Raw genomic sequence first — 71,191 nt, forward strand, 5'->3', positions numbered from 1 at the left:
ACTTCTTCTAAACATCATGGCTAATGTCTTATATTTCTATAGATAAAATTGTAGTGAAAGGAACAAGATTAAGTCAGGCTCGTTTCCTCTCCGCCCTGCCCCGGCCAGTTGACAATACAGTCCAATTCATTGCATTTTCTGATTCAATTATACTTTATTTTCTGAAAATGGCCCATCAGCAGTAGTGCAGATTTTAGACTCTGGGGTTACTGGTCTTAGAAAGCAGGCCTCTATATTAGCAAACATTTTAGGTTGTTAGTATTTTGTTTAAAAATGAATTTTTTTTATTTTTTTTAAACCCTTCGGTTTCTCTATTTGCAAAGCTGAGATACAAGTACAGTGATACCTCGGGTTAAGTACTTAATTCGTTCCGGAGGTCCGTTCTTAACCTGAAACTGTTCTTAACCTGAAGTACCACTTTAGTTAATGGAGCCTCCTGCTGCCGCTGCGCCGCCGGAGCCCAATTTCTGTTCTTATCCTGAAGCAAAGTTCTTACCCTGAAGCACTATTTCTGGGTTAGCGGAGTGTGTAACCTGAAGCGTATGTAACCTGAAGTGTATGTAACCCGAGGTACCACTGTATCTCCCCATCCATCTTCCTGGCGGGGTTGGTGTGTTAGGAATCATCCCCACTGAACTCATGGTCACTTTTGTTCCAAAGTAAACATCAGGGGGTTAATCAGGGAAAACTGAGGATCTCATTGCGTGCTGGAACAGAGAGAATGGCATTTCCTGATTCTTCAGGGGGTTTTTTGGGGGGTGACATTCCCAGCTGTACCCAGAGATGCCATGAATTGAAACTGAGGCTCCAAGGCAGATGCTCTGCTACTGAGCTATAGTTCTGAAGGGTGGGGAACACAATTAATAAATGAATCATCATATTGATTTTAAAAAAAATACTTAATGCACCGAAAAGCTGTTTCTCCCCAGTGTTTGCATGAAAGCAGTGGCAGATATTCACGAGTCATTGTACTAGTATTCCATACTTGAGAATATTCCAGGTTAACCTGACTTAGATGGAAGACAAGGAGTTAAAACCAGCCTGGGCAAAATGCCCAGGATTCTTGAGAGAGATGTCTCTCACTTGACATCCTGTTGTTGTGCTTAGTTGTCAAGCTGCGTCAGCTGACTCTCCCTCCTCCCTCCCTTTCCCAGAGGAGGAAGAAGAGGGACGGGTTCAGCTTCCTCATCGAGGGGAGTATGTGCGCGTGCATGTGCGTGGTGAAAGAGAACTGTACAGTGAGGTCAGATGTTCCCCGGGCTCAGCACGTGACCTCGGAGCAAAAGTATAAAGAAAGATGCGGGGAGACCAGATGCCTAACTCAGTAGCTTCTCAAACTCTGGAGAGAAAGGGAGCAAGGTGCCGAGAGGGAAGAGGAAGAGAAGAAAGAGAGCGGCCGCAGAATAACAAGGCGAGGAGAATGGCACAGCGCTCTGAAAGGTGAGTGGCAATCCTGGGCTGGAGAAAACCCTTCGAAGGAATTTACACAGACTCTCTCAGGTGTTACGATTAGCAGGGAGGGAGGGAGGCTCTTGGTAGGTCCAGCATCCTCGGAAGTGCGGTGTGTGTGTTGCCCAGGAGAGGGCATTCTCTGTGGCAGCACCCAGCACTGTTGGACACCCTTCTCACCCAGATGTGTGCCGTCTGGCACCTTCATTGGTATGGCTTCCATCACATGCTGAAGATGCTCCTCTTTACCTTGGCCTCTGGTTGCATATACACCGTACATCTTACGCACATTATTTTTCCTGAGGAATCATGGGAATCTGTACAGAACTACAGTTCCCAAGTAACAAACTATAGATCCCAGGATTCTCTGTGGAGCAGTGTGTTTGAAATGTATGTCATTTTGTGGGACCTACCTCTATTGTCAGGTGTTTTGATTTTGCTGTGGAATGGCTTTATTTTATTTTTCAAACTGGGACCTTGTGGTGAAGTGCAAAAGAAATCTCATGAGTAGAGTGCTTTTGCATTTGTACTTTTTAGTGTTATATGGCATCACGGTTTCTCTTGACGCCTGCATGCATGTAACACCTGACAACTGAGGCTAACGTTTAATGTGTACGAAGAATTAGACTACTTATGAAAGCTTATTATATCAGTATACATTTCTTATTTGTTAAAGACTTTGTTGTTCAGAGGCATGCCACTTTTGGGGGGTGGTATCTGAATTGCATATTTCTAGATGCATAGACACCAAACATTCAAAGCACATTCAGAATATCTCCTCTCCCAAGAATCCTGGGAACCGTAACTTGTTAAAGATGCTGGGAAGTGTAGTTCTGTGGTGGGTAAACTACAGTTCCCATGATTCTTGGAGGGGGGACATGTACTTTAATTATATGGCGCCCCTTGCTGAAGAACAAAGGGGTCCATTTTCTTGTCAGGAACTGAGGATGTGAATTTATCCTGCTTTGCCACAGACTGCCAGTTTACTTCTGTGCAAAAGTGCTGGTATGTAAGATGCTTAAGTTAACACTGAATTTTTTTCCCTCCCCCGCCAGAATGTCTCAGGACCTGTCAGAAGCCCTGAAAGAAAGCACCAAAGAGGTGCATGAGCAGGCAGAGACCACAGATTTCATGATGCGGTTCCAGAAGGGACAGATGTCACTTCATGAATTCAAGGTACTGTGCCTGAGTTTTTATTCAAGAGCGGGGGGCAGGGAAGACTTTAAACACCTCGAAGAGTCTTGTTTTACAATCAAGTGGGATATACGTTTTATGAAATCAGTCAATCCGTGTCTTGTTGAACTACAACTCCCATCATCCCTAGCTAGCAAGGCTAGAGCTCAGGGATGATGGGAGTTGAGGTCCAACAACATCTGGGGACCCAAGGTTGAGAAACACTGGTATAGAGAAATCAATGGAAGGAAGAGGAGGAGAAGGAGAAAGAGGAACAGAAACCATCAACAAATGATCCCTTCAGACCTCTGCCATGGCAAGAGCAATCTGACCTTCCCCTAGCAGTCCACTGGGGCAGGGGAAGGAAGTGGGGGGAAAGAGGGGGGAGGAAGGAGAGGAGGGGCAGAAAGAGAGCAGAAGAGGGGGGCACACTGAGAGAGAAAAGGGGTGACGAAAAGAGAGAAGATGGGCTGTCCATCCATCCCACTTTTTCCTCTAGCCGCCACTCACTACAGCTTTCCCCACTGCGACAGTGTGAGCCCTGACAGATCACTCCCAAGGGATTGTAGCTCTTGACAGAAAGATTTCCTAGCCCTTCTCTGACCTCACAGAAACTGCACTTTTTTCATTTCCCTGGCATGTATTGCTGAACTGCTGTATTTTCATTCTGTTTCACGCCGCAGGCAAGGGCATAATTTTCTGGGTTCATTTCGGAACTTGAGCAAAATCTGCCTTCCAAGTGTGCCCGTCTGAGCTACTGGAACTAGCTTATTAAACAAATGCTAATGAGCTGAACCTTCTAGTATAACCAGTTAGAGGTAATTATTAGGTGTAAGTCCCAAATGAGGTGGCACATAGCACAAACACAGATTGAGCAAAGCCAAGGGGGCGGGGGAGAGAGGTAGCAGCAGCCATGGTGAAATTCTGGAGAGGTGACTTGTACATTACCCAGCAAAAACACAGTTATAATTGCCATGAGATTTCCGTTCTTTGTCGATTGGCTGGTTTCTTTTACAACAGACCAATGTAATGGGCAGGGAGAGCATAAAGATGGCAGGTCATAAAGAGTTGGTTCAACAAGCCATTACTCTCTGAAATTTTATACACACACACACACACACACACATACATACTGAAGCAGAAGATACTGATCTCAACCATGAAAACCAAACCAATTTTGGTGCTTAGGAACATAGGGATGTGCCCTATACTGGGCCAGACCAAGCTCAGAACTGTCTACATTGACAGACAGCCGTTCTCTATGGTTTCAGACAGGAAGTCTCTCTCAGCTCTATTTGCAGATGGCAGGGATTGAATCTGGGACTTCCTGTCCACAAGGCAATTCCTCTATCCCGAAGCTATGGCCCTCCCTCAAGTTCCGAAAGATTATCAGTCACATAAATCCATGTCAAGGGAAGGCGATCACACAAATATAGAATAAGAGAGAGAGAGAGAGAGACCATTTGACATGTGTTTGGTGTCACATTTTTGCTCTTGGTCACTTTGTGGAAGCTCACAATTGGCCTCTTAGAAGGCGACCGCTTCTCAGATGTGTGGAAATCCAGGTCTTAAAGGGCTTTATATAGGTCAAAATGCATACCCAGTTGCCATCCGGGAAGTGCAATAATAGTCTGCACTGCTGGTTGACTAAAGGAAGTTTTGAGTGAAGGAATTTAGGGTGTGTTCATAAGGCAGTTGTGAACAGGCTCAGATGCACCATCTCTATTTGACCTTAGAATTGTAGAGTTGAAAGGGACCGTGAGGGTTATCTAGTCCAACCCCCTGCAATGCAGGAATCTTTTGCCCAACGTGGGGCTCCAACCTAAAAACCTGGAGATTAAGAGTCTCATGCTCTACTGACTGAGCTATCCCAGCTCATACTGGTGGCTGCATCCCACTGTGCTCCTCTTTTGCCCAACCGTGCCATAACCATCACATAGAGTACAGGGATCCAGAATGGGATGTACAGTACAGACAGCTAAACTAGTGCTAGAATCTCTCTCACCCACAGTGCATGTCCTTTGCATTCTCCTTGCCTGCACAGATGCTGAACTGAGGTCAAAAGAAGCTGTAGAAGGGATGTGTTATTAGCCACAGTTACTATTGAGATGAATGGGAATCATGCAGCTATGAAACATAACTTCCATGTGAGAGCCCTTTTGAGTGTGGGTCTCAAAATACTTTCCTCTAATGGTTGGGCAATTTGTTGCTGCACTGCCTTGCTTACTGTGTTTAGCTAGGCCAGGGTCACTTCCAGGCAACCTGTTCATCAAGCATTCATCTTGAATTGTTTGCACAAAGTTTGTGGGGTGGTTATATATTGGCTTCAGTGAACATCTGTTTGTGGAGTCGTTAGATGACCTTGCATCATACAAACACTACTCCAGAATTTCCTGTTCATTTCTTCCCACCATTTACCTTATGGCAAAATTATCTGATTTGCAGGATGGAGGAGAGGGGGGGCTTTGCTCCATATTGACTGTCATGGTGCAATCTGAATTTACTGGAATGTGTTTGAACCCACAACATATCAACAGTCTGGAAGCACCTCAAATATTTCATGGAACTTGGTTAATGTTTAAAATGTATTTAGTTGTGTGCACGTTTTGTATTTGCAACAGGGACAAAAAGTACTTTACCAGAGAGTTTGTAAAGCAGCAACGTAGAAATAAGACCAATTGCTTCTATAAAGGAAGGTGCTGGTGGATTTGACAGATTTGCTGTGTTGTATCCAGTGGTGGCTTTTTGCTGATGGAAAATTCACCTGCACAAGGTGGGGCACTCATAAGAAGAGCCCAAATAGATCTGACCAATGTCTCAATTAGTCTGGCTTCCTGTTCTCACAGTGATCAACTGGATGCCTATGAGACGCCTACAGTAAGGTTACCAGACGTTCCTGTTTCCCGGGGACAGTCCCCGGATTTACACATCAGTCTCCATACAAAATCCATTGAAGTTGAAAATGTCCCTGGATTCATTGAAAAAAATCTGGTAACCTTAGCCTACAGGCAGGATCCAAGTGCAGCAACAACTTAGTTTTTATCATTCCCCCCTACCCACTGCAGCCCAAAGTTAAGAGAGATCAATGGAAACTGGGTGCCCCACCTTGTGCAAATGGAAATGTTTTCTGCTAGGGCAAAGCCAGCATTGGATGGTATGTCCAGCCCTGCACTCCATGTTTAAGCACATGGAACTACTGCCATCCCATCTAATTCAAGTCTGATGTGCTAGGGGTTGAACACAATAGGTTCTCTACATAGAAGTGTATACTCAATTCTGACCAAACTAAGCCTCCTGGAGCACAATATACATCAGAGCACAATATACATCAGGAGACTTAGTTTTGTCAGAATCTAGTATACACTTCCAGAGTTAATGCCAAATACATGACTTCTGGTAAATGAGTCACCATAGCCGCTAGAGGGCCGTGAAAATTTGTGTCCTGGGCTTTTTAGACTCTTCTACACATGTACTATCTGAAACCAAAGGGGCACATTGGTTGCCAGATGCAAAATATATTGGCATTATTTTCAGCTCTCCTACCCCACTGTATGGCCAAAGGAAGACTTTGCAGCTAAGCTTCTCCCCTCCCTTCCATCCTTTGTTTCAGCTGTACCTGGCTTCTCTGTACTACGTCTATGTTGCCCTGGAGAAAGAGTCTGAGCGGAATAAGGACAACCCAGTCTATGCCCCTGTTTATTTCCCAAATGAGCTCAATCGCAGGGCAGCTTTGGAGGAAGACTTGGAGTATTTCTATGGCCCCATGTGGAGGAAGGAGATCCAGTGTCACGAGGCAACTCAGAAATACGTGGACAGGCTACACCACGTGGGCCAGTACGAACCTGAGCTTTTGGTGGCCCATGCTTACACGCGATACTTGGGAGATTTGTCCGGGGGTCAGATTCTGAAGAAGATCGCTCAGAAAATGTTCCATCTGCCCAGCACTGGAGAAGGGCTGTCGTTCTTCAACTTCCCTGGAGTCACCAACATCAGCAAGTTCAAGCAGCTGTATCGAGCGCGGATGAACAGTCTCCCCATGGACTCAGCTACTGAGGAGAGAATACTTGAGGAGGCCAAGAGATCTTTCCTGCTGAATATAGAAGTGAGTAATCAGCTTTGCCACGAGGCCCATAACTCTCTTGAAAGTCACAATAACATTTCTGTTGTCACTCTTAGGAGATGGTGAACATTTCTAAGAGCTGACTGAGCTTCTTCTGATTAGAGATTTATTTTTGTAAGGTGAATCAGGGTCATTGAAATAAGGCATTTTTTAAGAAGGATCAATTACAAAGCAATAAACTCAAAAAAGTTGAACAAAAAGAGAAAAAATAGGAGATGATTATGATATTGGTAATGGGGTATGGTAGAAGCCAGTCTGAGAACAAAAAATACAGGCAGCTGTGTTGGTCTATTAGAAAAATTCCAAACAGAAACAGTGTCATAAATACCTAATACTTGTTCCAGTCTTAAAATGTTAATTCGGAACATTCTTTGCAGGCTACATCAACTTCCCTGGGAGTTAGCCCTGTTAAAATCAGTGTCACTTACATCTAAATAGACATTTATAGGATTGAACTATAAGGCTGAAATCCTAACTCCACTTACTTGGAAGTAAGCCCCACTAAATTAAGGATAATTGAGTAGACATGCTTGCTGTAAGTTACTTTTACATCCATAGCATCACAGGTTATACGAAGGTTTGTTGGGACAAAAAGTGGTGGGCACAGTACTTTTGAAAATTCTAAAAGGCAGCAGCTATTTAAGTCTGTCCTAATTTGTCTTTGAGTTTGTTGACAGGCTATGATGTATCTTGAGTCCTGCTCTTCCAACCTCCAAATTAATTTTAAACAACAACAGGATCAACATTTGTCAGTGAGCATTTAAAAACTAAGTACATACACAGTTGATGGATGGCCTGGTTTATTATTTATTTCCCTCTCCAGAAGGAACTAAGAAGTTCCAGTCCCATTAAGATCAAAACTTTCTTCAGTCTGGAGGGTTTAAAGTATAGCTATCTCACTTTTTGTTTGGCTGCACACACACCACCATTTAAAGAACATCCTTCACACAACTACAAGAAAGAAGATTCCACCTTCACAGAATCCTTCACAGAACTACAAGAAAGAAGATTCCACCTAAACATTAGGAAGAACTTCCTGACAGTAAGAGCTGTTCGACAGTGGAATTTGCTGCCAAGGAGTGTGGTGGAGTCTCCTTCTTTGGAGGTCTTTAAGCAGAGGCTTGACAACCATATGTCAGGAGTGCTCTGATGGTGTTTCCTGCTTGGCAGGGGGTTGGACTCGATGGCCCTTGTGGTCTCTTCCAACTCTATGATTGTATGATTCTATTCTATGATTCTAAGATCCTAGGAACTGCAGTTTACCCTTCACAATGCTACAATTGTTAACTACACCCTTAACAAACTACAGTTCCCAGGATCCTAGAGGGGAAATGTGTGGTGTGTACACAGCCTACCTTCCTGATGCAACTGGTGCTGTGCCTACATCTTTCTTCATTTGCAACTTACTCACATAGGGATACGAACACACATGCATACAAGGACCAGCATTTATACCCTTTGTACAGTATATGCACTGGAAGATTTGATCGGTGTTTCTCAGCAGGTTTATAATGAAAGGTAGATGATGTTCACATGCTCCAATATAAAGATGAAAGCAAGTGAGGAAGACTGGAGGACCTTCAGACTTTATTAAGATTGGTTGTGGTGGTGGTGGTTTGCAAAATCCTAAAAAGGGATAGAGTGCTTTTCAGTAACAAAACGGTGATCTATCTCAGGTGTTCAAGGAGTTGCAGAGACTGACAAGCCAAGGGCAAACCACAGAAAAGCTCCGCCTTGAGGAACCAAAACTAGACGTCCACACAAGAGGAATCAACAGAACTCACAGTAAGATAACTTCTTAATTTGAGCCATTCCTCATCTTCTAGCCACATCGATTGCAGTAATCATCCTAGGAATCTGCCTTATCAGAACACTGATCCATTTAGCTTAGTTCTTCCCATTATACTGCCTGGCAGCAGCCCTCCAGGGTATCAGGTAAGCTAAGCACTTTCCCAAGACAGATATTTGTGCTGGCATGGGCCTCGCCATCAGGGGTAGCCATTTGTGATGCCCATGACAGGCAGTAGTAACCTGGCTTCTGACCCTGCCTACTACGCTCCCAAGGCAAGCTCCCTTCCTTTTAGCTCCGTTTCCCCTTGGATCTTCTAAATACAATGGTACCTCGGGTTACAGATGCTTCAGGTTACAGATGCTTCAGGTTACAGACTCCGCTAACCCAGAAATAGTACCTCGGGTTAAGAACTTTGCTTCAGGATGAGAACAGAAATCGTGTTCTGGCGGCAGCGGGAGGCCCCATTAGCTAAAGTGGTACCTCAGGTTAAGAACAGTTTCAGGTTAAGAACGGACCTCCAGAACGAATTAAGTTCTTAACCTGAGGTACCACTGTAATGGAAAGAGGAGTGATTCCTATCATAGCCACTTTCCATTAGAAAATGTGTGTGGACCCTGCAATTATCATTAATAAATTCTTATGAGGTGCTTCAGTGTTCTGTATATATCGAAAGATAAGAAAGGCTCACAGCCTCAGAATTTAATATACATGATATAAAAGGAAAAAGGAATGGGGTAGGAAGAGGAAAACAAGCTCTGAAGCAACTGTGGCTTCATAGGCTACCAGATGGGGTCAGATGGATGTCCCCTTTGCCATGATGAACTTCCTAAGAGGCAGGGGGTGCAGACTAAGGGCCCCAGGACACCTGGTTAGCTGAAGAGGCCAAAGTGTTATTTTAAAAGTCTCTCCTTCTCTCACAATCCCTCCTTCCGCCCAGCTCCCTAGGATTTCTGTGCTGCAGAATGCACAGCACAGTTCTTTAAATGAAATAAGATTTCACCTAGTTGAATGAGATTTATGCCTGTAGATGTACATGTAGGGCTGCAAGCCTTATAGTTCTGAAATGCAAAGTCGCTATGCTGGCTCTCCCTTTTATGGAAAATTTTGCTTTCTGTAACCATCCGCTTGCAAGGTGAGTGTCCACCCAGCTGGCTCAACTGCACCAGCGCTCTGTAATATTATCTTCCTGTATCATTAATCTCTGGTGGCTGCTCTGCTCAGTGTACCTGCCTCGCACCCAGTGATGTCATCAGCGTGGCTGAAGCATTGCTGAATGTTCTAGAAACGAAGCTCCCAACCTGACCAATTTCCATTCTCTTAATATAGGTCCAAAGGAAAGTGACCGTGTGCAGATGAGGCATCAGCAGATGCTACCAAGCACGCCGCTCCTGCGTTGGGCTCTCGCCATCTTCTTCTTGGCAACAACAGTCGGTGTGGGCTTGTATGCCATGTGAGCAGAAGGAACCTCAGCCATGTCTTTCACCAGCACCTGCCTCATCCTGAACTAACAAACCTTTCCCTTGTGGAAGAAAGCCTCCTTAGATGGCCTAGTTTGGGCGATCTAAGCTCAGCTGTTCTCACATCACTAACTTGACAAATAACACAAAAAGACTCTTAAAAGACTTTAGAAAGTCAAATCAAATGCTGGTGCGGCAAACATTTCTAAAGATATTGAAATGCGAGAGGGAGCCATAAAGACTGATAACTTGCCAGCTGGGACAACTGAAGAATAAATGTTGCTCCTGGTACTTTGCCTAGTGTTATGTCATAGTACTGTCTACTGCAGACTTCAGCAACCTGATGCCCCTTCCCTGATATTTTGGACTACAAGTCCCATCAGCCCTAGCTGCCACATGCTGGCTGGGGATGATGGGAGTTGTAGTCCAAAATATCTGATGGGCACGAAGCTGGTCCAATGTTGTGTTGCTTGCTTCTCCTTATCCTGAGACAAAAATGCATTGCTCAAACTATGATTTTATGTAATAATGTTTCTGTTTTATGTAATGATGTTTGTTTTTGAAATGCATTTGTACCTCGGTCCTGTATTTTTGGGGGGGGAGGAATATATTCTCTTGCATCTGTAACTTGCCTTTTATAAATTATGTGCTCAATCATTAAACCTCCCTATGAGTAGAATGAACTGTATCCTTCTGATTTTAATGTTTTATCAAATCGTGAGTAGAGCATTTTTCTTTTCCTGTGTGCTATATTAACTGATGCTGAAAGGATATTAGGCTGATCAGTGCTCAGCCTAAAATTTAACTTACCTTTGTGTCTAAAGGCAAAACTGTTAAATCTTTATTTATTTTATTTATTTTATTTCTATACTGCCCTTCACCCAAGGATCACAGGGCTGTTTACAATATAAAAACACAAAAATATTTAACATAGAAACAAACAAAATAATAGCCCACAATTTCTTATTTGGAAAAAAAATGCAGGCACGGTGTGCTCAGCACTGGTCAAGTTTGCACATGACACTAAGCCATGGTTTATTAAAGCATGGCTTAGCATTAAGTGCCCAGTGGCTTCACTGGTTTGTTTACTGCCAGCAAACCATGATCTGAATCCATGGTTTGCTGTTAATTTATGAACCTTGGCTGGTTTTAATGATAGTTTGGTATTACATGCAAACCCATCACCCTTAATTAATCATAGTTTGTTTAGCCACCCACACCATAGACACTCATCAAACTACAAAGTTACAAGGCAAGAGCAGCTAGAAACATAACTAAATTTTGGAGAAACAAGCTTGCTTGATAGTCTGTGGGACAATTTGTGGTTAACATGTAGTTTATGTCCATCAGTATTATTTGCAAATTAGTTCTTTGTAAAATCCCTGGAAAGCTAGGATTGACATCCAGTGTTTAGGAACAGGGTGATGTGTTGCTTCACAAGCACCTGTATTCAAGAAATTTGTTTAGTAACCATAAATGTAATGTTAATGGCTATTGTGTATACTAGTTCATGTCTGTAAAGGAGGATTAGTAATTTGCAATACAGTCAAAACCTCTGCTCCCAAAAGCCTCCGTTTTGGAATGTTTCAGCTCCTGAACACCAAAAACCCAGAAGTAAATGCTCCGCTTTTTGAATGTTTTTCGGAAGCCGAACGTGCGACGCGGCTTCTGCTTGAGTGCAGTTGTCGAACATTTCAGAAGCTGAACTGGCTTCCGGAACAGATTACATTCGACAACCGATGTTTGACTGTATTGGCAACAGTTACTTTACCATAGTTTGGCCAAGGAAAATGTTTTGTTCTAAAATAAAGGACATAGCTGTCAACTTTCAGATTTGAAAATAAGGAATCAGCAGCCTCGAAAATAAGGGATCAGCAGCGTAGCTGTCAACTTTCGGATTTGAAAATAAGGGATCAGCAGCCTCACCTGTCCCAGAGAAAGTCTACGGGATATCTAACAATCCAGGATAGCAGCGGGAAATGGCGCTGAAATAAGGGAATTTCCCGCAAAAAAAGGGAAGGTTGACAGCTATGATAAAGGAAAGCTGAAGTTAATAAATTTCTAGGTTACTAAAGAAGAATGACAAAACACATAGCCAAGTGATGGTGTCTGATGTACAAACACTGCAGAGCTCAAACAACAGAAATTAGTTTACAAGTATTTGTACAACCAACAAATAAATAATCCAGAAATCTTTCATACTGAACTATAGCTACAATCCTAACATTATTAAATGATCATTCACATGACCATACCAACTGACTCTAATCTAAGTTTCATCACACAAATTAGTATACTCTGCCATGTATATGACGGACACCAGTTAATAGTGCTTAACATCCATCACACACATGGGAGAAAACCAGCTTGAATTCTTAACCCACTCTGCTACGGTTGCTGAAAGGTGTTGATCTGTCCCAAGTGGTCTTGACTCAAGTACACATCTTGAATTAACTCCTAAAGATATTGGGATTTCAACTTTAGATGCCAATTTTATTTCACCTGCCCAAAATCTAATTGAAGATTGCATGCTTATTATATGAAATTGAGCAGCAGAAAAGACTAGGGAGTCATACCCTTTAGATTCTGTATTTACATGGATTTATCTAATTAAAGGCATGCGGGTGGCGCTGTGGGTTAAACCACAGAGCCTAGGACTTGCTGATCAGAAGGTCGGGGGTTCGAATCCCCACGACGGGGTGAGCTCCTGTTGCTCGGTCCCAGCTCCTGCCAACCTAGCAGTTCGAAAGCACATCAAAATGCAAGTAGATAAATAGGTACCGCTCTGGCAGGAAGGTAAACGGCATTTCCGTGTGCTGCTCTGGTTTGCCAGAAGCGGCTTAGTCATGCTGGCCACATGACCCGGAAGCAGTACACCAGCTCCCTCAGCCAATAAAGCGAGATGAGCGCTGCAACCCCAGAGTCGGCCACGACTGGACCTAATGGTCAAGGGTACCTTTACCTTTATCTAATTAAAAAATAGTGGTTTCAGGATGGAGAACAGTAACTTTTGTTATTTTCCTATAAGAGATCATATGAGGAGACAACAATGGCTCAATCTGATTCTTTCCATTAACTCTTTTATACTAAGTAACAGTACAGACTTGAGGAGGGCTATGTAACCACACCACAGTTAACATGCTGGAGAAGAGAATAGCATTTCGCCAGCGGCATGGCATCTTGAATGCTGGTAAAAAGCAATTTCACTGCAAAAGGGAGAACAGGCCATCAGGAAGCCCTGTAACTTCAGCAGTCATTGCAAATTCACCATGCACAGATAATTTCTTTACAAATGTTTTTGCACCTCTTAAGTCTAGTCCTTGCAGTACGTTTCCAGAGAACTCAAATCTGTAAGCACACTTCTTTAAAGCCAGCTCCACCTTCAGTCGAGGCATGAGCATTACATGTACGGAAGAGGATTGTACAATATCAAATACCATTTGCACACTAGCATTTGGATGTTAAAAACACATCACATATTTTGAGGCAGTTTTGACACAGTCCTGCCTGGTACACCAGTATTATTTACTAGGTAGCCTTTATTAGGCATTGTTATTTATTAAGCAGGAACTAGTATGGTTTCAAATTGGATGGGGGTGGAGGGTTGCATGTTGAATTTCCTGCATTGCAGGGGGTTGGACTAGATGACCCCCGGGGTACCTATAAATTATGATTAGCAGATGTCAAGGCAATAAACAACTATTTTACTTTTAAAAGACAACCGAAGGCGGCCCTGTTTAGGGAAGTTTTTAATGTCTGGTGTTGTATTGTTTTTAATATTCAGCTGGAAGCAGCCCAGAGTGGCTGGGTATAAATAATAAATTATTATTATAAATTATTATTTCAACTATGATTACATGAGTTCCATGTCTGAGGGTTTGAACACTCATGACCTCTGACGTAACTTCATGGGCACAGAGGCAGTGGCGCCCCCCCCCCCCCCCGCTCACTCAGCTTTAGTGGTCTGCAAAGGGGCAGGCTGCTCAAAGTATGGGGCGCATGAGGAAGGTGGCAGATTCAGTAGGTGCACCTCCGCACAATGCAATTTCCTTTATGGAGGGGTTAAGCGCCACCTATTTATAGACTCCTGATTTCCCATGCAGTTTTTTACAATCAAAAGAAGCCGCTGTGTCATTGTTGTGGGTGAGCGTGGGGTGCCTGGGGACCTTCTATGCATACGAAGGGGTCGTGGTTGTGGGTACAACAACAGGACAGCAGCCCACGCCTCTCCACGCCGCCGTACTGGCAGCCGCCATCTTAAGCCTTTCCGCCTCCTGCATCTTTTCCGCTCCGTTGAAGGCTTTTGGCGCCAAAACCTTCTCCAACGGCGGCTTAGTCATTTCATTAAAGAAAAAAGCAGGCGAAGGGGCGTGGTCTCATTTCTCCTTCCTCCAATCGGCTTCGACGCCTACCTTCGTCGCTTCCTCGCGATCGGAGAAGGCGGGGTTAAGCTGGTTGGGCCTGAAACCAATCACGAAGCTCGTAGGCCCTTTGGCCCAATGGGAGCGAGCGGTGCGTGACAATAGGCGGGTTACTTTTTCTTTTTGCCGCGAAAACGTCTGGCGTTGTCTTCGAGCCGAGGGGGCGGAAGTTTGTTTTTCCCGGGACTCGAGTTTGTGGCTAGAGAAGCAGGTGGGTGCCTTCGGGGTTTGCCAGCCCGGCAGGGCGGGGAGGGGGAAGCGGCTCTCGATTGCTTGTTTGGGTGGGGGGCAGGTAAGTAGCTTTTGCCACTGGGATGTCGGATGCAAGGCCGGGGAAGTGGCCCCTCGCTCCCTAACTGTAATGTCTCCATATCCGGGACCTCTTGCCCAATGGCATGACCTTTTGAAAGAACACGCAAAAAAGTAAAAGTGCAACTGACTGTTGCACCTTGGCTTTGTACATGCTCAGATGCACTTTTTATCTTTCTGGGCACTCTGCTGTGGTTTGGATTAAGTCAGGGGTCAGCAAGCTTTTTTACCGGGGGCCGGTCCACTGTCTCTCAGATCTTGTGGAGGGCCGGACTATATATTGGAAAAAATAATAATGAACGAATTCCTATGCCTCACAAATAACCCAGAGATGCATTTTAAATAAAAGTACACATTCTGCTCATGTAAAAGCACCAGGCAGGCCCCACAAATAACCCAGAGATGCATTTTAAGTAAAAGGACACATTCTACTCATGTAAAAACACGCTGATTCCCGGACCGTCCGTAGGCCGGATTTAGAAGGCGATTGGGCCAGATCTGGCCCCTGGGCCTTAATTTGCCTACCCATGGATTAGGTCTTAGATGCCAACCCGTGCCTGGTCTCTCTTCCCTTTTGTTCTTTTACAGATCCTTCCTTTTCCGTACAGGCAATCGTCATGTCTGGTTTTGATGACCCTGGCATCTTCTACAGTGACAGCTTTGGTGGTGACCCAGTAGCTGATGAGGGGCAAGTCCGAAAGTCCCAGCTGCAGAAACGTTTCAAAGAGTTTTTAAGACAATATCGGGTTGGAACAGACCGGACTGGCTTCACCTTCAAATACAGGTGCCTTCTTCCTTTTTTTGTACCCATTTAAGTTGAAGGCTAAAATGCTGCACAGTATCTACTTATCTCGGAGTAACTCCCCCTTTGAACTTAGTAGGACTTAACTCCTGAGTAGATAAGTGTAGCATTGTGCTTTTAATGTATTGTGCTTTGAATATATTTCTGGTTTGGATTAGTATGGCTCTGTTTACTGTATTTATAGGCTGTACTGTGGCAAAGTTCTCAGGGTCTTACGGCACCTTAATGTCTAGCAAAAATTAGGGTGGCATGAGCCATCTGACAAATTATTGCAAGACTCTTGGATTGTTTTCACTGCAAGAGGCTAACATGGCTACTACCCCTTTGCAAAGTTCTCAAGGCAGCTACCAATCAGGGGAAAAAATATTAAATAACAAAAACAAAGGAGCATGAGCACAGTAGGATATTAGTGTGTACTAGGGTGTGAGCTTGTCACTTTTAAGTCCTGCCAAACTATACTTGTTTTCTCTCTCTCCCCACCCCCCCATCTCAAGAGATGAGCTTAAGCGGCATTACAACCTGGGGGAGTACTGGATTGAGGTGGAGATGGAGGACTTGGCAAGCTTTGATGAGGACCTGGCAGACTACCTGTTCAAGCAGCCTGCTGAGCACCTGCAGCTGGTATGTATGGGGCAAGGGCGAGAAGGGCTGGGAGACAGAAATAGTGGGTTGCAGTCAGATGAACATGGACAGCATTCATTTAGTTATTACATATTATATCCCACTTTTCCTTCAAGGAGACCAAGGTGGCATGCTTTATTCTCCCCTGCCCTTCTCCATATTATCCTCACAACAACCCTGTGAGGTTGGTTAGACTGAGAGTTGGGTACTGGCCTAAAGTCACCCAGTGAGTCTCATGGCCAGGTAGGGATTTGAACCCCGGTCTCTCAGGTCCTAGTCTAACCACTACACTATACTGGCTCTCCCCAGGGGGGACCTGAAACAAAATATTGCTGGGCAGTTATGTCCTACTCTGTTCCATTCCCCCCCTTTCTTTTTGCTCATCCAACCATCACTTAGCATGCTCAATTCTTCTTTGGTAGTCTTGGGCTTTTTGCCCCTGCCCAATGTTCTTCTGCTTAGCATGCTGATACCTCCATCATATTTCTTAGCAGCTTCATTTCTGTTGACACTTACCACCTGAGCTTGCTAACAAAGGGAGTGATAGCCATTGGCTTCTGATGTTCTGAGCAGCACTGTTCTTTTTCTCAGCTAGAGGAAGCGGCAAAGGAGGTGGCTGATGAAATAACTCGCCCTCGTCCAACGGGAGAGGAGACTCTTCAAGACATTCAAGTCATGCTGAGGTCGGATGCCAATCCAGCCAATATCCGCAGTCTCAAGGTGAGCTGGGTGGATTCACTATGATAGACTGTAGAGGAGAAGCTACAGTCGAGCATTTAGATGTGGAGAAACCCTTTGGAAAAAACACATGGTCTTGCTCGATGCCTCATAGCGAGTCAGTAGAAGTGGGTGACAAGCATTAGTTTTGCAAAGCCAAAACCAATGTGGATGCCATCTGCATCCATAAGCCTTGTAAACAAGGAAATGGTGGTAACCACCTATCATTTGCTTGACCCAGGAAGTTTGATGGCTCCCTCTCTCTGTGTGGGCAGGGAGACAACAATCCTTAAGTTTACATAGGAAGCTGCCCCTGGAAATTTTCATGCCTATGTCCAAATCTTCCACAATTCTCAGCTTTGAAAATAAAATCTTTTAAAAACCATATTCTGTGGTCGAGTATGTTAGGCACATTGTGTACATTCATTAAGTGTTTTGATTTGCATTCTTTTGCTTTATTTCCCCATTTACCTACCTGCATTTAGAAACGGGAACATTTCGAGTTTTTAAAAACTGATTTTGTTAGGTACAGGGGAAGAGAAATTGGGATTTGTGGATTTATTGCATTTGGCTCTGAACACTTCAGGGTGCAATTTGCAGCTGTTTCCTTTGGAGCTCGTTCACAGCTGTGTTTCCCTCCTGCTTGCTTTGCAGTCGGAGCAGATGTCTCATCTGGTGAAGATCCCAGGAATCATCATTGCTGCAACTGCTGTAAGAGCCAAAGCCACCAGGATCACCATCCAGTGTCGCACATGCCGAAACATCATCCCCAACATTGCCTTGCGCCCTGGCCTGGAAGGATACGCTCTTCCTCGGAAATGCAGCACGTAAGGCTGAAAGTCCCTTTCCCAGTGCATCTCTTCTCTTGTTTGTCTGCCCCATCTCACGTGCAAAATCCTCCTGCAGTGCAACCCAGTACACGCCCAGCTAAATTGCATTATTTAGAGCTTGCCCTCAGGACACTGAAATTTACTGGACCTTACTGCCAAGAAACCAGGTACGAGTTTCTGCAGTCTTACAGAGCAATCTAAACTTTGCACTACCAAGGCTCTGCAGAGGCACAACCAGGCCACCCACAGCAGATGAAAGGTTGTGGGGGGGGGGGAGGACCAGGCAGATCAGCTGTGAGAGCAGCTCAGGATATAGTGCATTTCAGTCTGGTGCAGCCCCAGAGTGCCCCACTTTGGGGGTTTGCTGGTTGGGATACTGTTAGGCATTGGGCTGAGCCAGGAGATGCAAGCAAAGGGTTGCCTTCACTCAATACATGCATGCCCCAGGGGAGGGTTGGATTGCAGCCCCTGTCATTTGTTTTATGGCAGAGTATTATGTGTGTTTGCTCAGACGTTAATCACACTAAGTTAAATGGATTTTGGTTCAGATAAGTAGCCATGTTGGTCTGACGCAGTCGAAATAAATAAAATAATGTCCAGTAGCACCTTAGAGACCACCTAAGTTTGTTCTGGGTGTAAGCTTTCATGTGTACACGAAAGCTTATACCCAGAACAAACTTAATTGGTGCTACTGGACATTTTATTATTATTATAAATGGACCTTGTTCTCAAGAAGGCAGCCGTAAGACTGCAGCCTTAGTTTTGCTTAAGGTTTCCTGCCCTCTTCCTAAGATTTTTGATACCTCCTTCATGGGAAATGCAATTGTCCCGTGTTCTCAGAAAGGACCTAAGAATTAAACAGAACCAGCATGGTGATCAGCAGCTTTTAATCAAGAGCACTTGGCTCACTTGGGGGCTGTGGGCGACTTTGGGGCAGAAGTCCAGGGCCTCCAGATACAGAAGGACTGGCTTACCTTACATTTTGAAGCTGATGGAAAGATGCACAGCACCCACCCACATCAGTTGGTAATATCAGGCTGCTGAGCTCAGAGCCTAAAACTAACCTAATTGTACCACCGCAGAAGAGCAAGTAGTGCGTTGGGTCAATCAAATCCTTTTTACTCAGGTGTGGGGAACCTTTGGCCCTCCAGAGGCTGCTGAAATGCAATTCCAATAAACCTTCAACATGCACGATTGATGGCCAGAGGTGATGGGGTTCTGGTTCAGCAAAATCTGCAAAGGTTCCCCATGCCTGCTTTAGCTGACTTACAGACTTTGGTTTACTTTTACTTTTCTCCCAGCACTGCACAGGTAAGACAACCCTATATCTTTAGTATGTCCTCTGAAGGCTATCCCTTGACAGTTTTGTGAGTGGGGGTCAGGTGAATATATGGTCCCCACATGAAGCTGAGGTCTGTGGGTTCAGCAACCTTCCTTGGGCACAGTAGGTAATCTTGGGGCAGGTTTGGTGTCTCTTGGTTCTATTAATCTGCAAAACAGGGATTTTCATGACTTGCCAGACTAGGTGTCTTGGAAGATGACTTAGACAAAGATGATAAAAGCACACCACCGAGCACCTTCTAATGGAATCAGCAAAGGAAGAATGGATACAAAAACCTATGGAATATGCAGAAATGGCAAAACTCTCTGGAAGAATAAGAAATCAAGATAATTATTGAATATTTACAGATGAATTTCGAACAGATAAAAACATTGGCAGGATCAGCAGTTTAAATTTAAAGTAGATAATCAAATGAGCAAATTAAATGAATTTGGATACGCATAAGATATTTAAAAAATTAAGGAACGGCAGAAAGAGGGGAAAGGAAGTCAAACTTTGAAATGTTAAAATGATTGTAGAATTAATAAAATGTATAAATTTGAAAAGTATAAATAAAAACTCTAATGTACAATCTGCTCCCATCTTCCCTGCACCCATTTCCCCCCTCTCTCTTCCCTCCTCCCCTTTTCAGGGAACAGACAGGCCTAACAAAGTGCCCTTTGGACCCATACTTCATTGTTCCAGACAAGTGCAAATGTGTGGATTTCCAGACCCTGAAGCTCCAGGAGTCTCCAGATGCTGTCCCCCATGGGGAGATGCCCAGGCACATGCAGCTCTACTGCGACAGGTGACGACTTCCATCAGCTGATTTAGACAGGGAACTTTGTTGTTAGGAAGAGGGGTTTATTTCTTGGTGGTAGAACAAATGCTTTGAAATCAAGAGTTCTCAGGTTCAACCCCCTAGGCACCTCCAGGTAAAAAGTTCAGATAACAGGTGATGGGGAAAGAGCCCTATCTGAAAGCCTGGAGAGCTGATGGCAATCGGTGTAGACCAGGGATATCTAAGCTCTGGCCATCCAGATGTTGGACTACAACTCCCATCAACCCCGACTGGTTCCCATGCTGGCTGGGACTGATGAGAGGTTGTATCGAAAGCTGAGCCAGTCATTTTTATGATAACACTGCATTGTTTTATGGTATATGATGCTTTTTTTTTTGTTTGTAAATGTTGCTGTGTATTACCCCGGTATTTATATGATGGATGGTCTATAAATACTTCTAGAAATTTTAAATAAACAGTATCTAGTGGGGTCGCAGGTTCCTAATCCCTGGTGTAGGCGGTAATCTAGGTCAGGCATAGACAAACTCTGACCCGCCAGATGTTTGGGACTACAGTTCCCATCATCTCTAGCTAACAGGACCAGTGGTCAGAAATGATGGGAATTGTAGTCCCAAACATCTGGAGGGCCGGAGTTTTGCCTGTGGCTGATCTAGGTGGACCAAATGATCTGATGCTGATGTAAGATGCTGAACCTGTCATAAGAATGGCTACATCGAACATTTGAGTCGGTTGCAGTGTCCTCTGGCTCTACAAAATTGGATAAAAGAAGGTACCGGTGCTTTGCCACCTTCTGTGTACTTTTTGGGTAGGGGTTGTTAGAGAATGGTGGTTCCTGAAGACATGAGAATGTAGGTGGGCCACAGGAATGGCCCTGTTGATACTTATTTAAAACAGCAATCCTACGCACACTTATCTGGGAGTAAGTTTCAGTGAACTCGCTGGGTCTTACTTATGAGTAGGCATGAAATAAGACTGCACTATAAAGCTATTTAGCAAATTTGGAAGGAACCCAAAGACTTATTTTCTAGTCCAATTCCCAGCTGGTACACTGGGTCAACCACCCACCAGCTGAATGATGCAGGAACACAGCGATTGCCATCTTGCTTAGGTGCATGTGTTGAAAACAGTTAGAGCATTCTTGGCTTGTTGTTAACCACTGTGAGCATTCGAAAGATAAAGATGTACAATGGAAAAGCAACATAAAAATACCTGATAGTAAATAAAATGACAAAATTTTGTCTCCTGGGCCAACTCTGCAATATTTGAGGCATGCATACTCGGTAATCTTTTTGTCATTCAAGAAGAAACAAAAAGCAATCTTACAGTTCCACTTTTCTTTCCCTCCTTGCTTATGCTAATTGTTTTTCCAGGTATTTATGTGACAAGGTTGTCCCTGGGAACAGAGTGACCATCATGGGCATCTACTCCATCAAGAAGTCTGGCCTCACGAAGAACAAGGGCCGGGACAATGTTGGCGTGGGCATACGAAGCTCTTACATCCGTGTGGTGGGAATCCAAGTGGACACTGAAGGCTCGGGTAAAGCTGCTTTTGGAAAACTCTGCTCCTTTGTTTCTGGTTCTTAATATTGTCCTGCTTCTTTTGTATTCTTGTGAACTTGAACCACCTGCTCAGGAATGCTTTGATTTGAAGAGCAGCCCTTTGGTGTTGTGGCTGAGAGGCAAGTTAACCTCACGTTAGCCCCAGGCAATTCCTGTCTCACTACTCAAACTCTTGCCCACTCTGCTAATTTCTTAATGTGTCACATAGAGGTGCTATCAATTTGATTTGTCTGTGGGTATTGAATTATTTATTGTTAGCAGACATGTATATGCCTAATCGAACACATCCATCTGTGGAACTGGCACTTTTAAACGTGCCACATCATGTTCATTCTGCCCTTGTAAGGAATCTGCCTTTTATTGTGGCAACTCCTGCACTTCTGGAACTCCCTGCTGATTGACATTAAGTATGTATCTTTGCAGTTCTTTTTCTGGGTCCTGCTAATTTTTTTTTATTTTTATTTTCGGCAAGCCTAATCAAACGTGAAGTTACCATGTATTTTAATCTACTTTTTGCTTGCACTGTATACATTTAACTGTGGGTTTTATTTATATTTTGATTTTTTTAAAAAAACACAACTGCATTTTAGTCTTTGACTTCCATTGACGTTTTTAATGTGTATTTTAGATACTTTGTGAACCACTTAGAGGTTTTATTTACAACCAAGTCGTATACAAATGTTGTTAAATAAATAAACCTTCTCCACCCATATTCTTCTGGGGATGTGTCCTCTCCTTTGTAAAATAGGGATGAAGTTCTTCTAAGTGTACCGAAAGAAATGGTAATGTTCGGGATGGGGAAAATATAAAAAATGGGGGCTACTGTGACATTGCAGTGAATGCTTAAAATAATTAAAATTGAGTGTCCTGAGTGTTTCTGTATTCTCTCCTCTAGGACGTAGTGTCAGTAGTTCTGTGACTCCTCAGGAAGAAGAGGACTTTCGACGACTCACTTCCATGCCCAATATTTATGAGACGATTGCCAAGAGTATTGCTCCCTCCATCTATGGAAGCAGTGATATCAAGAAGGCTATTGCCTGCATGCTCTTTGGAGGCTCTCGGAAGAGGTATTGGCAATTGGCATGAAGGAAGAACAAAACAAGGGAATACAATTAGAAGAAAGTGTCCTTTCATGTCCCCTTCCTTCCATGTTGAAGGAGAGCAGCCCATTTAACAGTTTCATTTGTGTCCAGTATGTGTCATGACTGCAGTAATACCTCAGGTTAAGAACTTAATTTGTTCTGGAGGTCTGTTATTAACCTGAAATTGTTGTTAACCTGAAGCACCACTTTAGCTAATGGGGCCTCCTGCTGCTGCACGATTTCTGTTCTCATCCTGAAGCAAAGTTCTTAACCCGAGGTAATATTTCTGGGTTAGCGGAGTCTGTAACCTGAAGCGTATGTAACTCGAGGTACCACTGTATTCCTGTCGAGTAGAGTCGAGACATATCAGAAGTATATTAAGATGAAATAAAGGCCATGTTGATCACGTGCCTTCTTCACTGAGGATGTCTCTAGTTGACCTGGGCAGTTCCAGACTCGCTTCTAAAAACTTCCACTCACTAACTTGGGACATAATGCATTAACAAGCCAATCAAATGACAACACGAGCATCTGTGGCTAATTTAATGCCAATAACTTGGTAAGATGGAATGGAAGAAGGTGCCACTCCTTCCCAATGGCCTTGAAGCTCTTGGCGGCAGCTTTTCGACCGGCTGGTTTGAAATACATCAACTCTGTTCCTAATAGCAAACTCGGGTGGTGAGTGCTGACAGGTGGAGCCAAAATGGAGCTACTAAGAAATGAGCTCACCTTCTCTCCTCCTCTCTCTGGCTTTACTCTACAGGCTTCCAGATGGGTTGACCCGCAGAGGGGATATTAATCTGCTCATGTTGGGAGACCCAGGCACAGCCAAGTCCCAGCTGCTGAAGTTTGTAGAAAGATGTTCACCCATTGGGGTAAGTGTCCTGCATATTGCCTCTTTGGGGTTAAAAATAGAAAAATCTGTACTGCTTTATTGCACCAAAAAGAAATAGCCATACAATGCATCAGAACTACCCAACTGAATTCACAAGAATATAACCCATGGATATATCAAAAATGCATTCAAACTGATCTTTGATGGGCATGGGTTACTGCCCATCAAAGCCCATCTGCTCAACGACCTCATTTGGATTGTTGCAATATACTCTATGCAGGCTGCCCTTGAAAACAGAAGCTATAGTGAGTGCAGAATCTGGCTGCCAGGTTTATTAACTGGGGAAGTTATATGGGATCATGGACCACCTATCTTAATAGTTGTACACCAGCTGCCTGTATGCTACTGGGCTTGATTATAAAGCCTTGTACAGCCTAGAGCCCAAATATCTGCAGAAGAAGCTTCCTGACTCCATAATAGACAATTCAGAAATTTCATTGGGGGTGGGGGCTTTCCTTGCAGTTCCTGCCAGGATTCGGAGTGGTGTGTACATAGAAGGCCCATCTCCATGATAGGGCCTTGACTCAGGATGATCTCCCCCTTTGAGATGTATCTGTTTCCCACATTATTGGGTTACACCAGGTTTTCCATAAACTGACTGGGCTGCAGAGTGTATACAGCTGACATGACATGCATCTCTCTCTCTCTCTGTTCCTCTTTCAGGTGTACACCTCTGGGAAAGGCAGCAGTGCAGCTGGCCTGACAGCTTCTGTGATCAGAGACCCATCTTCACGGAGTTTCTTCATGGAAGGAGGAGCCATGGTGCTGGCTGATGGGGGAGTGGTTTGCATTGATGAGTTTGACAAGGTACGAATCGGATGCGCCAGCAAAATTCTACGTTACCGTATGTTCAATGGTTGAAGCAGGTCTCCTAGTACACCAACTTTCTCCAACGTAGAGCCTTCCAGATGCTGCGGATCACATCTCCCATCATCTCTGGCTGTTGAACATGTTGGCTGGAGCTGATGGGAATTTTAGTCCAAAGCAACCAGCATGCCACAAAAAGATGAGGTCAGGACAGTGTATTAATATATATTAAGTAATGCATAAGATAAGCAGATGCTAAGAAGCCAACTGGCCCTAAAAAAAACAACACCCATTGGGCAAATGGTTACAATCCTGAGGTAAAAGTTTTTCAAAATATTGATCATATGCTGTCTAGATTCATTTGTTACATGAAAGGTTTACATTCTGAAGTTTAAAAGTCGGTAGTTTGCCTCCAGCCACTAGTTAATGGATAAATAAAAATATTGTAGTGCATCCCTCAGGGAGGGGGAGATGGGGTAGCATCTTTCATCAGTTGCCCATGCCTGAAAGAGCAGGAAATAGTGGAGATCAAGCATGGCCAAACTCGGCCCACCAGCTGTTTTGGGACTACAACTCCCATCATCCCTAGCTAACAGGACCAGTGGTCAGGAATGATGGGAATTGTAGTCTGGAGGGCCAAGTTTGACCATGCCTGGTGTAGACTGTTTGATGCTCTCTTCCATTCCTATGAGAAACCTGACTATAATTGTTTTGCATTCTGTTTCTCCTCTCTCCTCCCACCCTTCCCACCCCCCTTTTTTCGTTTCTATAGATGCGTGAGGATGACAGAGTGGCTATCCATGAAGCGATGGAGCAGCAAACCATCTCCATTGCCAAGGTGAGCTCCGTTGCCGAGGCAGCACCAATCTTTTAGGCATGGTGTCCCACCTGGTTCCTTTAAGTATCTTCAACCTGTGAGTCTTATGCTTAAACTTGGATCTCTTATTGGGCTTTTAAATGGTAAGGACCCAATGAAGCGGGGTTAATTTCTTCCCACTGGCATGCAAAAGGAAAAACAGCTGATGAGTTTCCAAAGTGGCTTCGAGCATTAACCTTCACCCTATGGGCCTGGTCTGCATTCAGCACTTGCACGTGGGTTGACGTGCCCATTGATTTTGCATTATTTACTGTCATGCTTTGGATTCCTGCTGACGTGACTTTTTTCCTTTTCGCCTCGGTTTCGCTCACACAGGCCGGTATCACGACCACCCTCAACTCGCGCTGCTCCGTGTTGGCAGCTGCCAACTCCGTCTTCGGTCGCTGGGATGAAACTAAAGGCGAGGAGAACATAGACTTCATGCCCACCATCCTTTCCCGATTTGACATGATCTTCATTGTCAAGGATGAGCACAATGAGGAAAGAGATATGGTAGGTGGGCTGAGTAGCTCTGTGTACAGGGAAGGCACTGTAGGGCTGCCTACTGGGGATAGCAGAAGAGGGACTGTATCTTCAGACATGACCCTGCTTTTCATGCATTTGGCATGGCAGAGCACTTCTGGAGGATGGAATAGGCCCTTGACCCCAACAGGGTATGTTTTTTGATCGGCTTGCCCTCCTAGGTAGCATAACATCCTTGATAGGATTTAGCATTTCCCCAGGCTGGGAAGCTGAAATCCAAAGGCCAATCTGAACAAATCTTGTGCTCCAAGTCTCATATCTGCCCCAGAATGCTTTGCTGCTCAATGAGGCCACACAACCTCTCAGCCTCTGGCATGGGAATATTGTGCAGTCTGCCTGCACAAGATGATTTTATTTGCAAGGCTGCAGAGCACACTGTAAACTGAGACTGCTTCCTAAAGGATAGATTATAACTGAGGACTAAGGCAGGGCAGAGCCATTGTTAGAGCCTAGCCTGCACTTGTTTAAATGAATTCTTTGCTGGCCATATGTTTCCTGCATGTTGAAAAGACTCCTGTTTGGTGTGCTTCGTGCTTCCAACCCCTCGTGCTCTGTGCTGTATCCACAGATACTGGCCAAGCACGTGATGTCTCTGCATGTGAGTGCTCTGACCCAGACCCAAGCTGTGGAGGGGGAGATTGAGCTGAACAAACTGAAGAAGCTGATCGCCTACTGCCGAGCGTGAGTCAATTGAGAAATTGTAGCACCGTCACCTGGGAAGGATGGCAAGCGCTTCTAAACAAGCTGTATATTGGGCTGAGACCTGGCTAGTGCCCCTTTCTTGCTCTCCATGCCCCCTTTAACCAAAAGCAGCCTGAATAGTTGTGAAAGTCACAATGCTAAAAAGCCTTGTCCACCTTGGCTTTTAAAAGCTCAGAGTAAATTCTTTTGTTGCTCTAAAGCAAACGGAGGGGTGCCATTGAACAAATATTGATACCACCACTGTCCCCCATTTTATACACACACACACACACACACACACACACACACACACATTTTATTGGTTTTTTTAATATATAATTTTCAACAATCATTTAACATACAACAATATTTTAGACCTCCCTCAACCACCTCTGATGATTTTCCGTTCTTTCTCGCTTATTCTGCATTTCTTTATTTCTCTTTTACTCTTAATTATCGTTAACTAATAATTCTCTTCATAGTCTTTCTTGCAATATTTCAAATAGCCCTCCTTGCAGAACTTCTTGCAGTCCTACTAGCGTAATCTGTTCATTACAATTGCTTTTCAAATAGTTCATATATTTACCACTGTCTCCCATTCCTAACCCTCCCAACATTTTCACTGTCATTCCTCACCACACTGCATTCTGCTGTCAAGGGCCATATCCCACAAACCACAAGGCCAATGTGAAGGCATATTGCTCCAGTATAACCTTCATAACTTGCAATTCAAACTTCAGTTCCTGGAATTTGGACTTCCGCTTAGCTGTTTTGGGTAGTGTTTCTGAGTTTAATGACAGTGCTGAGTCGTTGGGGATGCTGTAGGGAAAGCTGGATTAGATCTCCAAAAATCTGCTCTCGAAAGTATAAAGCTGTTTCTAGCTCGGGGTTTGAATGGGACAGAGACTCTTCCAGATGGGTGAGACTGGGGAAGATCTGTGGCGGAGCCAGTTGGTAGAGAAGCCTCTGGTAGAATTGTGCGAGTTCAGTGCCTCCCCTGATTTATTAAGCCCTGCACTGTCCTCTGCAGGAAGTGTGGCCCTCGTCTTTCTGCAGAGGCCGCAGAGAAGCTGAAGAACCGCTACATCCTCATGCGCAGCGGAGCCCGCCAGCACGAGAGAGAAAGTGACCGTCGATCCAGCATTCCCATTACGGTCAGGTGAGGTGGCAGCAGGTGTCTGTGAGGGATGGGGAGGAATGTAAAGGACGGTGCCTAGGAGGATGGCCTAGGAAGCCTCTTGTTCTTGGCAGGCTCCCTTGCGTGAGGCCAAGACAGATGCACAGTAGAGACAAGATGGTCAGATCTTTCTCAGGGAAGTTGTGTTGGATGACGGATGTGTGTCCTTCTGCTGGCTGCTTGGATCGAGTGGGGGCACAGATGCTGGATGAAGGTTCTCTTCAGGAATCTTGCCTGACTGGTTGGGCTTGGCCTGGGCCATGAAATGGGACTGTGTGCTGATGAGAAGGGAGACTTGGCTATGTGAGGCTTTGTTCTCTGCCTGGCCTAGTTTTTGCTGAGATGGTAATATTGCACCTCTCCAGACCTCAAGTGTAGAAAGTGTTTCATGACTGAATGTTCTCGGCACAGGAATGGGAAACCTGTAGCCTTCCCATACGTTCCTGCGTTAACTGCTCCCATAATCTCTTGACCAGCTGCAGTGGAGATCCTCTACAATTAAAAAAATAAAAATAAAAATCCCTGCACATAGAAATCTGTATCTCAATGGAAAGCATAGGTTTGGGTCCCTTCTTCCTAGTCATATACCTGCTTTATTTTCCTACTATGTATAGATGTGCATTCTGTGTTGAAGCGCAACATGTCTAGGCTTAAGGGCAATTTCTACCTGCTATTAACAATTGCAATTTCTAGCAAGTGTTTCTTCTATTCTCAGCATTTGATTTGAGGTTTTGCCTCCGTAAGTTTCCAGTTCCCTTGCTGCGATAACCTTCATTTCTTTCCCCTTCGAGATATATACAGTCGTACCTCGGAAGTCGAATGGAATCCATTCCGGAAGTCTGTTTGACTTCAAAAATGTTTGGAAGCTGCAGAAGTCACGTTGGACGTTCAGGTTCCAAAGAACGTTCGCAAACCGGAACCACTCACTTCAGGGTTTGCGGCATTCGGGAGCCAAAGCGTTCAATTTGCCAGGTGTTCGGGATTCAAGGTACGACTGTATATGATGTTTCATTTCTGCCATGCAGGCAGCTGGAGGCCATTGTGCGGATTGCAGAGTCCCTCAGCAAGATGAAGCTCCAGCCTTTTGCCACGGACGCAGATGTCGAGGAAGCCCTGCGTCTCTTCCAGGTGTCTACGCTCGATGCTGCCATGTCGGGCAGCCTCTCAGGTGAGAACAAAACGGCAGCACACTTGCACAGCACCCGTGTCCTCTGGAAGTGTTTGGGTATACATAGTCTTGTTGTGCTCTTTCCAGTGGAAAAGGCACTCGATAACCTGTGCCATTGATTTACAAGGTGGCTCTAGGCCAGGCCACTTTCCCTTCTGGACGGCATTCCAGAGGCCACAGGCAAGGGACATTCCCAGCCTTATTTGGAGAGGATTGAACCTGGTATGTTTTGCATGTAGATGCCACTATACCCCTAACCCCCCCACCCCATTGTACTGTGTTAAATAGGTGGTGCAGTGGTGCCCACAGATTTTTGCATTTAAGTTTCTGTAAAGAGAACTGTAAAGAGAACTGCAGGGACGTGGGTGGCGCTGTGGTCTAAACCACAGAGCTTAGGGCTTGCTGATCAGAAGGTCAGCGGTTCGAATCCCCGTGACGGGGTGAGCTCCCGTTGCTCGGTCCATCTCCTACCCATCTAGCAGTTCGAAAGCACATCACGTGCAAGTAGATAAATAGGTACCGCTCCGGTGGGAAGGTAAACGGCGTTTCCGTGCACTGCTCTGGTTTGCCAGAAGCGGCTTAGTCATGCTGGCCACATGACCTGGAATCTGTCTGCAGACAAATGCTGGCTCCCTTGGCCTATAGAGCAAGATGAGCATGCAACCCCAGAGTTGTCCACGACTGGACCTAACGGTCAGGAGTACCTTTACCTTTAAAGAGAACTGCATTTAAATCTCTTCTCTAGGCGTGGAGGGTTTCACTACCCAGGAGGACCAGGAGATGCTGTCGCGCATTGAAAAGCAGCTCAAGCGTCGCTTTGCCATTGGCTCCCAAGTCTCCGAACACAGCATCATCCAGGATTTCGTGAAGCAAGTGAGTTCAGTGGGTCAGGCAATTCATGGCAAGCTTGGGAGAGGCTGGCAGAATTTGCGACCTACGAAGCCACACACGATCTGCCAAACACTGATAATCCGTCTCTGTTTGTGGTCCTTCAAAGGCAGTAACAAAATTTTTAAGAGGCTTACACAAGCCAAGGGTTGCAGTATCATGAGATGCTATCCACCCCTGGTGTGCACTTCAGAAATTTGGCTTTGTTGAGGTTACAAGTTGTGCCGGCCTGAGCTAGAGCCCTTCTGGACTACTATTTCCATTGAAGAGAAACTTTTGTATTATTTTAATGGTTTTACAGTGCTATACAACTGCCCTGGTATTTTATGAGAGGATATTTATAATCTATAAATAGAAATACCGTATTTTTCGTCCCATAGGACGCTCCATCCCATAGGACGCACCTAGTTTTTTTTGGGGGGGGGGAAATAAAGGGGGAAAAAATTTCCTTTATTTCCCCCCCCAAACCAGGTCGGGGAAACCGAACCAGGTCGAGGAACAGCGGGATGACGGTGCTGCGCCTCCTTGCTGTCCCCCGAGCTTGTGGGCCTGGCCGATGTCTGTCCAGCGGGCGGGGCGCTCTGCTTCAGGGCACCTCTCGCGCCGGGCGGCAGGCTGCTATCCGCAGCGTAGGGTGCCCTGCGGGAACTCCTGCAGGGCTCCCCACGCTGCAGATGTCTGTCTGGCGTGCGGGGCGCTCTGCTTCAGGTGCGCACCGACCCCTCTCGCTCTCCAAGCTTCAGCGAAAGCCTGCATTCACCCCATAGGACGCACCCAGATTTCCCCTTCATTTTTGGAGGGGAAAAAGTGCGTCCTATAGGGCGAAAAATACAGTAAGTACACACACCTGATCTCCTTATTCACATTTGTTGAATAGCAACAGACTGGGGGATATTTATTTTAAAAACAAACACTTCTAGCTGCTTTCACAATTTCTTCATGATGCTGAAAGATCTGAAGTACCTGTTTTCTGAAACAATAACACTTCACACTCAAGGATTTTCTACCTGACCTACCCACCTGCTTGAGGTTTACTATAACCAAGCCTAGAATTGACTCTTTTTTTCGTTAACACAAGACATTTAACACACTTAACATAGTTGAGGGCTCTTCACTCGCTCCTGTTACGCTCGTGCCCTGCTTGTGAGATTCCCAGAGGAATCTGATTGGCCGCTAAGAGAACAAGACGTTGAATCAAATCAGCCTGATCCAAAAGCTTTTCTTAAGTTCTCACCTTTCTTCCAACACTGCAAGTCATCTCTGGAGCAGGTTAAGAGGGGTCTGTTCACTTCATCTCCATGGGAATAAGCCAACATTTCTGCTTTTGGAAGCCAAAGTTCCCCCACACCCTAAACAGATTGCATGACGTCTACTTGCAGGCTCACAATGCCATGTATCATTGCCCAGTATGGAAAGGTTCTGGAAAAGCTGCTATAGCACCGATGGGGGCCATAGGGCAGCTTTTTCATGAGCTGTTCACCCATAGCAAGCCCTGGGGTGAGGTTGAACAGCTGGCCACACTCACCATTTTGATTTGGCTCTGAGCATGCCATCTTCAGCAAGCTGTTGGGGCAAGCTGCTTTGAAGGACAGACAAGGAATGCAATTCTGCTGCAGAAGTAAAGCAGGGGTAGCCCTGTAAGCTGCCTGCATAGGAGACCAACTAGGAAGCGCATGAAGGGGCTCTGTGCTCTTTTGAAGGAAGGAAGAGAAGGAATAAGGCGTGACTGTCCCCACACGAGGATGTGGCTTCTGTGTGCAAGAGGGCTGTAGAGCTATCGCTGGAGCCCTGATTCTCGTCATTGAGGATGCAACCCTGCACATCTACCACTGTCCCATCCAGCTCTGATCCTTCTCTGATCTCTCAAGTTACTTGAGCTGGATGGACCACACTGGGAATGACCATAGACCCATAATACATAAATAGCACAGAGTGGAAATGAAAAGAAGAAGCATTTGACCTTCTCTACCTCACCCACCCCACTTTTCCCTTCAAACTGTGTTCTTGTTGCATCTCAGAAGCAAAGCTTCTCTGCTAGAGCAGACACTCATCTAGACACCCTGAATGATAAATTTACCCAGGAGCTGGCTTCTTAACTCACCCAACATCCCCACCTCCAACCCAGTTCAGCAATTGTTTTTCAGCTTGGGTCCAGTCTACCTGCGAGATCTCCTCATTCCATATATGTCCACCTGTACACTTTGACCTATGGAACTGGTGCTGTCACAGGTTCCACTCTCGCCACATTTGTAAGTACAGTGGGACCTTCGTTCTCAGACTTAATTCGTTCCGGGAGTCCGTTCGACTCCCAGAACGGTTCGAAAACCAAGGCACGGCTTCCGATTGGCTATAGGAGCTTCCTGCACTCAAGAGGAAGCCGCATCGGATGTTCAGCTTCTGAAAAATGTTCACAAACTGGAACACTTTCGGGTTTGCAGCATTTGGGAGCTGATTTGTTTGGGAGCCAACCATTCAAGTACCAAGGTACCACTGTAATTGATATTTTAGTGTGGCAGCCCTTACACTTTGGAAGTCCCTGCCTGTTGACACCAGAAAGGTGGCTTCACTGTGTGCTTTTTGGCGCCCACTATAGGCAAGCATATGCAGACATGTAGAATATTGACAAGTGGTTTTTTTAAAAAAAAATTTAAAAATCGTACAATTGATTTTAAATAGTTCTTTTTAAAATTTATTTATAATTTCATTGTTTCCTCCTTTTCGTAAAACACTTTCAAGGTGGTGAGTTTTTTTAAAAAAAACAACTGAGCGGCATATGCATTTTGTAAATAAGATAAACAGTGGGCCTCACAGACTCTCTTCCTGCTCTCTCGCCTCCTTCCCAGAAATACCCTGAGCATGCCATCTACAAAGTGCTGCAACTCATGATGCGCCGTGGCGAGATCCAGCATCGCATGCAGCGCAAGGTCCTCTACCGCATCAAGTAGAACGCCACTTCCTTCCGTGAGCTTCAGGAGCGCATTGGCTCTCCCCACACTTGGCACAAAAGTTCTGTGAGTCCCCTCAGGCTGTTTGCTTCCTGTCCCTACCATAAAGGTCCTTCAGAGACTGGCCCATCTATGTCTTGCGGATGGAAACTCTTTGTGGCACAGAGGCTGATAAGAAGAGCTGCTGCTGCTATTGTTATTTTGTTCCAGCTTTCCCATTAAAGTGTCGCCTTGATGTTTTGCTAGAACATCAAAATCTTTTTAGCTGCATTAAAACTTAATAAATGAAATATAGTGGTGTTTGTTGTGGGCGTGTGAGTGTTTGGTGGGCTGCCCAGCATGCATGCAAGAGGGTCACCTTTCCAGCTTGTTTCTGCTAGATCCTGTTCACACAAGGCCTGGAAGCTTAGTCCAGGAAATTAATACCACAATCTCAAGTGATCCACATTGCATGGTGATCTCAAGTGGGCCTGCATTGAGGTCGCTGAGATGGCTCCGGGAGCGAAGCGTTTGCAGAAAATAAAAATCCTTCCCTTGAGTGTTCTTTCCAAGGCATGTTTATGCCACCTGATTCTTGTGCACAGCGGTGACACATCGGTAATTAATTAATTGCCAGTTAGTAACCGAAGTCATTTGTGTGTGTGTCATTCAGTGGTAGAGGCAAGGAAGCAAGCATGCTGAGGGTTGCAGAGAGGAGATGCTAGGATAAATCTCCCCCGCCCCCCTTTTTTTTTTGCAGAAACAGATATAGCAGGTCCAGGGAACCATTGGCCCTCCAGATGTTGTTGAACCACAACTCCCATCAGCACTGGCAAGAATGGCAGTGGTAGACAGAGTTGGTGAGAGTTATCATTTTGCAACATTTGGAGAGCCAACACCTGACAGAGGTAAACTTTGGGATCTGTTCCCACAGGATATGGGGGTGGCCACCAGCTTTGAAAGGGAGTTAGACTGTTTCATGCAGGGTAAGTCATGATGGCCATTTGCTACCTTTGCCTAGTGGAGGCAAAATTCCTCTACAGACACCAGGAGGAAAGAGCTATTGCCCTCATGTTCAGTTTCTGGGCTTCTCACATTCCTACACTGCAGGGGATTGGTCTAATGAACCCTTGGGGTCTCTTCCAGCTCTAAGATTCCATGATCTACATCTCATTGGCTGCTGTGGAAAACAGGATGCCGGACTAAATAGGCCTTGATGATATTTTTGCAGGGCACTTGAGAGTTACTTTTGTTGTTTTTTGTTTTTTTTTATAATATTTTTATTAAGTTTATGAAGTACAGAAAAAAGAAATAAAGACATAGATAGAAAAATACAGTAGAGAAATTACAAATTTCCATAATCCTTTTTTTCAGCACATCTTTTGGACTTCCCCACATCCTCCAAACCCTGCATTCTCTGTAGTACAAAATATCAGCAATTTGTTAACCTATTTCCAGACTTATTGTATCTTTCATTTTATCATGTTGCCTAATTTCAAAACTATTGTAACCCAAATCTTATATGTTTTAACTTAAAAGCATTATCAAACCCCTCCAGATCTAGGACATCAGTGTTTTCCAATAAAATCCAATCTTTCAACCAGCAGAAGGCTGCAGATTCATAATATAACCTCAAGTCTGGCAGGGCAAATCCCCCTCTTTCTTTCGCGTCAGTTAGTATTTTAAACTTTATTCGGGGCTTTTTGCCCTGCCAAACAAACTTGGAAATATCCCTCTGCCACTTTCCAAAACATTCCACTTTGTCCACGATCTGTAGGGCCTGAAACAGAAATAACATTTTCGGCAATACATTCATCTTTATAGCTGCTATCCGGCCCAACAAGGAAAGTTTCAATCTTGACCATATTTCCAAATCTCTTTTGATTTCTGACCAACATTTCTCATAATTATCTTTAAACAAATTCAAATTTTTGGAGGTCAAGTACACCCCTAGATATTTTACTTTTTTAACCACATTTAATTCTGTTTCTTTCAGGAACTCATCTGTTTCTGTAGTTGTCAATTTTTTTGCTAGAACCTTAGTTTTTTGCTTGTTCAGCTTAAATCCCGCCACCCGACCAAAATCAGAAATTAATTCTAACACTCTTTTAGTGCTAGAGACTGGCTCCTGTAATGTTAATACCAAGTCATCTGCAAAAGCTTTCAATTTATATTGTTTCACTCCGACCTCAATTCCTTATACAGACCGGTCCTTTCTAATCATGTTCAATAGCACCTCCAGGACTGAAATAAACAATAGGGGAGATAGGGGGCATACCTGTCGTGTCCCTTTTTCTATTTTGAACTCCTCTGTCACCACATTGTTAACAATCAATTTAGCTTTTTGCTCTGAGTAAATTGCTTCTATTCCATTTTCAAACCCCCGCCCGACTCCCATCCCTTCCAAATTTTTCTTCATAAACATCCAAGAAATGTTGTCAAAGGCTTTCTCCGCATCAATAAAGATTAGAACCGCTCTAGTATTAAGATTTGTTTGTAGAAGTTCCAAAATGTCAATAATGTTTCTTGTGTTATCAAACAAATGCCTACCGGGGAGAAAGCCAGCCTGGTCCTTATGGATCACTTCATTAAGTACTTTTTTAAACCTACTTGCTAAAATATCCGCAAAAATTTTGTAATCCACGTTTAGGAGTGAGATGGGGCGGTAGTTCTTAAGCTGGGTCTTTTCAGTTTCTTGTTTAGGTATCAATGTGATGAAAGCTTCTTTCCACGTCTCCGGTGCCTTCCTCCCCTCCGTAATCTGATTGCAGACCTCCAACAGAGGTTGTATCAAATAGTCCTTCAAAACCTTATAATATTTGGAGGTAAGTCCATCAGGGCCTGGAGATTTGCCTAGTTGAAGGTTCTGAATGGCACTTTCAATTTCTTGCTGGGTGATATTACTATTCAGGGTAGTTCTCATTTCCTGAGTTATTTTTTGTAATCCATTAGTTTTAAGGAATTGATCCATCTGAGAGTTACTTTTGTTGTTTTTTAGTCGTGTCCGACTCTTTGTGACCCCATGGACCAGAGCACGCCAGACACTCCTGTCTTCCACTGCCTCCCACAGTTTGGTCAAACTCATGCTGGTAGCTTCAAGAACACTGTCCAACCATCTCGTCCTCTGTCGTCCCCTTCTTGTGCCCTCAATCTTTCCCAACATCAGGGTCTTTTCCAGGGAGTCTTCTCTTCTCATGAGGTGGCCAAAGTATTGGAGCCTCAGCTTCAGGATCTGTCCTTCCAGTGAGCACTCAGGGCTAATTTCCTTCAGAATGGATAGGTGTGATCTTCTTGCAGTCCATGGGACTCTCAAGAGTCTCCTCCAGCACCATAATTCAAAAGCACCACAATTCTTCAGCGATCAGCCTTCTTTATGGTCCAGCTCCCACTTCCATACATCACTACTGGGAAAACCATAGCTTTAACTATAAGGAACTTTGTTGGCAAGGTGATGTCTCTGCTTTTTTAAGATGCTGTCTAGGTTTGTCATTGCTTTTCTCCCAAGAAGCAGGCGTCTTTTAATTTCGTGACTGCTGTCACCATCTGCAGTGATCAGTAAAATCTCTCACTGCCTCCATTTCTTCCCCTTATATTTGCCAGGAGGTGTTGGGACCAGTGGTCATGATCTTAGTTTTTTTGATGTTGAGCTTCAGACCATATTTCTAGATGACGATTAATGCCAGAGCAGAGGCAGCAGAGAGTTCAGCCTTATTCTTGCAAGTAGGGAAAGGGTTTAACCAAAAAGGAGCCAGGACACTTGGGCCAGGTAGCAAATGCTCGTGGGTGAGTGGGGTGCACACCTGCACAGCTTTCCTGCAAGTGCTTATACTCTCTTAGGGAAATGTCTGTTTCTGCACATTGTGCTGTCCCCAAAGTGCAAAGGTTCTCTTGTACTTGCTCTGAGGGAATATGTCCTTATTACATTTTTATTTTGTGCTGTTCGCCCCCGCCCCCCAGTGTTGCACAAAGGAGCACCTCAATAAGAAATTCACTAAGGTCATCTTAAGAAAATCCTCTGCTACCATTAAAGCCAAATAACAGGACCAACGTAACACAGATAGTTAGAAGAGCTGTGCTAAGTTATCCCCCAAAGCCCTGGCAATAATGTGACCTCTTTACCTGCCCAGTATATTAACACAAGTAGGTATTATATATGCACAGGGAATGGCTTTACACAAACCATTCCCTAGTTGGTTAAATTGGGTTGTATACAGAGCAGAGCCTTTAAAATTAATGGGCATAGCTAACTTAGATTCATTTCAGTGGGTCTGCTCTGAATTTAATTCAGTTGCCTACAACACATAGTAAATCTTAAGGGCAATGCCTGCTTTTAACTTTTGGGTAGTGTATTGTGGTTTGAACTGGACATGGGTGGCGCTGTGGTCTAAACCACTGAGCCTATTGGGCTTGCCGATCAGAAGGTCTGTGGTTTGAATCCCGTTGCTCTGTCCCAGCTTTTGCCAACCTAGCAGTTTGAAAGCACGGCAGTGCAAGTAGGTAAGTAGATACCGCTGTGGCGGGAAGGTAAACCGTATTTCCATGCGCTCTGGTTTCTGTCACAGTGTTCAGTTGCACCAAAAGCGGTTTAGTCATGCTGGCCACATGCCCTGGAAAGCTGTCTGTGGACAAACACCGGCTCCCTCGGCCTGAAAGAGAGATGAGCGCCACAACCCCATAGTCGCCTTTGACTGGATTTAACCATCCAGGGGTCCTTTACCTTTACCTTTTTACCTGTGGTTTGAGGCATTTTAGTAATGGTTATTAATGTTCCGGTGGTAACTACATTGCTGTTGTGATGTGGGGAAGTTTGACCTGTGACTTAGCGATTTGGAGACAATGGCAGGAGGTCCATATTACGAACCTGTCATTTTCTCAAACTGTCTCCATGCCTTCTAAAAAATGACAATAACATGGAATTTCGGCGATTGAAAAGTTCACTTGAGTGTTACATAGATAATGGTCAGTAGAGGGCACTAGCGCTTTGAGAACAAAGTGCAGGGACTCAATGAGCCCTTGGTTGAGATGTGTTAAAAGTTGGCTTACCAAAATTAAAAGGAAGAGACAAAGTGGCTTGTGCTTAGAGAGTGACTAAGCCATCAGCTTCTGCTGCCCTCAGCTGGAAGGGCACTACATGAGATCCGCATGCAGATTCATGTCTATTCTTGAACATGTGGACTCATACTCGTAATAGGCAGATCCATTTAAATGTGACAAGTGGGGGTTCTCCATGACAAGCAATAGCTAGCTGCTTTTTCTGGATGAATTTGCTGCAGCACGATCCAGCTTTTGCCAAAAAACAGTTTCTTTTGGCCTGTGTTGCATTGTCAACGAAAGGCGTTGCTAAATCATGTAACAGTTGCAGTTTCTGGCAAGTTAATAGGTTTGCCCCACTGAGGTAATGGGTTTTGGGTTTCCCCCTCTCATCCATTTGTTACATTTTAAGTTAGCGTAGTTTTGCATCCTGGTTTAGAAAGCATTGATCTCTTCCCCCCAAAGCTGCTATGGGTCCATAGAGATTGCTGGAACCTTAGTTTCCATGGCCAGCTAGTCAGGGGCGAGTGATGCCATTTTGGCTCTTGGGCTGGAGTCTGACAAGGCCCTAGACCAGGTGAGAGGAACCTTTGACCCTCTAGATGCTGCTGAGCTACAACTGTGACGTTACCATATATGAGAGAGTGCTGGAGGGGAAATAGTTAAATAGGTTGCACAGACAAGACCCATGGGGTTGGAGTCAGTGGGTCTATAAAGGAGTTCTGGGAGTTAGTTCGTTGGGAAAGGCAGTTGGTAATAGAGAGACAGTTAAGGCAGTTGGCCCTTGAGTGTGGGGAGGTAGCAGAGATAGAGAGAGGAACATAAGACTAAGAAAGTAAAGAGGAACACTGTTTGGAATGCTGTAATAGTTTTGTTGTAAGTCTGAAATAAAATACACTCTTCTTTATGAATTGAAAAGCTGACTGAGACTGAAGTGATTTTATCAGGGAGGACATGGTTGGTAGCAGCGGATTAGTGGTGTACAGGTCAATAGTCCGTGAGACGACCGGGGGCTCCGTACTGTAGCCTTTTTAATCCATGGGTAGGAATAATTGTTGCACCCGAGCAGAGACAAAAGGAGCCAAACAACACCAAGGGGTTAATCCAAAGAAAGAGCGTTTTATTCTGCCATCCGGGGGGGGGGCAGAGGCACCTGTGTGATTCAGTTCACAAAAGCAGGCTGCACCGAAAACATTTTACAAGCAGGTTTTATCCTTTTTTCAAACCCCTTTTTTCCTCTCCCCCTTCACAGATACTTACATAGAAATGTTGCTTTTCGTTCTCTGGCTCTGTTCCTGGAAGTATGTTGCAAATCAATGTACCAGGACAAGGTTATCTTGGATCTGGGAAGCGAAAAGCTTTACTGTTCTCAGCTATGGGCTTGTTACAGCTTTTTTGTTACAGAGAGGACTGCTTAGCTCGTGCTTTTTGTCTTAGAGGAAAAGCCCTGGCTGGGGGGGGGGGATTCACAAACAGTTTTTTTTTATGGCTTTCTGGGGTAACCCTAACTGTACCCCTTCAGTACGAACGCCACAACAACGTCCATCGATCCCTGGCTCTTGGCCATGCTTGTGGGGGCTGATGAAAGTTGTGGTTCAGTGGCATCTGGAGTGCCAAAGGTTCCCCACGCCAAGTGGCAAAGCTTCATGTTCCAGCACTGGGGGGGGGGGCGGAGGGCAGAGAGCAGGTGGGGGCGGGGCTGGTGTGTGTCCTGAGGGCGTGGCACGCTGCCTGTGGGGCCGTGGGGCCCAGCGCGGGGGGGGGAGCCGCGATGGCACCCCATGGGGATCGCGCTGCCGGGGGCAGTGTGCTCCCCCCGCACTCCTCTTACTCCGCCACTGCTCACACCTGCAAGTGGCAGTGAGTTCCAGAGCCCAATACAGGGGTGTAAGGACCTCTGAGCTTTCAGTTTAGTACCACTGTCAATACTTCAAGACCCTCTGTGTAAAATATAAATGAGTCTCAGAGTGTATCTCTCTCCCACGTCTGCATACTCCTCTCAAATTAAGGGCTAATCTTTGTGATTATTTCCCAGAAGCTAATGGCAGTGCAGCCTGCTGCTAAGTCCTTGCTTTGTGGCCGTTTCCACACTGCTCTCTGGAAGAAACTGTCAAGCTGTCCTGCACAAGCTTCGTACCCTGTTCTCCATTAGCTAGTCTGGTGGATCTGTTTGCTAATTAGCAGCAGAACTGACAACATCGCCCGCAGCAGAGAATTGGCAGGCTCTGTGACCTTAGTATGTCCTAGGGACTATTCATCCTCTCAAAAGCCATTGTGCGTTTCCACACCCAAATGAAACCCCTGTGGCAAAAATCTAAAAAAAAACCTGGGCATCAGGGAGGCTGGCGACACTCATTAAGAGCATTTGGTCTCCTATTGTCCTAATGCAATGGTTCTCAAACTTTTTCCTCTGGGTCACACTTTCAGAACAAACATTTGCCACACCAGTTTTTTTTATTGATAAGAAACACACTGGCAAACAAAAAGAAGCAACTCCTAGCAGTCCTTGATTTATAACATGGAACGTGACTACTTTATAATATGATCATGAGACATCCAGGAAGTATAAAACAATGCAGAACATGAATCATTCCCTAAATATAAAATGGATTGTCCTTGAATATTCCTACCACGCTTGTCATCCTATCCTGCCACACCCTTGGAGAACCACTGTCCTAATAGTTTTGTCCTGCTGCTAACTTTCAAACAGTTCTTCTATGCACCTTGTGGTGGAATGGTGGATTTGAGGGAAGAAGGGGAATCTTTTATAAAAGGCTCAGTTGCCGCACTTGCATCAGTATGCATACAGGCATGCACTGTACATGTTTAAAAACAACAACAACCACAAAACGATGCCATGTGCTGGGGCAGGAGGGTTTGAGAAGTAACCAGGTTTAAAAGGAAAAGGCACCCCTGACCATTAGGTCCAGTCGTGGACGACTCTGGGGTTGCAGCGCTCATCTCACTTTTTTTTACCAAGGGAGCTGGTGTACAGTTTCCGGGTCATGTGGCCAGCATGACTAAGCTGCTTCTGGCGCAACGGAACACTGAAACCAGAGCAGCACATGGAAGCAGCGTTTACGTTCCCGCCAGAGCGGTACCTATTTATCTACTTGCACTTTGACGTGCTTTCGAACTGCTAAGTTGGCAGGAGCAGGGACCAAGCAACGGGAGCTCACGCCATTGCGGGGATTCGAACCGCGACCTTCTGATCGGCAAGCCCTAGGCTCTGTGGTTTAACCCACAGTGCCACCCGCATCCCTAACCAGGTTTAGCTTTTGCTGAAAGGAAACATGGCACAGCCAGCCGAATATTATTGTGAGCAAAACCCACTGTGTTCAATGGCATCTACTCACAGGAAGTGAGTAGTAGGATTGCTGCCTAAGGGAAAGAACACAAGGCTGAAAGAATGCAAGGGTTTCTAATGTTTTCTAGAACTTTTGTTTCATGAAATAATGAGAGAGAAGGGGGGGGGGCAGGCAGGGGACAATGGCCAGGGAGATGTAACAGCCCAAGGCTCCTGGCTGCCACAATTTCAGAAATGCTTATCCCTTTTTAATGGGCCAGAAGCTTTTTGTGGCAGGAAAAACCCATGCAGTGATGGGGACAGATATGAGGAGGTGGTACAGAAAGTGCAGCCTCCTTTGGTAAATATCAGTACCGGATTACACTGGAATAAACACTGACGAGCACGTGCACCTAATGAGAGTCAGCAGCTTGCAAACTGAAGATTTGATTTGATAATAGGGCTGATTAATGTGGGGTGGTCTTGCCTATCACGTCGCAGGGGGTGGCCTTCTTTCTCTGCAGGAACAGGCGGCAGCTCCACCAATAGCCTTGGGAGTCAGTGCACATGCCATTTCGCCCAAGTACACATGCTTGAGCCTTGCTGACATTTCCCAACAGCAGGCTGTGGTCGTTCTTTTTGGTCCCGTGGAGGGGAAAGAGAGCCCATTAATTGGACTGACATTCACAGAGCGTGTGTGCGAGCGATACAATTAAAGAGCACTTAACTGCATCCCCTCTCCCAATTCTGTGCAGGGACCAAGGGGTCAAGTGCAGTCAAAGCTCAGGTCCGGCTTCTGCCATTTGCCTTCCAACAATTCTAATGACTTCCGACATGCTTACGGGGGAGCATAAAATGCCAGAAGGTAGCAAATGGAGCAGAGACACAGGGCTGAGAATGGGGTGGTGCTAAAGAAGGGAGTGTTTAGGCAACATAGAAGCAGCCGAGTTTTGTTCTCTTAGTCTCTCCAGCATCCAAATCTTTTAAGATCCAAATGCTCAGCGGCTGCACTCCTTTGGCATGCAAGTCGCGTGTCTAATTTTATCAGAGCTGCTGGGAGCAGTGATTTTTGTATGCTGATGACATGCACAACTCTATTTCTCCATAACATCTGAATCAGGAGAGGCCTTAATGCAGTGGTGGACCAGAGGAGTGCCAGTAAACTGAGTTTGAACCCTCGGAAGATGGAGGCTCTGTGGTTCCTGTGCCCAGAAGATATGCAAGTGAGGAGAGTACTGTTGCGCTCAGGCCCTGCTGGCCACAGTGAGAACAGTGGTGGATCAGATGGGGCTTTGACCTCACTAAGCAGCAGGCAATATGCATTATGATGCTGTGTTAACCACTGGTGGGAAGTTAATCTACACAGGGTTGGTGTGTGACTGTCCTGCATTGCAAGAGGCTAGATGGCCCTTTCTTGGTATCGCTGTTCTTGTTGCGCCTTTAGTCGGTTGCACCAATATTGTGAATAAGGAAGCGATCGGTCAGAATTGCAAGCATCACACTCCATCTGGGTGGGCTGCATGAGTCACGGATATGAATTTGAACAGTCCATTCCAACCAGCGGCATGTGCTTGAGAGTGACAGCACCCCATGCAGCCCCGGGAGTTCAACTGCACAAGAGAGCACTCTGTGCCAGTTCAGAGGTTGCCATGGAGACCCAGAAGCGCTTTCACTCTTGCGTTCTCTCCTTTTCCCTTCCCTTATTGTCAAACTTCAGGTGTAGAAAAGTCTCCCGTCTGGCCTGCTCGTCACCCCTTGGTTGTTTTGCACCCTTCCCTTGCTTTTCAAAGCCCCCCCCCCCGCCCCCCAGTTTGGTCTTTTAACTACAGGGTGCAATCAGGACAGTGAGTGCTTTGTGCAGGATAAGAAATAATGATAAAAATTAGAAACAATTGCTTTTTAAAAAGTCCCCATGAAAATCTATCAGCATTTTAGTGTGAATTTCTCCTTATACACACACATCCGTTTTCCCTATTATACACCTCTTTGCAAAGCAATTTCCCCAAATTTAATGTGGTTTTTTAAAATGTTATTTTCATTGACATGTATGCTTTCTATTGAACACTTTAGCCCAGTATAAGACTTTTTGTACACGTTACTTGACTGGAGGACTAAATTGCAAAATTCAGAGAGTGTGAATGTTGAAGGACAGCTGTGTTTTGGTTTTCATGTTGCTTTGGAAAGTGCAGGTTTGATAGAGTCACCTTTGAATACAAACAGAATCAAATTTCTCTCCCCCTCCCTATGAGATGCATTGACGTAGCACACAGGCTGCAAGAAACCATCTTCAAGTCACTGTGAATCTTGCGGGGGAAGGAACCTGTGCCTTGCACTTGTTCAGTCCAGCTGCTTCTGGCGAGCTGGTACAGTGACTGAGATACTGAGCTTTGAATTAGAAAGTCCCTGGTTTCAAACTGTTGTAGTCCAACAAGATCTGGGCCCTCAAGATTGAGGGACAGTGTTGTAGCCCAATGGCGTATCAGAAGCATGGTCCAACGACAAAATGATGCCCTGCTTTAGATCAACCAATTTTCACACATGTAGCAAAACACTGCTTTTCAGCCCAGCCCACAGTGAAGCCCAAAGCATGCCTGCCTGCCAAAAAATGCATATTCTTCTCCGGAGCATCTTTTTAGGAGTTTGCCTTGATAACAGAGATACTATGGTCATAGGAAGAAGCTTGTCTAAGACTTCAGACACTCTGTGCAAACATCTCACCTTTTGTTGCTGGAGGCTGTACAGGCCCCCATCTAGGGGGGGGGGTGTCGAGTTTGTGCTGTTCCTTTGTTCCTTTGTGCCCTGGCTCTGGCCGGACGTGGCAGCATTAAGCACAGGGAACGCTCCGTGGGGGGAAAGCTGGAGAGTGCAACGTGCCACCTGCTTGCTGACGTAGGTTGCACAGAAAGTAGCATCACCTTTCTTCTTTGCGAAAGGGCTCCGGGGAGTCACCGAGGGGCAAAATTGGGGGCGGAAGCCTAAAGCACTCGATCACTTTGCTCTCTTGCTACTTTAACCGTGAGTTAAATACGATGAGTCGTAATGTACCCTGTGCCGAGTGTTTCTTCTCCTTTTCCCCACTGCTTTTTATGGCAGGCTTGGCGACGTCAGTACTGTCCAAAGAGGGGAAGGAGAAAGGAGAATGAATGTTCTGCTCAGAAATAAATAGCTGGAGGGAAGGAAGCAGCAACACTCGTTTGTTTCCACATTAGATAGAGCCTTACCTTAGCATCGCTGAGACATTGCTTCCCCCCGCCCCCATAAGCTAGAGGCAGAATTTAAGAGGTGGTTCTGCCTGGCTTTGAGTATATAGTATTATATGATCAGCCACTGCCTTTCCCTCCAGGCTTATTTGTTCTTTAATGGTTACCCACACATATGTCCTGTTTAGCAAAGCTCCCCTGCAATGTTAATTAAAACGCTCCCCCTTGCTAGTTCAGCCCACTGCATTGCTTCCCGTTGAGCCCAGCTGGGGATCATTGAGGGATTGCCCTGTAATGAGTCCGCTTCTGTTTGCTATGGAGGGGGCAATTACCTGGTGTTTTGCTTTAAGCATTGCTGGGTTTTCCCCCAACTCGCTCCTGCCATAGCTGCATTTCCATTTTAAAAAGAAAACTGTGGGAGAGCTCTTTGTGGATCACCTGCTGCCTTACCTAGTTGCTCTCCAAATCAGAGTGAGTTCCTTTGCTATATTGCAATTATTTGAAAGTGCATATCTCACCCTCTGCGCTGATTTTCAGCAGGATTGTGACATGGGAGGGGTGAGGCGGGAGAATTAAACCCACACTCCCCATGTGCCACAGTCCTGATCCTGCTCAACTCCTCCCTCACCACCCCACACCTATCATTGTTAAGGCGGCAGGGGGGAGAGGGATAGGGACAGATTCTGTAATAATAATAATAATAATAATAATAATAATAATAATAATAATAATAATAATTTATTATTATTTGTACCCTGCCCATCTGGCTGGGTTTCTCCAGCCACTCTGGGCAGCTTCCAACAGAGATTAAAAATACATTAAAATATCATTCATTAAAAACTTCACTAAACAGGGCTGCCTTCAGATGCCTTCTAAATGTCAGATAGTTGTTTATCTCTTTGACATCTGATGGGAGGGCGTTCCACAGGGTGGGTGCCACTACCAAGAAGGCCCTCTGCCTGGTTCCCTGTAACTTCACTTCTCGCAGTGAGGGAACCGTCAGAAGGCCCTTGGCGCTGGACCTCAGTGTCAGGGCTGAACAATGGGGGAGGAGATGCTCCTTCAGGTATACTGGGCGTCTGAAATGCATTCCGTTTCATGCAATTTAAGGCTGCATCTGTTTTGGCCCTAGCAAGAAACTTCAGCGAGAGAGGCTATGTGCTCTTTGTCCTTCCAGCTGTTAACCATCCCAAACTGACTGCTCTCAGAGGCAAGATTCTGAGGCAGATTAACACTTTGCCTTACCAAATAAGGTTGTCCTTATAGGCACTTTATGAGGTCCCTACAAACTCAGTCTTTTGTTCAGTACTGTATCCTCCAATCACTCCCTGCTCCATCTCACATTCACCTGCATTTTCTTCTTTTGTGTGTGCTGTGAAAGAGAGGTGCGTGGTTGTTCGGTGTGTAGAGAATGCAGGGCTGGGGAGAGGGACTGTAAGTTTCATCAGAATTTCCTTATGTTCTAAGTGCAGTGATGTGTTAGCAACGACACGTGACAATTACAGGCGGGCTGATTGACAGCTTTTGGCATTGCAAAATACAATGATTATATGGTACAGTAGGTTATGCAAGCTTGTGTAAGACTTAGAAACGAATGCTATTGTCTCTCAGCTAATATATGCGGTTGAGCTGTATCTAAAGAGATTTTGGTATTATATGTGTGAAAGAATGAATCTTGGAAGCTGATCGGAATAATCCAGCAATTTGTTCACTGTACCCTACAGTTTGCCAATAATAGGGGACTCACATTTGGGTTGTGAGATCAGCAGCAGTTAGGAGAGATGGCATTTAGTACATTAACACAGTATGTCTCTAAAAGGGAATTAAAGCCAAACTTTTAAAGTGTTTAAGCTCAACTGGCACGTTTTTTTGAGCATTGGAAATGGAATGGGGCAAGCTTAGATTTAATTCTGCGAAACAGGAGAACTGTTGGCGAGTGGACCATGTAACTCAAGTTTGGATTACTACCTGTTCTGGATGAGGCCACACTCCCTTAAAAAGGTCAATTTTGTCCTTGAGGGAGGCGCTCCTTGAACCTGTAGTTTTTCTAGGATTGATGGGCTGCTCCCCCCAATTTAGCTGGGTTGCCAACTATGGTCACAGCCACCTCATGCATTTAAAGCACATGGATTCTCTCCAAGAATTCTGGGAAGTGTAGTTTAAGGGCACTGGAAAGTGTAGTTTTGTGAGCCGGACCAGTCCAAGGGGTTTTGCTGTCTGAACATGGGCAAGTAGTTACTTCCTTCCAGTCCTGTTCCACATACAAAATCTCAGCAGACTACTAAATCATATTCTAACATCCTCCATTGGGCCTCAAGGCCTCCTTTAATGGGTGTGGGACAGGCTGTATAGTGCGCACACCCACACAGAGCTTTCTCTATTCACTGCCCCTCAATATTTGTCACCTGAGGCAGCTAAACGTATTGTGTGGGTGCGAATGGAATTTCCCACAGTCAACTGGGCTCACTCAAGACATATTGCTGCCTAAGGCAGAGGATGACATGATGACCCTACCATTCCTTGCATAGTAGCTGATTGGTCTGGCAGTGAAAATACTGGCAATGAAATAATGTCCACCACCACACCCAAGGGAAGCAGGCCAGATATGATGCATACACAGTCATGTCCTCCAACTGAAGGCAGCAGCAAGGGACTGCTACCTCTGCTGCCCCCACCAGCACATGCGGCCTGAGGTAATCACCCCACTTTGCCTAACAATAGGGCTGGCCCTAACCAAAAACCATGCTGCAATGACACCCAGACCAGATTATTTACTAGTTAATTTAGTTAATTGTATTGAGCATCCCAAGGTTTGGGCTCAGAGAGGGGGAAAGAACACTTAGTTTTATGAGGGTGGATTGGGTAAGGTTAAACATAAGATGGGCAAAATGTTTTGAAGTGCAAGTTATTTTATTGTATGGCGACATCTCAAATAAAAAAAAATGTGGGGAGGAAGCCCCACAAGTGTATTATTTTCTACTGAGTACAGTATCCGTATCAGAGTGCAAGGCATATTGCATAAAGCCTGTTTTAAATGAGAAAAATTCGCAAGGCTTTTATTGTCCCTATGCTCATAAAAATAAGGTTGAATATATGATGACAAAAACACCGTAACACCAGAGGAAATAGTGCAAATGAAGAGAAACTCATTATTTTTGTTTTCCCCAGCCAGTCTTATGACTCCTAAGTCCATTTGCTGACATTTGACGAGAGACATTTTTTTGCCTTTCATCTATGCCTCTGTTTTAAATCATTGCAACCAGCGATGGTAACTTACACACAACTAAAATATGCTCATTAGCTCTAGCCCTCTGGATCCTAATATATTTCCTATGCAAGTCATAGTACAGAAATTGTGTTGACGTCTTTCTTCCGGAAACCACCATGGCAGGATTGAACTCAAGGTTTTCACCATAAGAGGAGCTATTGCTCAAAGGCAGAGTATCTGTTTTGCATAGAGAATCCCCAGTATGGAGAATCTCAGGGTTCAATCCCCAGCATCTCTGAGTAGCTCTAAGAATGTATTCTTCAGCCACCATATGCCTGGGTATACAGGAATGTTTTCGCATTCCACTCAGAAGTTAATAGTGATGGAGACAGGTGCACCTCACCAAGGAGGGCATTCCACAGCCAGGGAACCACCAGTGAAAAGGCCCTGTCACAGGTCAGTACCAACTGGGCAGGCCCCAGGAGATGGCTATTGTGTTCATGTACTTTTGGGCTTCTCAGAGGAATCTGGTTGCCCACTGTGATAAGAGGATGCAGGAATAGATGGGCCTTTGGCCTGGCCCAGCCAGGTTCTACTTATGTCCTTATGGTGTGGGAAGAGATATGGTGGAGGAGAGAGAATTCACGCTTGCAGGTGAAAAGCAGTTTGAGGGGGCCATTTTCAGATGATCACTGGTGTGAGAGGAAAGGTTTAAGATGCCCCTCTCCCCATCCATGTGATGGTGTTCTCGTTCAAACTGCTGCCTCAGATGCAGATGACTTGGTATTAACATTACAGGAGCCAGTCTCTAGTACTAAAAGAGTGTTAGAATTAATTTCTGACTTTGGTCGGGTGGCGGGATTTAAGCTGAATAAGCAAAAAACTAAGGTTCTAGCAAAAAATTTGACAACTACAGAAACAGATGAGTTCCTGAAAGAAACAGAATTAAATGTGGTTAAAAAAGTAAAATACCTAGGGGTGTATCTGACCTCCAAAAATCTGAATTTGTTTAAAGATAATTATGAGAAATGTTGGTCAGAAATCAAAAGAGACTTGGAAATATGGTCAAGATTGAAACTTTCCTTGTTGGGCCGAATAGCAGCTATAAAGATGAATGTATTGCCGAAAATGTTATTTCTGTTTCAGGCCCTACAGATCGTGGACAAAGTGGAATGTTTTGGAAAGTGGCAGAGGGATATTTCCAAGTTTGTTTGGCAGGGCAAAAAGCCCCGAATAAAGTTTAAAATACTAACTGACGCGAAAGAAAGAGGGGGATTTGCCCTGCCAGACTTGAGGTTATATTATGAATCTGCAGCCTTCTGCTGGTTGAAAGATTGAATTTTATTGGAAAACACTGATGTCCTAGATCTGGAGGGGTTTGATAATGCTTTTGGGTGGCATGCATATTTGTGGTATGACAAGGTTAAAGTTCACAAATTGTTTAAAAACCATATTGTCAGAAGAGCAATTTTGATGGTCTGGACAAAATATAAGGACTTATTGGAGAGTAAGACTCCGAGGTGGCTCTCACCGGTGGAGGCCAAGGCACGTAAGAGACTTAACATGGAAGCCTACTGGCCTAAATATTGGGAAATAATTGAAAAAATTGGAGACAATTGGAGGTTGCTGAGCTTGGAAAAATTGAAAAACAAGGTGCGAGATTGGTTGCACTATGCTCAAATCCAGGAGGTTTTTAAAGTGGATAAAAAGGTTGGATTCCAGGTGGAAAAATCGAAACTAGAGACAGAACTGTTAGAGCCAAAAAATAAATTACTTTCGAGAATGTATAATTTGCTGCTTAAATGGAATACACAGGACGAGACAGTCAAATCCGCCATGATAAAATGGGCACAGGACTTGGGGCACAACATTATGTTTGAAGACTGGGAAAGGTTATGGAACACCGGAATGAAATTTACGGCATGTAGTGCCTTGAAGGAAAATATTATGAAAATGATATACCGGTGGTACATGACCCCAGTCAAACTTGCTAAGATATATCACCTGTCTGACAATAAATGTTGGAAATGTAAAGAGGCGGAAGGGACATTCTTCCATCTCTGGTGGACTTGCCCGAAAGTGAAGGCCTTCTGGGAGATGATTCATAATGAACTAAAAAAGGTACTTAGATTTACCTTACCTAAGAAACCGGAGGCCTTTCTTCTGGGCATTGTGGACCAGAGAGTACTTAAGAAAGATAGAACTTTTTTTATGTATGCTACCACAGCAGCAAGGATCCTGATTGCTAAGCATTGGAAGACACAAGATTTACCCACGCTGGAGGAATGGCAGACGCAGTTGATGGACTATATGGAACTGGCTGAAATGACTGGCAGAATCCGAGACTTGGGAGAAGAAACAATTGAGGAGGACTGGGAAAAATTTAAAGACTATTTGAAAAAACATTACAAGTTGTATGAATGTTAAAAAATGCACTTTTTAGAAATTCTTGCTTCAGCATCGGTAAATTAATGAAATGGAAATTAAGATACAAGAAGTCAAAGGTGGAATAATGAAATAACTTTATTGTGTTTAAGCTGAAACATGAGAGATTTGGGTTACAATAGTTTTGAAATTAGGCAACATGATAAAATGAAAGATACAATAAGTTTTGAAATAAGTTAACAAATTGCTGATATTTTGTATTACAGAGAATGCAGGGTTTGGAGGATGTGGGGAAGTCCAATAGATGTGCTGGAAAAAAGGATTATGGAAATTTGTAATTTCTCTACTGTATTTTTCTATTTCTGTCTTTATTTCTTTTTTCTGTATTTCATAAACTTAATAAAAAATATTATAAAAAAACAAACAAACTGCTGCCTCAGAGACTGAATGTGTGTAAAGACCAACTAACCCGAAAGGGAATCGTAACATGTTGTTCCACCCTGAGCCTTCTTCACATGAACAGCAGATGACATGGTTCATTCCACAAATGGTTTCACCATGTGCAAAACCATTATGGGAATGTACCACTTGCAGACTGCAGGCAGGGGTGAATCTCATGCAGATGAATATGTCTCAAAGGGCAAAACAATTCTACACATTAAAAAACACAACCATATTGGGGTGAAGACTAAGATGGAACATCACCATGACTCATTTTCTATACAAGCCAGAGAGGGAAATGGAGGCACAGAGAGGAAGTAACCTGCCAAAGGTTCCCCCTAAAATCATTAGCAGAGCAAAGCAGTGGGGGCTGGTCCATTAGGGCAAGTGGGGCAGTGCCCCATATCCTCAGTCTACATTCAGCCACCCACCTTCTTTATTACAAGCAGTCCAGGGGATGGCATTGCCTGTTAGCTTTTTCCTCCTCCTCTGTCTCAGTATTGCCCTTGTAGAACTCAGCAGGGAGGAAGATGAGGACAAACCTAGAATTAGTTGGCTCCACCTGTCATTGGACACATTTACATCTTAAATTTAAAGCAGTGTGATCCCATTTTAAACAAAGAATTTTGGTAGCTGTAGCTTGCTAAGGGTACTGAGAAGAATAGGAGTATCCTTACAACTCTCATTACCCTTAAGAAAGCGCAGCTCCTAGGAGTCTTTGGGGGGTAGTCATGAGTGTTTAAAGTGACCTGTATGTTCAGTGTAAATGTGGCCATTGACTCTGGCTCCATCTGCTGTTTGGGCTCCCTGAATTCTGTCCTACAAGCCCTGATGGGCCCCATCCACCACTGGAGCAGAGTCAGGAAGACAAGCGTGCTGGTTCTCGGCCTGCTCATCTTTGTTGTGAAGTTCATGTTGCTGTGGAAACCATAAAGATAAATTTTCTTGAGTTCTCTTGTGCATATAATTTCTGAAGCCGGGCAATTCAGACCTCATGGTTTCCACAGCAACATTCGCATCAACACGCTGCACCCTCTAGTAACCTACTGTTCTGCACTGAGGCGCAAACCGAGTGCTATATATACAGTAACCTGGAAACAAGGGGCTAGCTCCCCGCCAAGCAATGGCTCAACTCTCCTAATTGACTTTTGGGATAGGATGATAAATTGGAAACCAAGAAGGGCCAAAGAGCCTGAGCAAGTCAAGAAGCCACAGGCATCTCAGTCACTGTAGTTTTGGAGGGTCTTTGGATAAGACACTCTCTGTGGAGCCTCCCTCGGTTATTCTACCTCCTTGCTGCCATTATCACCATCTGTTTCTGCTCCTCTACATAACCATTGCTTCTCTGTACTTGCTTGCCAGGCAGAAAACCAGTGAGCAAGCAGGTAGTAGCATCTACCACTCTTCTTTACCACCATCACTGTTGTCTGGGCCAAGGCTAGAGAAGGGTGAGTGGAAAGAGCAACTATAGGGAGCTTTTGTCACTGAGTTAGATGAACAGAGGGCAGCTGTCCAGGAGTCAGCCAATGAACTTGATGACTGAGTGCGGATTTGAAGCCTGGTCTTTCTGGCTATCGTTCAGCATGCTGGCTGTTATAATGAATGCATTTACTTCCACAGGTGTATCTAGATGGGAAAACACTGCCTTGCTTGTTTTAATATCAACTTTAACAGCATAAATCAAGTTTTACAATGCTAATTCCTGTATCTCATAGTTAATTGTGCATGGCAAATAGAAAATGTGCAGGAAAATGTCTGGTTGTTTGGGTACATTCCCTTTACATTCACCCCAAACTTTAGAAATAGAGGCAGCAATAAGGAACTTAATATTTTGAAGTTCCTGAAACTTTGGGTTGGTTCCTGTGTAAACAACTTGTTCCCACTAACTCTATGAACAGCTCCTCTTGCTTATTATAAACTCTGCACGCATTTTCTCTTCTGGAGAATGTTGAATGGTATGGGAATGTACACGTGCAATACCCTTTTTAGTTTAGATCCATGACTGGTAAGAAAAACGCTACGTATATTTGGTTCACATTGCATGGGGAAAGTCTGAATAACTGACTTCTTAACCTCTTTGCTCCTCAGAGAATAAGGACAGCTTCCTGTTTATTCTGTTCTTGACCAAAGAGAACTGCCGCTGCTCTCATTGGTCAATACTTTACTATTGTTTGCATGCAACAAGAGCGTTTCTATTATGATTTGAGGTGTTCTTAAAACACAACACATCTACCTGGGCATTTACTAGCTAGTCAGATCCATGAATTTGGCAATGTGTGTCATTCTGTCATCGCTGTGAAACTGCCTGCTGGGAAAGGTTGCTCCCTCAATTAGTCATTTTTTCTAGAACCAATGTTGTGGAAAGTTAACAGGTGAATCTGTCCCCAGGGCTGCCCCACCTTTGCTATTTATAGTGGTATAGTTGCTGGGGGTGAGGTTGGTTTTTTGGCATGCTTCCACACAACAACATCATCATTATTCAGATAATGTACTGGAATAATGTACTAAAAATTGTTTTTTCTCCTACCACAAAAATCCTAACTTTTGTGAAAGATCCTCAATATTTTGATGATGATGGAAGCTACAGTTCAACCAAAGGTTCCCCACACCTGAAACAGAAGATGACTTCAAATAAAGGACTACTTCTGACAGCCCTTCAGCTGCCCTCTATAAAGTAGGACACATGACAACTCTCCTGCCAGCCCTGTTTGGTGCTGATTCAAATAGTTATAGCTTCATGTGGTGGCTTTGGCAAAATGGGCTGAGTTTTGAATGTAGATTAGCTTTCCGGATGTGTCAGCACAATCTTACCACTGACATTCTAAATGTACCATCCATAGCAAACAGAACATCTCCCATGCTATCTCAGATGCATCATAACAGGTGCTACTGTGGCAATATTTAGGAAGCTAAGACAGAAGTTCTACTCTTTATGATTCCACATACCTGCCTCAGTCCACATTGCTTTTGAGCATAGTGTCTCTTATTTGACCAAATCTGCATATCTGCAAACTAGATGAGGCTTGGCATGCCACAAGTCAACTCTGCTTTGTAACATAGGCTGAAATCTGATTTTTGCGCATGATCAAAGCAATGGGGCAAGCATCTTTGCTCAAGCTGAGTGAAATCTAGGTACAATGAGCTGAAGTGTTTGTGCTTGTTTTATTTATGTTACTATTTACATGCTACTTTTGAACAAGAAGACAGGGAAGGGGCTACTAATGAGAAGGTCCTGTCATGGGTTCCCACTGATAACTCCCGGAAGTGAGCTGCAGAGCAGAAAGTTGCTTGGTGTGCAGGATCATGTGGGTAGGTTGTGTGTTCTGTTAGCTCTCCTAGAATATGTGCCCTCTCATTTAAATGCAAGCAATGAATTTGATGCATCAATGGGCTTGCTTGGAGCTAGAAGTCAGAGGAGGAGAAGGCCAGCCAACCCTGTATCTTCAACTGAGCGACTGGACCAGACTCTTGATGCTAGTGTTCCAGAGCCAAAGGAGCCCATGTATATGGTCCACATAGGTACAGTTGTATCCCTTCACAAATGGGTTCTGTTCATGTCTTCTACTGAATGGACAAGGTAGATCCCAACAGCCCCAACTTCTTCTCGACACATTCAGTGAATGTGTTTAGAAGGTGTGGACATAACAGGGTGTTGGTCTCCAAAGTATCCCATCCATAATCTTTGGAGAAACACTAATGCCTAGGGCAGCTGAAGAAGAAGGAGAAGAACCCTGCTCATCTGATGGGGTTTCTCCGGCTACTCTGGGCAATGTCCAACAGAATGTAAAAATACAATGAAACTTCAGATAGTAAAAACTTCCCAATACAGGGCTGCCCTCAGATGCCTCCGGAAAGTTGTGTAGTTGTTTATCTCTTTGACATCTGATGGGAGGGTGTTCCACATGGTGGGAACGACTACTGAGAATACCCCTTGTCTGGTTCCCTGTAACTTCGCTTTTCGTAATGAGGGAACTGCCAGAAGGCTCTCAGAACTGGACCTCAGTGTCTGGGCTGAACAATGGGGATGGAGATTCTCCTTCAGGTAAACAGGTATACATTCTTCCCATACCTCCGCACTAATTCAGGAGGAGTTTAGTGGTGTTTTGTCCATTCTGTAGCCTTGTCAGGAAGACGGAAGGCCTTTTATTTCAATGGTGTTCCCTTGCTTGTCAGGATGCTACAGAGAAGAACCTATAGAGAAGAACCAATTTTTTCCAGCAATGTTCTTCATATTCGAAATGTTTCTCTGGAAATATTTACATCAACACACTTTATTATCCTTTCTCACCAGAGAGCGCAAGCGAGATACAGAGAGATACGCTCTTTCATGATCACATGCAAAGATCTAACTACAAGGTGAGAAAATCCTGCAAGGACTGGTCTGAGTCATTTTGCTGCCTAAGTCAAAGGAAAAGATGCTGTTTCTCCATCCAAAACACAGAAACCAACTGGACTGGCAGATGGATCTCATTTCAGCATTGACCCTCCACTGTACCCAAGGGCAGCAGACTGGCTTAGAGACCACAAGCCAGGACACATGGAACACATAGCTCTGTCCTCCAGAATTGCCTCTCCCAGCATCTGCCAACTGAGATGACTGCCTCATTCTGCTGAAACCCAGTGCCAGCCCTGGGTTCCATTAAAGGTCACCTATTGGCTGTTGAAATGTACCGGTCTTTATGTTTCATCAGCAGACAAAACAAGAGGGAAGCTATTTACAGTGCTGGATCATTACATGCCAATTTGCAAATATTATTTTGCTTTCAGACACACTCTGTGCGTTTCTTTGCTTTCCCTCTGTGGGTTTCCCCTATTGTTCTTTTGAATTTGTCTCCATGGTATCTGATGGCCTGCTACCCTGCACTTTGCAGCATTAATCGTTGCTCTCATAGCTCCATCCCTAGCTCCCTGTCCTGTAATATGTTCAGTCCTCTTCCTTCAATGCAAGTCTTAAAAAAATCAGTCAGGTTGTGATAATGGGTGGAATCCTCCCATGTTGTGAAAATGGGTGTGATCATAGTTTGGTTGGTTCCAAGTAATTCTCCAAGACTTAGGTCCCATTGATTCCATTTCAGTGGAGACTGCGTTGTAATGGGAACGACATGCAACTAACATTGTCTGGATCCAACACAGTCTTTTGTTTTTGCCCGGAGCCCTTTAAGCATAACACCAGCTGACTACCCTTGAGAGTGGTAGGTGCTGCCAGTGAGGAAAAATGGGTTGTTTCAGTTATTTCCTAAGCTTTCTGTTATTCAAATACAATGCCTCTTAATGGAGCCAATTCACAGTCCGCTCTGGCCAGCCATCAAGTGTACAGAACTCAATCGATGTACATGTGTGCCTGCATACATACCATACACTGAAAAGCACAGAATCCTGGGAACCATAGTTTGCTAATGGCACTGGGAACTGTAGCTCTATGGGGCAAACTACAGTGCCAAAGATTCTTTGGGGAGTATGAAAATGTGCTTTAAATATGTGGTGTTGCATATATTGCTTATGTGTTGCAAATGAAGGTTAAGACCCACTTGAATTTAGGATGGCTGCCCCCATCATAACTGCAGGAGGAAAATGAAGGCTGGAGCAGGATTGTGACCGTGTAGCTTTATGGGCTATAACAAGTGCAAGGAACTTTGGGCCCTCCAGAGGCTGCTGAACTACAACTCCCATCAGCTCTGGCCATTGGCAATGCTTGCTAGGGTGATGGAAGCTGTAGTTTGGAGAGCCAAAAGTTCCCCAGTTCTGGGCTAGAGCAAGTACCGGTATTTTCTGTGTCTCTATCCTTAGCTTATCATTTTCACCTTTTCTCCTTCGTATATATATAGTGCATTGTATGGGGAAGTTTTTAATGTTTGATGTTTTATTGTATTTTAAATATTTTGTTGGGAGCTGCCCAGAGTGGCTGGGGTAATCCAGTCACATGGGCAGCATATTATTATTATTATTATTATTATTATTATTATTATTAATTCAGCATAAAAATTAGTAATGGATCAAGCAGCTCTTTCAGCTTAGACCCCCACCCCCAATAAAGGCCAAATTTTAAGAGCTTTTTTAAAAGTTCCAAGAGAAGTTAAGTGCTGGATTTGAACTCAAATACATACTTTGTTTGAGGAGTGGAAGTATGGGTGAAATCATCTGCCACACCATATATTTAAAGTGCATCGAAAGCACATGGCTTCCTCAAAAGGCAGCATCAATTTCTGTCCGGACACACTCTCTGGCAAAGAAGTTTTCACAGACAGGAAGCGAATACTTGGAGAGAAAGAACCAGATCGCTGCTTGGGGAGCAGAGGGAGCAGAGGGAGAGGAAAGGTGAGGGGTGGCTGTTAAAATTGTGCACTGCTTGTGGGCTCACCAGAAGCAAATGGCTCCCCACTGTTGGAAGTAGGATTAGGTGGGCTTTTGGTGTAATCCAACAAGGCTCTCCTTATGTTCTTGTGTTGTTGTTTTATATTTAAGGACTTATCCTACTGGAAGGGGGTGGTGGTGGAGGATAAGTACAGCTAATTACAGAACTGTGAAAGTGCCCGTAGGCAAGTCTGCCCCTATCACCTTTGCAATGGTACATTTCTCCACAAGCATCTGGCACCGACATATAATACTCCGAAAACAAGACATGCCTCGGTATCTGCTTCCATTTGAATGCAACTGTATAACCTAGTTGTGCTAACTGAGGATTATAGCTGGTAAGTTTGGATGGCGTTACCTAATGCTAACATATTGCAACAATAACAAAGGGAAGATCCTGGAATTGTTGAGGTGGAAGGGGCCACGAGAGTCATCCAGTCAAACTCCCTGCAATGCTGGAATATTTTTGCCCAATATGGAGCTTGAGTGTGTGACCTTGAGAACCTGAGCGTCTCATGCTCTACCGACTGAACTATCTTTTTCAAGTATTAATGGTGCCATCTGATGAGTCTGTGATTAGGAACCCCTGCCCTATTTAAGCCTGCCAGGTCTCTAATTTTTTTCAGATGAAACAGATGTAGGTAGTCCCAGCAATTTGAGGTGTTTCTACACCTGCTCAATGACATTGTGGGTGAGTGCACAACTCTGATCCTTTGCTGCCTTGTGGGTTATCTTCAGGAGAAGAAAGGGCTAAGGAGTAAACCCTACACAAATCCGGTATGGAGTCCGGAAGATGGTTGGATGATGCCTTGTAGGCCTCCTTCCTGCCACTCATGCAGCCAAGCTGGTGCCAAACTTCTGGCTCTGCTTTCCTTTGGACCACGTCAGTGAGGCTGAGATGAGGGTCTTGTTGTCTAGACAGCCCAGGACTTCCATATACACTGCTCAGGCTTATGCTCCAGGGAGATCACTTCAGTGCTGCTAACCCAGTGGTTTGACTTCACACTTGGAGCCACGCTCCATTCTCTCCCAGGACAGATGGATGCCACAACAACCCTATGAATTCACCTTCATTTCTTTGCTTTGCAACTGTTTCAAGTTTCTCTTTTTCCTCCTTGACAGTTTTATTATTAGGAGGAAAATGTCAGCCATGTTGGTCTCTCCTTGCACTTTATTCAAGGCAGTTACCATGGGGACCTTTTTAGCAAATGATCCACAAGTAGGTCATTTTTTAATTATTATGATCCAAGGGCGGAGGGGCTGCAATTAAGCACTGCCGCACGTTTTAAATTTCAGCATCAGCTTGTGCAGTGCTCTAACAGATGGTCACCAACTTGGAAGGCTTTAAAGGGGGCTAGAGAAATTTGTAGAGGATAAAGGCTATCAAAGTCCGCTAGCCATCATGACTGCCTTCCACCTCTACTGCCCAGGACTGTATGCTTCTAAATGCCAGCTGCAGAGGAACACAAGTGGGTTGCCTGCTACTACATTCGTTTTCTGCTTGTGGACTTTCCAATGGTTGTCCATCGTGAGAACAGGATACTGGACAAGAGGGGCCTTTGGTCTGATCCAGCCAGACTCTTTTTACCCTTATATTTCAGCTCATTTGCTGAGGTCATCTGTTAGAGCGACATTGGAGAGGCTCATCTGATGACAACAACAAGACTTCAGTGTCATCAGCCCAGTGTATTGTGGAACATTCTGCCCATAGAGATTCAGTAGGGAGCTTCTGTTTCAAACTTTCCTATTCCATTATGCTTATGCAGGCAATTGAGAACATATCTTTTCACAACAATTGTCTGATTTCTGATTTTAACTTATTTTTTTAAAAAAGTATGGTTTTATGAACAGTTGTTATGAACAACTTTGATATTTTCTTTATGAATTAGTTGAATATAATTTTTTTAAGATAAATAAATGTTCTTAGCTTGGCCTTCACGGGACAGTATAAGTAGATCACAATGTTACACAATGTTTAGCTGCAATCAGTGATGGATAGCTCAGTTGGCAGAGCATGAGGCTCTTAATCTCAGGGTTGTGGGTTCGAGCCCCATGTTGGGCAAAAAATAAAAAAAGGTTCCTGCATTGCAGCGGGTTGCACTTGGTGATAGTCACAGTCCCTTCCAACTCTACAATTCTATGAAAAACCTTTTGTATCCCAAGCATATTTACCTGGGGAGTAAGTTCCATTGAACTCAGTGGGACTTGTGATTAATTCTACTGCATCTGATTCTAATGTAGCAGATTATTTATGTATTTATCCATCCCTAGCCACTCTGGGCAGCTCCCAACAGAATATTAAAAATACAGTAAAACATCAAACATTAAAAACTTCCCTAAAAAGGGCTGCCTTCAGATGTCTTCTAAAAGCCAGATAGTTGTTTAATTCTTTGAGGTATGATGGGAGGGCATTCCACAGGGCGGGTGCCACTACTGAGAAGGCCCTCTGCCTGGTTCCCTGTAACCTCACTTCTCTCAGGAAGGGAACTGCCAGAAGGCCCTCGGAAGTGGACCTCAATGTCCAGGCTGAACAATGAGGTTGGAGACACTTCTTCAGGTATACTGGGCCGAGGCCGTTTAGGGCTTAAAAAGGTCAGCACCAACACTTTGAATTGTGCTTGGAAATGTACTGGGCTGAAGTAATCTATCTGAAACCTCCCTCACATTTTTTGGAGCCATATATGAATGCTGTTGATGCAGGAAAGAATTCAGGAAGAAGATGTAGTGTTCATCCTGGCCAATTTTGCATTTACGTTTGCAGAAGGAGTTGATTTGAAGAAGAGGTCATGTAAATCAAATTCTGTTTCAGCATCCCATCCCATATGAAAAATGACTTCATAGCTCCATGTTTCTGTGAAAGAGTGGTCCTGAATCACAGGCAGGCAGCATGGGTTTCTAGGTATTGTCCCACCCCACCCCCTCCTGAACTGCAGCAGCTTGCCCTCGTTTCATATGTGTGTGAATGTCTTCATTTAGTTTCAGAATAAAACCTCCATGGTGATAATTTGGAAAGTCATTAGTGATGTTTTCCAAGCTGTGCTATGCTTTTGTGCTTTGTGTGTCACCATAAAGGCTTTTTCTTTACAGCAATATGTTAGCGACTGAGCTGGCACGATGTATCAGGGAGTCTGGATAGACAGATAGGATCCATCAAACAGGCTTTGATCTAGCCCACAGACTTGTCATTTGACATGCCTAACAAACACAATATACGAGTGAATTACTTATAGAATCCATGTGGGAGGACAGAGAAAGTTGGAGGAGTGATTGTTTATAGAAAGGGGGCGGGGGCAGCTGGTTTGTTCACAGCTCCAGAAAAGGAAGGAAGATCAGGAATTTGATTTCGGAGATTGCTGGATACAACATCCAAAGCACAGCAAACTCAGACCAAAAAGAGATTTGAAATGGCAGGATGTAGGTAGTGTCCAGCTATTCAATTGTGGTCCTGTGACACTCCTTTTGAAAAGCCTAAATCATTTCAGTAAGCCTCGGCTCACCTCCAGCTTCCGTATTCTGCCCTGCCCAGCGGCCAGCCATCTTGGCTAATGCTCCACCAGTCACTGAATAAAGGCAACACTTTGCCTTGATTGGAAGAAAGCAATTCAAGCCCAGTCATTTACAGGACAGTCCTAACCTCTCTCAATGTACAGATGAGACGGTCAGGACTGTGTCTAATGCTATTGCGCTAGCACAGTTGAATTGGTTGTGCTTTGGCCCAGCTACATAACCAAGACTTTCCACTCATACGTAAGAGATGGAGGCTGCAGTCCTAACCCAACTTACCTGGGAGTGAGCCCCAAAGAATTCAATAGGACTTTCTTCTGAGCAGACGTGGTTAGGCTTGTGCTGTTGGGGAGCATTGCTCAAAAGTGGGAGGACCAACTGGGCAGCAGTGCGAGTGGCAAAGAAAAAGTGAGCCCCCCAAGACACAGCACAGCATTACCAACCTCCTTTCCCCTCCTTTTCTCTCCTGTGTTGGTTTTTAGATTGTAAGGTCCTCCGGGCAGGGACCTGTCATCTTCTAAAGTGCTGTGCACATTGATGGTGCAGCAATGACAACAGCAGAAACAATATTGTCCTGTAAACATAAATGGGACTGAGGAGATTTGGGAGACAGCAGTGTCAGTAGGGATAATCAAATACGTTGACTTGGGGTTCTCTCCCACATAACTTCACATCTCCACATTTCCACATCAGTATGTGTGGTAGGGGGAAGCCCTCGTGAAAATTCAGCTGCATTTTAGTGTGAATTTCTCCTCATATACGGGTGTTGCACCCCATCCCAGCCTCTGAGCAGTGCAAGATTCCAGGGGTTCCAAGCACATAACACCGCGTATTCTAATGGGATTGTCCCATGTTCAAGGCAAGGCAAGGCACTGTTTTCTGTCTTTTGGCCTCCTTTAGAAGTTATATAATTTGTTTTCTTTCTCAACCTTAGTTCCTCGAATGGTCATTTTCAACTCCCTTTGGTTAAATATTTACACTGCTGTTCTTCCCTTTCCAACTTCCTGCAGCTAAACAAATGGCTGTGGCTGATGTGAAAAATGCTTTTATATATGTACCCTTCTTCCTGATATTTTCCAAGAAATGTGTTTTTGCAGGTTTACAGGCTGGGAGAGGGTGAGGGGTGCAGAGCCTTTGTTTGTACGTTGGTAGTGTTCTTTCTTTGGAAAGCTCAGAGCCACTTCCATAGGGCTCCCATCTGGGCACCACTCAGGCCTGCCTGACACCTGACACTTTTTTCTTTTTAAATGATGGAGTCTTTCCCATCAGCTCAGCTGAGAAACCAGCTTCCATTAGGTGACTCCTATTGGTCATTCCACCTGGCTGCAACTGAAGGAGAGATGGGATTGCAGGGCCTCCTCCATCGGCTCCTCCTCTCCCTCAACTATTTCTAAGCATTGTAAGAATGGTTATGTAGCTTGAAGACTGGGTTCCTGAGCTTGCTTGTTTCCTCTTCTCTCCCCACCCCTTCTTCATCTTGTGTTGTGTTTTTTAGATTGTAAGGCAGTGGGCAGGGACTGTTGTGTTTTAGATCCGGGCACAGTGCACGGTGCATTTGGGGCATTTATAATTAATAACAATTTAAAAACCATAATCACAATCAATATCAACAGTACCTCTGGTCTTCTCCATATTTCACCAGTAGCTATCTAGTGCTTAACACATGTCCATTCTTAACTTTAGGTTGTGCCCATTGTTGGCCACATTTCAGAGCTGCATATGGTAAGTTACTAGAGTTGGGAGATATCTGGTTTTCTACACTGCAATGTATCATCAGCAAAGCATCACAATATATTGATATATGATACTGTCTGAAATAAGGGTGGCTTCATGGTTTCCCCCCACGTTGAGAGTTTTGCATGGCAGGCGCAGGCGCAGGCGCACACACAAACACAGACACAGACACATCATGATTTGCGATATATTGCCGGGTCAAAAATTATGACACCAATATCACAATATGGACTTCAAACTGGTTTTGGACAATCTATCGATGTATTGCCCAGCCCTATTAGTCACAACACTTAAAAGGAATCTTCAGGTTTACGCAGAAGCAGCAGGAATGCTACTGAATACCATTATCAGTGGCTATTAGCCACAATGACTAGGTTCTACACCTCTGAACAGCCACTGCTGGGAATCACAAGTCATGCTTGTGGGGTTCCCATAGGCATCTGGTTGGCCACTGTGAGAACAAGATGCTGGACTGATCCACCAAGGGCTCTTTTTATGTTCTTCAATACTTTTCTTTCTGTATTTTTTTATCTGCTACTCAGGACTCTAGCATTCACTCATGTGATGACTAACTTCCTTTTCGTTCCATATATTAATTAGTGAAACGAATGTTTGCATTCTCGTACATAAATGTGTCTGAGCATATTAGTGAGAGCTTTTAATGCTGCTTCTCTCCCACAGCACAAGCCTCTATGTGGAATTGCGGGTGACCTCTTTTAACGATGGCATACAATTTGGTTGATGAATCACAAGTTTGCTTGAGTTTTAGGCTATGTTTGTGTCCATCTCTGCAGAGTCTATCCTGCTCCTCTCCATGGTAACAGTTTTGTCTCTGACATCATCCAGAAAGAGGGCAGGAAGGTTAAAAATTCCTGTGGGGCTGAAGATGCAGAAGGGGTTGATGTCGCTAGAATGGGAATATAGCTTAATGAGAGCACACCGTTAACCCTTCCAGTGCTGAGCAACAGCAACATTAGAAAGCCAAGCTGCCCAGAGTGCTGGAGAGGCAAGAAGGGCTGTAGCGCGATGGTAGAGCATAGGCCTTGCATGCAGAAACTCCCAGGTTCAGTCCCTGGCATCTCCAAGCCCTGAAGAGCTGCTGCAAAACATGGCAGAAAGTCCTAAGTGAAATGGGCAGCTTCCTCTACACCTGCGTTCCTATGCTTCTGAAGGACTAGTCTGCACATGGCTCTCAGCTGCGAGGGATCAAATAAGCAAACTGCTGTGGGGTTTTGCCCTCTGAGAAGGCCTTCTTCTCAGGAAAAGAAAAGGCTAAGGAGTAAATCCTACACAAATCTAGAGTGGAGTCCCTAAAATGGTTGGATGGCATCTTGTACACCTCCTTTCAGCAATTCCTGCAGCCAAGCTAGTGCCAAACGCATTGCTCTGCTTTCCTTTGGACCACATCAATGAGGCCAAGAGGGGGGTCTTGTTGTCTGGGCAGCCCAGGTCCTCCATACACACTGCCCAAGCTGGCCCCCGGGGAGGTCACTTTGGTGTTGCTAATGCTTCACCCCCAGAGGCACACTCTCAAGACAGAAGCCCACCAAATTTTTTTTTTTTGGGGGGGAAATAAGTATGAATACAATGCACTATAATAGGGAACACTGAGCAAATGACCAATGTACCTGCTCCTTTGGCAGTCCAAACTGCTGATGGGGAAATTCAAGGCCTTTTATTCTCCCTCTGTCCTGTTCCTTAGATTTAAACCTGGGTTTGGACTAGACAGATCATCAGAATATGTCTCCAAATAGAGAATTGTCCCCTGTAAAGTAGGACATGTGGCCAGTCTGCTTGCATTAATATAGCAAATTTTAGGCATTCAAATCATTGTCTCAGTAATCCTTTCAACTGTTTTACAAGCAACCCACTGTTATTACCCTGATATTGAATGTGTGGGGTTGAGATTGAGAAACCTCTGGCTTGTCTAACGCCACCTTTGGATAGTTGCATGTCCCCGATGCAGCCATTTTCAAAATGCAGCCATGGACTGAAGACACATAAGGAGACATTTTATTCATTTCGCATTTAAAGGCAAACCTACCCAATCTGCACTTTCTGAAATCATGCATGGACTGAAGCATAGCCACCTTTGATAAATAACTCTTTTGCAAATTTTCCAAAGCAGTTATCTAGCCACATAATGTGTACCAAAATGCATATAATAAAGTGTGCACAAAAGCACAATTTTTAGTTTTGTTTTTTTTCAAAGCATACAAAAGTGCATCCTATTGAGAGGAATTGCTTTGCAAAAATGCCTATATAGGGCAAATGTGTGTATCAGGAGAAAATTGCACTTAAATGCTGATGAATTTTCATGATGACCATAAAATTCGCAAATGGGGAGAGCTGACTGAAAAAATGAGAAACAGAGAGAAATTGAAATTGACAGATTTGTGCATCTCTATTGGGAGTTTGGGAATCAATATATTTTCCCCCAGAAAGAAAGCAAAAAGGGTTCTTACAGGGGTAATTTTTAGCAGGCAACCACTGGGCAGAAAAGGGTTTAGAACTGGCTACTGCTGATCCTCATCATGTTAAACCATGATATATTGTCAAGTGCAGTTTAGGCCATTGTTGGGTAATTGTGTGAGACAGACAGAGGTCAAGTATATCTTTAGCAAAAGAACAATCACCCTCTTGGTGGACAAGTTATTATGGAGTATAATTCTGTTAATTTATTAAGGCCACAACCCTCTGCATCTTGATTTGGAGCTTAGTGCGATGTAGTTCTGAATAATAGGATTGGTCTATAAGGGTTAATTATGTAGAAACAAATTGCCTGGTCCCTCCATTTTTATTGGCCTGCTTATTATAGACGACATTTACAGTTATAGTCAGCCAGTTACAAATCCACTGAGTGGTAGCATAGTCAAGACCGCATTTTACCAGCTTCTTTACAAGAATATCATGGGGCACCTTGTCAAATGCCTTGCTGAAATCAAGGTAGGCTACATCCACTGCGTTCCCTTCATGCAGTTAAACCACAGAGCCTAGGACTTGCCGATCAGAAGGTCGGCGGTTCAAATCCCCGCAACAGGGTGTGAGGTAACAGGAAACAGTCTCTCTTCACACCTATGTTCTATTGCACTGCCAGTGGTGCTCTCTATTCTATCTTAATGGCTGTAGCTTGGCTAGGGTTCCCCCTCATCCCACAACCTACAATCAAAGACTAGAAACTCAGCATGCACAAGGTCTATGCAATATTGGTGTAACTACCCCCCCCCCCCCGTTCAGCTTACCTTAGTTTCCAGTTATAGCCAGTTATAGCCCTTCCCTTGGGCATTTATTTATAGTCCTGGTTTTCACCATCTCGTCAAGCAGGTTAACTTTGGGTTCTCTGCACGCCAGATGGCAGACTGCATGACAACAGAGGGCACTAGCAATTAGCTGCCTTTAGAGGTTTTGTGCACTGGCAGTCTCACACTTTTAAAAGTTTTAGCTCTGCTAAATAGAGCTCACGGATGACTCTCACAATAATTATTAAATATTTTAGAAAACGTTGGTATTCCAAAATATAGCAGAGGCGGAGGTGGAGGGGAGTTTGGAATATAAAACACCGCATTTCAGCAGAGTGTGGGAAAGCAAAGAAATGTCCAACCTCTCAGACAGTGGCAGAACTTCATGCTCCAGCACCGGGGAGAAGAGCAGGCAAGGACAGGGCTGGTGCGTGTCCCGGGGGCAGGTTTACGCAGAAGCAGCAGGAATGCTACTGAATACCATTATCAGTAGCTATTAGCCGCAATGACTAGGTTCTACACCTCTGAACAGCCACTGCTGGGAATCACAAGTCATGCTTGTGGGGTTCCCATAGGCATCTGGTTGGCCACTGTGAGAACAAGATGCTGGACTGATCCACCAGGGGCTCTTTTTATGTTCTTCAATACTTTTCTTTCTGTATTTTTTTATCTGCTACTCAGGACTCTAGCATTCACTCATGTGATCACTAACTTCACTGAGGGAATAAGTGAGATGTTATAAAAGAAGAGAAAGAAATTAAAGGAGGGGGAAAGCAGTAACTAAGGAAGGGAAAAGAACAGTAATAAGAACATACACTGGGGTTTCAGTTTAGAGCAATAACGGAAAACAAAAAGCTTTGATTCTATTCACGACAGTATAATAAACTCACCTGAGATTTAACAACCAACTTCCTTGTTGAATCCAAAAAGAAAGCAGCTTGAAAATACTGAGTTTGGGTTATGCGGGAGAAACCACTGATGGTTTGAATGGGCTTGATTTGATTTCACAGACGTCACTAGTCCCAGAGCTTCAACCTGCCACACTCACAAGAAGCAAGGAGAGCCCTGTTTATGCATTTTGGAAACCATCAAGCTGAGCCTAGATGAGAAAGTGTCTGGCTCGCTTTCTGAACAATATTGTGCAACTTCATAGTGGACATATAGGCAGCACCTTATATTGGAAGCCCACTTAGCAGTATACATACTAACATGTTTCCAGATTCCACCTGGAGCACACCAGAAAATCTACTGCAGGGCTGGGAAACGTTTTGGGCCTGGGAAGCCAGACTTTATCCCCTCATACAACAGGACAACTCTTAAGAGGTTAGTGGGCCTGCCCACCTGTCAGTCATCAACATGGGATGACATGAAGTTTCAAAACCAGTTGAACAAGGTTATTTATTACCTTGTGGGTTTGGGCCTCTGGTTGGCGCCAGTGAGAGCAGGATGCTGGACTAGATGAGCCACTGGCCTGATCCAGCATGGCTCATCTTGTTGTATCTAATGTATATTGTGTACAAAGGAGATGATATTAAATAAGTAAAGATCCCTGCCTTTTCCAGGGACGTTTCCCCTGAGTGCCAAACTGGTCAATCTGAAGGGCAGGCAGCTGCTATGCAGAGATGCCCTCAGTGACAAAATCTGTAGTCCTGCCATGTCCTATCCTTACAGCTGCTGACAGTTAACTGTTTGCTGGCCTTGGGCCAGACCGCCTACTCTCCTCCTTTCCACCCCCTTCAAATTCTCATCAACTCTCATTTGGCAAATGGCTCCCCAAACTGCTTGTCATTTCCTTCTTCCTTGGTGCCAGACATCTGCCTGCAAAAGCTGGCATCATCGACGCAGCACTCTTTTGACAAGGAGTTGTTTCGCCCTGTTCTAGAAAGCCGGTTCATTTTCCCCCCTTTTATTTTAATAGTGCTGTGTTGCATTTTTGTTGAAGTTCATCCAGAGCTATAGTTGGCCATAAAAACTGCTACTAATGAACACTCAAGAGAGTGGAGCACTTTGCACTACATTCCACGTTTTGTCACCCATTTCTTTCTTTCTTTTTTTAAGTGTCCCAGTTTTGGGTTCTCTCAGGCAAAAGCCTGTACCTCATTAGAGATACAAACGTCTTCATGATGGATCTGTAAACCAGACTAATGGTGTCCCTCTTCCTGGTCAATATCCTTCCATTCTTCGATCTTGCTGGAGGCATAAATTTTCTTTTGTTTTCAAAAGAGCCTTGATGGTATCATTGCCATTGCTTCTATGCACCCATTTCTTACATTTCACCTGTGGTTCCACCCACTAAACCTCTCACGACTGAGTCTACACCTGGCTACATCACAGTCCTAGAGCCCTGCTTTCTCAAACACCCTGCTTGCAAGTTCTCCCCTCCCTTTTGAGACTAATCCTTTTTGACACTGCATCTAACATTTTGAGGTACACGTGCAATTGTGCAAATTCAACATTATTTTATCTAGCGACTTGAAAAATTCATAAGTGGAGGGAGCATGTGTGAATAAATAGCAGTGGCACAAAGCTCAGTTCAGGGGCAAGGAGGGCCAAAAGGAAGATGAAGTAAGAATGCTCACTTGGACCCATCTAGGGATCAGCAAATCTTTCAATTTTGGTTCCTCTCTGTTTCTCATTTTGCCAGTCTTAAGTTTACCTCTCCGCATTTCCACATCAGTTTGGAATTTATTTATTTCAAAGTCCTCATGAAAATTCACCAGCATTTTAGTGCAAATATCTCCTCATATACAGGCTGCTAAGCAATTTTGTTTCATATACACATTTTTGCAAGAAATTTACAAGGCCCTTGACACCTGTAATGTGCATTAGTCCCATGACTGTAATATGATTTAATTGTTTGTAATTCTTAATTTAAAATTGTTGTAACCCATCCTGAGACCTGTATGCATTTTTACAAACAATATATCCTAATATATGCATTTTTGTACACATTACTTGGCTGGAGAACTGTACTGCAAAATTGAGAGACCTGCAAATCTTGACAGACATCCGTTTCAGTTCTCAGATTGCTTTGGAAAGTGTCTGATAGCTAGATTCACCTTTAAATGTGAACTGCATCAAATTTATCTTCTATTCCTTGATGCATCCAATGACTGAAATCCTTTGATCGCTTACTCATGAGTGCCCTACGAAGTAGTTATGCATAGAATTGGACTGTGTCCCTTCCGTTCAGCAAGAGACATTGAGAAAACTCTGTGACTACCCAAAAGCTTGGTTCTTTCAAGATGACTTGAAAAAATACAATTTATATCCCACTTGATTGAAAAAACAAACCCCAACAACCTCAAAATGGTCTACAAAAGATAAAACAGCAAAACCAAGAAAAAATTACAACCCTACCTTAAGACATACAAAAAAGTTAAAATACCCAAAAGATTAAATTAAATACAGTTATTAAAATATGCATCCCATTTCATCATCATTTGGTGCTGAATGTCACCTAGGATTTGCATCCAGCAAAATGAACATTACAGTGTTACAAGAAAGGTTTGAACTTTCATGCTCCCACTGATCCAAAATTACATAACTCTGAAAAAAAATTATTTGTTTTCCAGACCTCAGTGTTCTATTATTCAGGGACAAAATAAAATATGAAGGAGGCTTTTAAAGGCAATGAATGTTCAGAGGTCAAATATAAAAGTATAATGAGGTCGCCATCTGTGGGGTTATTAGGGAGGATAAGTCTGCTTGAAACTGGTCCATGCACTTTATGGCAAATTATTACTGCAATATCTTTTCTGACCTGGTTACTTCTTAACAACATGTGGTTTGAATATCCTCCCTCTATGTACTGTTTACTCAGATGTTTTTAGTTCTTCTTTTAAATCTCCAGGTTCTTCTTTCTCCTGGCCTCCTGACCGAGTCATTCACTGTGCTGTGATGTTGCATGAGGGACAGGTTGTAAAACTTGCACAGATACCAGTTTCTATTTCTAGCCTCAAAGGAGCACAAGGCTCAAGACTCCCCTCGACCCCGTCTGAAATTTGCAGCATCCAGTTAGAGCAGCCTGATACCTCCATTAGCTACAGCTGAAAACCAAAGCCGCTCAAGGCCATTTAGCCAATGGAGTGGAAGGCAAAGCAGAGAGCTTAGAACAGAGCTATTATGGAAATTGCAAGCTGGCAACTCTGAGGTGCTCAGTGTCATCACAGAGATGTATCACAACTTCTTTCCCTTGGTGGCTCAATGGGATGTAAAATTTCATGAAATCTCAAAAGACGAATAAACCTTTCAGCTACAGTGAATAGTCAGGATGCATCTGTACTATGTCTAGCTGTGTCTAACAATTAAATATTTGAATGCCCCTTAAATCCCATTACCAGTACAGTGATACCTTGGTTTTCGAGTGTCTCGGAAGCTGAACATTTCGGTTTTCGAACGCTGAAAACCCAGAAGTACCGCATTTTTTGCCCTATAGGACGCACTTGTTCCCCTCCAAAATTGAAGGGGAAATGTGTGTGCGTCTTATGGGGTGAATGCAGGCTTTCACTGAAGCCTGGAAAGCCAGAGGCGTCGGTGCGGACCGACCCCTCTCGCTCTCCAGGCTTCAGGAAGGTATCCGCAAGCCTTGGGAGCCCGGCCGTAATTCCCGCAGGCTCGCAAGGCTTGCGGGCAGCAGCCTGTTCTGGGGGCTGGGGTCGAGGGAAGCTTGGGCTTCCCCCGCCCCAGCCCCGCAGCTGGGAGGCAGAAATAAATTTTTTTATTCCCCCCCCCAAAAAAATGAGGTGCGCCCTATGGGCCAGTGCACCCTATAGGGCGAAAAATACGGTAAACGCTTCCATTTTCAAATGCACCTCAGAAGTCGAACAGCTTCCACTGCGTGTTTTTCAGTTTTCTCAATTGAACTTGCAGCCAGCCCTTTGCGCCTTGGTTTTTGAATGTTTTGGAAGTCAAACGGTCTTCTGGAACGGATTACCTTCGAGAACCGAGGTACACTGTATTTACTAGGTTTGTCTTGGGGACCAATGATTATGAGATTGCCTGTCTAGGGCCGACAAAGACTTTAATCTGGCTCTGCCCAGCTAGAATCATACATACAATACATACATACAATGTGGAATCATACAATTCTAGATGCAAGAGTCATGCAGTCCAACCCCTTGCAATGCAGGAATCTCTTGCCCAACAAGGGGCTGGAACCCATGACCCTGAAATTAAAAGTTTCATGCTTTACCAACTGAGCAATCCCTGGTGAGCTGATGGAGAGACCCTGTAGTCCTGAGCTGTAGTCCTGATGTTAGTTTACTTACATAACCTTTGAGCTATGGCTTCATTCACATTTATTACATGCTCTCTTATTCATGCTTGGCTTTATTTGTTGTGTTGCAATACAGTTCCCACTCACCTGAGGCTCTGGGGGAGAGGTATGACCGTAGCCTCATCATAAGCCCATCACCCTCCTGCACCTGTAGAAGTAACAGAGATGACACGAGGTTGAATGCAAGTGAGCTGTGTGGAAGCAAGCTATCAGCTAGCTTGGCAGAGCCTCTTTTATTGGCAAAAATCAACAGCTGGAAAGCAGTAGTGAAACCACTCTGAACTTTAACATATTTCCATCTAAGGACATTTCCAGCATTAGCAAATACACATGTCGGCAGGTGCTTCCCTCAAATGTCCTCCCCCTCCCCGATACTTGATAACGTCTGCTTTCCCCGCCATGCTCCAGCCAAGCAATATGTCTAAGCAAACAGTTTGAGAAAGTACAAAAGGTCAGGAGGGAAACCCTGTCTTCTACCCAAGAAGGCAAAAGGTCAGGGAAAGCAAGCGTAACGCTCCATGACATGCTGTGGCACGTCTTTGTGTGAGGTTTGCCTTCGCAAAATGGAGTGTAACCCCTACAGCGGCCATAGCAGGGAAGTCTGGAGCCTCCCATTTCCAACTGCAGTGGCTGACAGGGAAGGGGCCCATCGCAATGGCCAATCTGGTCGCAGGGGAAAGGGTGGATCAGGTCCACCCCCTGCCAGTACTTAAGAGGGTGATGTTGTGGAGTGAGCTCTATTCGTAGGCCATTTCTGGATTGATCACCTGCCCAACCAGACTGGGAGAGGTCTGTACAAAGGTGAGCAGGCAGGCTGACTTGAGGCCATTGCTATGGTTCATTCAGTGGATGTATTCAGGGCCAGAGCAGATTTTTTTCCTGCGGACAAAGTGGCTGTTCTGCAGGTTTTCATCTGCCTCCCAGCAACAGTCACAACTTGGGTGGATAAGGCATTAGCTTGGATCCTTAGCTGACCCCTGTTAAAGAGGTCCAGGAAGGGTCTCTCTGTTCGGGAGCCCACATGGGGGCCAATGGGCCCAGCACCTTTCTCAATGGTGGCCCACATGGGGCTGATAACATCCGGTCCATGTTAGGCGTGACTCCTGAGCTCTGGGTCGACCCCACCATATTTATCAACC

At 44.5% G+C, this 71,191-nt stretch overlaps 2 protein-coding genes and 1 long non-coding RNA gene across 4 annotated transcripts; 2 read left to right on the top strand and 1 right to left on the bottom strand.

Moving 5' to 3' along the window:
- The first annotated feature begins 1,149 nt into the window (after nucleotides 1-1,149).
- Nucleotides 1,150-10,670, top strand: HMOX1 (heme oxygenase 1). Its single transcript, XM_081879522.1, has 5 exons — nucleotides 1,150-1,440; nucleotides 2,505-2,625; nucleotides 6,233-6,724; nucleotides 8,419-8,527; nucleotides 9,861-10,670. Exons 1-5 carry the CDS (start codon nucleotides 1,298-1,300, stop codon nucleotides 9,986-9,988), a joined length of 993 nt encoding a protein of 330 aa, XP_081735648.1. The 5' UTR covers nucleotides 1,150-1,297; the 3' UTR covers nucleotides 9,989-10,670.
- Nucleotides 10,671-10,831: 161 nt separating this feature from the next.
- Nucleotides 10,832-14,284, bottom strand: LOC309351734. Its single transcript, XR_014160959.1, has 2 exons — nucleotides 14,171-14,284; nucleotides 10,832-12,019 (listed from the first exon to the last, which is right to left on the bottom strand). It is a non-coding gene; the product is annotated as an uncharacterized lncRNA (long non-coding RNA).
- Nucleotides 14,285-14,473: 189 nt separating this feature from the next.
- MCM5 (minichromosome maintenance complex component 5) lies at nucleotides 14,474-32,716 on the top strand. 2 transcript variants are annotated; one of them, XM_081879466.1, is made up of 17 exons: nucleotides 14,474-14,623; nucleotides 15,310-15,505; nucleotides 16,018-16,144; nucleotides 16,736-16,864; nucleotides 17,516-17,688; nucleotides 19,665-19,820; nucleotides 21,185-21,351; nucleotides 22,270-22,441; nucleotides 23,220-23,331; nucleotides 24,015-24,158; nucleotides 24,931-24,996; nucleotides 25,351-25,527; nucleotides 26,126-26,238; nucleotides 27,269-27,397; nucleotides 28,441-28,583; nucleotides 29,329-29,456; nucleotides 32,315-32,716. In XM_081879466.1, the coding sequence occupies exons 2-17, from the start codon at nucleotides 15,339-15,341 to the stop codon at nucleotides 32,414-32,416; spliced, it is 2,205 nt and encodes a 734-aa protein (XP_081735592.1). In that variant the 5' UTR covers nucleotides 14,474-14,623; nucleotides 15,310-15,338; the 3' UTR covers nucleotides 32,417-32,716. The 2 variants fall into 2 exon arrangements, with proteins under 2 accessions (XP_081735592.1, XP_081735593.1); XM_081879467.1 differs by having other exon boundaries at nucleotides 14,532-14,623; nucleotides 15,330-15,505.
- Nucleotides 32,717-71,191: the final 38,475 nt, after the last annotated feature.

This window comes from Podarcis erhardii (genome assembly GCF_964252035.2).
Source record: "Podarcis erhardii genome assembly, chromosome: 10".
NCBI classification, from domain to species: Eukaryota; Metazoa; Chordata; class Lepidosauria; order Squamata; family Lacertidae; genus Podarcis; species Podarcis erhardii.

Excerpts from the sequence above, each read along its gene's own strand:
- HMOX1 (XM_081879522.1), top strand. The coding sequence starts at position 1,298 with ATGCGGGGAGACCAGATGCCTAACTCAGTAGCTTCTCAAACTCTGGAG. Across the intron at positions 2,626-6,232 it reads TGTCACTTCATGAATTCAAG|CTGTACCTGGCTTCTCTGTA; the intron begins GTACTGTGCCTG and ends CCTTTGTTTCAG. Across the intron at positions 6,725-8,418 it reads CTTTCCTGCTGAATATAGAA|GTGTTCAAGGAGTTGCAGAG; the intron begins GTGAGTAATCAG and ends GATCTATCTCAG.
- MCM5 (XM_081879466.1), top strand. The coding sequence starts at position 15,339 with ATGTCTGGTTTTGATGACCCTGGCATCTTCTACAGTGACAGCTTTGGT. Across the intron at positions 28,584-29,328 it reads CATGTCGGGCAGCCTCTCAG|GCGTGGAGGGTTTCACTACC; the intron begins GTGAGAACAAAA and ends TCTCTTCTCTAG. Across the intron at positions 29,457-32,314 it reads TCCAGGATTTCGTGAAGCAA|AAATACCCTGAGCATGCCAT; the intron begins GTGAGTTCAGTG and ends CCTCCTTCCCAG.